The sequence below is a fragment of the Hordeum vulgare genome, chromosome 6H (assembly GCF_904849725.1).
Source record: "Hordeum vulgare subsp. vulgare chromosome 6H, MorexV3_pseudomolecules_assembly, whole genome shotgun sequence".
Classification (NCBI taxonomy): domain Eukaryota; kingdom Viridiplantae; phylum Streptophyta; class Magnoliopsida; order Poales; family Poaceae; genus Hordeum; species Hordeum vulgare.
The window spans coordinates 260,846,454-260,918,542 of record NC_058523.1 but is presented as its reverse complement, the minus strand read 5'-3'; positions in this window follow the sequence as shown (position 1 = coordinate 260,918,542).

The window sequence follows — 72,089 nt, the reverse complement described above, 5'->3', positions numbered from 1 at the left end:
ATTATGGGGTTTTCATCATTGGTTTGAGTTTATCCCTCTACATCATGTCATCTTTCTTAAGGCGTTACTCTGTTCGTCATGAACTCAATACACTAAATGCATGCTGGATAGCGGTCGATGTGTGGAGTAATAGTAGTAGATGCAGAAAGTGTCGGTCTACTTGTCTCGGACGTGATGCCTATATGTATGATCATTGCCTTTGATATCGTCATGACTTTGTGCGGTTCTATCAATTGCTCGACAGTAATTTGTTCACCCACCGTATTATTTGCGATTTTGGGAGAAGCCTCTAGTGAACAGTATGGCCCCCGGGTCTACTTCACATCATATTTTTAGCCTTACACTTTTACTTCATTGCACTTTCCGCCTTCAGATCTCACTTTGCAATCAATCTTAAAGGGATTGACAACCCCTTTATAGTGTTGGGTGCAAGCTCTTTTGTGTTTGCGCAGGTACTCTGGACTTGACGCCATTCTCCTACTGGATTGATACCTTGGTTCTCAAACTGAGGGAAATACTTACTGATCCTGTGCTGCATCACCCTTTCCTCTTCAAAGGAAAAACTAGCGCAAGCCAAGTCTCCGTCAACGTGCCAATTTCTAGCGCTGTTGTCTGTTGCCGTAGCAGGTATCTTTGCAAATGGCTGATAAATCCACTACTTTACCTATTGGAATTTGCGAGGATGCCCCCGTTGTGGTTGCAAATGTTACTATCTTAGTAGACTTTGTCATTCTTGATATGCCCTAGGAGGACAATACGTCGATCATCATTGGTATATCATTTATAAATACTGTAGGAGCTGTTATTGATTGCAACAAAAGCAAGGTCACTTTTTATGTTAATGGCAAGCAACATACTATGCATTTTATGAAGAAGAAACCTTTGGTTAACAATATTAATGTCATTGAGCCTATTGCCACGATCATCTTTGGAGATTTTATCGTCCCTCTACCTACTACCAAGAAAAAGAAATACTATAATCTTATTATTGGGGATATGCAAATCCCCACTGAGGTAACCTAGTGATATACACAAATTCTTCGGTTTCATGATTATCGAAAATGATTGTTATTAAGATTTGATCAACCTTATTAATGGATCCTTTTCGAAAGACATGTGGTTGATGAATTGAGTATTTGCAACTCTGTGAATCCCAAGTGTAACACCCTATGTTTTAACTCTCGTGACTAAATTAACTTATCTCAAAAATTAGGGCCAATTAAATTTTTTATGACTGGTTGTGATGCTTGATATGACTACTCCTTGCTTGGTTGTTTGTGTGTGTTTGAATCCCAATGTTCCTGCTACTCTGTAGACTCACCTCCTTGACCCGAACCCTTGCCTTATGATCATGCCATGTGTATAGGACCGGAAACTATTTTTACCAAATACTATTTTGACCAAAAAGCTTTTATTTAATTTAAGCTTTCAAAAACCCCTGAGTTGGGATTTCTACTAAAAGTCCTCTAATTAGGGAAGTTATTTTGCAATAAATATTTTATTTAATTCCCATTCCCAAAGTGGTTTCCCAAAACCACAATATTATTATTTTAAAGTTATTTTACTGTTTTATTTAAATACCTTTCTCTCAGGGCATAAATGGTCCCTTACGAAGGAAACTTGTTTTTATTGCTTTCAAAATATTTTAGAAAATTTAAGGAAACTAACTAGATATATATATTCCATATATAAGAGTTTCAACACATGGTCATGTTCAAAGTATTGGGCAAAACCCCTAAGACCCTTTGTGCCTTTTTCTAGCTTTTAAAATATTTCTATAAGAAATATTTTCAGTAAGTCCTAGTAAAAATCTAGCATGCCACACATGATATATGTGATCATCTTACCAAGTTTAATATCAATCCAAGTTGATTTTGATTCACTTATTATTCCAAAACCATATCTGTCCAGATCCGAGCAACTCTACACTGCCAAGTGGAAGTGCGTTATATCGACTAGAGGGGGGTGAATAGGAGATTTTTAAAATTTCATCACTGAGGAAATTCCTCACTGATGACTAACTTACAGCAGAAACAGTAAAGGACCAGGAGTGCAAAGTTTCACTACAACAGTTTTTCAGTATGAAGAATGTGAAAAATAGATTGCACAGTAAGCAGGCACGCAGAAATCAGATGAGGATTAACTTGCGTGAAGAATTTGGGGTTGAGGAATTTTAGAGAAAGTCTTCAGCAAATTCTTCAAATAGTGAAAGTGAAAATCATCAACACATAATATGAGGAATAGAAAGAGTTGAGGAATTAGAACCAGTTTCACAGCGAAGACAGTAGTTGATGACCCAGTTCCAACTGCTGTGACAGTTGTACATCTGGTTTGGAGCGGCTTGATATTGAAACCAAAATACACACAGTCCCGGGACACACAGTCCCTACCGTGTTCTCCTTGGGCTAAGAACACACAGTCCTCGCCCAACACTCATGGTAAGTCTTCAGGGCAGACTTCCAAACCCTCACAAACTTGGTCACCCGGCGATCCACAATTGATTATTGGATTGCTCTAGACCATGACGCCTAACCGTATGGAGGATGCAGAATCCTCAAAGGTAAAAGGCTTCAGTCCCACACAGGAACAACTTCTTCAGTGATGCTCAATCGCTGGGTTTTCGGTTTGTGGTTTGGTGTTTGGGGTATTTCCTCACTGATGAATTACTCTCGAAGACTCTGAGGAATTTGGGTTGCTCTTATGACAAGTGTCAGTTTCTAACGGAGCAGCCAACCAGCTAATGGTTGTGGGGGCGGCTATTTATAGCCTGGCAGCATCCCGACATGATTTGACACTAATGCCCTTAAATAATATGACCGTTGGTGTGGATAAGACCAATGATGTGGCGTGGCTATCGAAACGGTCGGAACCCTCAACTATGAGAGACCTCATGTCACTCATATTCCTCACTTGAGGCTTTTGGTAGGATTAGGCTTGGGTTGAGCATCATGAGGAAATTCATTCCAATGTGTTACCTCGACCCCCTTTAACAGTACGGTGTTCCTATTACTCAAGTGTGAAGAAAACAAAACAGAAAGAGTAAATCTTCATGCTTCAAAGTCTTTAGAATGATTTTCTTCACGACAAAACGAATTCCTCAATTTCAATATCTTCATGAGGAATATCAATTTCATCGCAGATTCTTCACGATTCAATTCTTCAGCTTCAGAGCAATTTCTTCAACCGAAGATATACATTTTTAGGGGTCGATATTCATCAAATATTTCAAACTCCTCAGTCACTTATAGATCCTGTGTACACTCATGAACACATTAGATACTTAACCTATAAATCTTCAAACCACCAAAATCACTAAGGGGCACTAGATGCACTTACACCAAGTGTTCCCAATTGTGCTCAAATTTGGTGGACATGTCCTGATACTCCAATAATGCATCCACACCAAGTGGTGCGTCTAGGTGAATAGAAGAACTTGTCCCAAACCCCTCAAAACCTTCTCTGTAGATTTCTAACTTTGGGAATCTTTACATTATAAAGTTTCTCCAATTGATCCCAAACTTTTTGGGCATGCACTAATGCTCAAATAATGTCACCACAGCAAGTTGTAGATTTGTGGGAATTTATTTGCATGGTTTTATATGCAGAAAGCCATTTCTGCCCATTTCACGGGTATTTGAAGTCTACATTGGAAACATTCTCCACCAAATCCCAAATTTGGTACCCAAGCTTATTTTTACTTATTATGTGATCCTGTTAAGTTTCATAGCAAATGGAGTCCATTTGCTAGCCCTACCATCCATCAAACTCCTTCTATCCAATGACCAAAACCGTTGCTTTGGCCCCTTCCACTAATTTCCTTGAGCTTAAATTTTTACCACAACTCTCTGTAGTCCCCTTTTACCTCCAGTAACCTTGCCATGGCCTCTGGTCAATTATTGGAGGGTCACCCCACCTCTCTACTTCTCATTTTTACCTTAGTAGCACTATTTTACCCCTCTTGCTATACTTCTGCTCAAGGGAATGACCCCACCTCTTTCTAGAACACCCCTAGTGTGCTAATGCATCATTCCAAACCAAAATATGGCATGCTCATGTGGGAAACATGAGTAGCCCTTCTGAAACTAATTTTTGGCAGAAATTTGACCTTGAGCTACAACTACAAGATATACACCTCGTATTGATTTGAAACTTTGTAGCATTGTAAACCTTCCATACCTAATCCTCGTGGACATAGTTTCATTCCCACCCCACCCCCCAAGTAAGCACCCTCATTTCCAACCCTAATTTTGTTGCAACAAACTTAAATGCAACCAAAACCCGGTCCAACCCAATCCACTTGGGTCCAAACCTCACCAGTGCTCCCTAGCACGCATGCCTTGCATGCTTGACACCTTGGTCCCTGGCATGCAAAAATGGCGCTCTGCACCTTGTCTCCTTCCTACAGCCCGTCTGAGGCAGCAATAGCATGTCTGATTGCGTCGCAGATCATCCCCTTGACCGTCCACGCGCCTCCCCGATGCCAGGAAGCGGACAAGATGGCTCTGGCACGCGTGGCCACCGTGCCCAGAGTGCATCCGAGAGCATCTGAGATCCTTCTCCTCGCCCCCTCTCCATGTGGCTCCCCCCCGAGCGGCCTGAACCCTCCAGATCAACCCCTCCTGCCTAGCAGCCTCCTGGACCTCCCCTTCTTCCCTCCCGAGCTCTCGTCCTTTCCCCCATGGCCACAAGGTGCCGCCTCGGCCTTACTCTAGTGTGGGATCCCCCCTGAGCCCCTTCTTGCTTGAGGGGCTCAGCTGAGCCACACCAGGACCCCCATCATCCTCCCTATAGCCCTTTCCTCCCATTCCGGCGACCGCCGCGCCCTGCCAGCGCAGCCACTGAAGGTCGCCTCCATGCCATACCTAGGCTTGCCTTGGTCGTCCCCGGGGCCAAGGGAACACCCACGTGGGTGCGGTGGGTCACGTGCACCGCCGGTGGCCGGAGCACCATCGTGGGGTGGCTGGAGTCGCGGGGTTTGGCACCGATGCGTGCCCACTCGGGCTCCCCTGCCTCTCCCTGCTCCAACGAGATGTAGGAGGAGGACCTGACGGCTGGGGCCTGCCGGTCAGTGGCCAGGACCCGGGCCCCCGGTTTAAGTGGTCGCGCCTCGCCAGATGCCGCCTCCCCCGCGCGGAAGACGTGTTCGGCGGAATACGCCTTCGGCGTCACCGGCTCCCGCGGGGCTAAGGTTGTTGGGCCGGCCCGAGGCCTATTTAGCACCTCGGGTGCAATTTAACTCTCTAGTAAGCCCTTTCCTTTCCTTTTACTTTTATAAGAAAATTCCAAAATCCATAAACAATTCATTTGACCTCCTAAATTCCACATCTATTCAAATATATGCATTCCACATTTTTTGAGAGCCATTTCGTGTAGAGATAAAATTCAAATATGAATTTAATTTATTTAAGTACACCTTGTAAAAATCCTAGAGAGCTCAAATGAACTCCAAATGGAGTGATTCCAATTTGCAGAGACTTATAATATCATGCACTATTTTTGCAGCCTTAATCAACATTTTTCTCTGTCATCTTTCTATTGCCTAAAATAAAACTCAAAAATACTTTCCTCTTGCTTGTCGGGAACTTTCCCGTGTAGATAGTTTTTCTCGTTCTTGTTTCCCCTTAGTTTATTTTACTTGCTTATGAAAAACAAGAACTCCAAAATTATTTCAGTGTGTTTCTCTGAATTACTTTTCCTTTTTGCTGAGTCATGAAAGGAGAAGACCACCATGAAAATGATGAGTGGCTCTCATATGCTTTGTTGTTTATCTGAAGAAGAGCCAATATTACCATATGGCGACCGGTTTTCGGAAAATAATTTCCAGAAAACAGGTCTTTGTGTTCACGAGCCCCAGGACTACTATTTTCTGGAGGACACTCACTTGGTATAGAAAATTCAAGAAAAAAAATACAAAATCTAGGTTACAAGACCATGAAGGTCTACTGGTTCGGACAAAAGTCTGACGCTGGTGGCAAAAGCGACTCGAGGAATCTCCAGTGTCCACGGGACTCCATTCCCACAAGAACAACTGACCTGAATAAATTCCTATCTCAGAAGGCTTCTATCCTTGACTCCTAGGTTCCGGGGTTGACGACATCGTGCTCGTCTCCGAACGCAATCCGGCAAAGACAATAGCTAGGGACAGGCCACTGAGTACTTTGAATATACTCGCAAACATCAAGAAAATAGATAAGATAAAGCAAGTTTGATGCATGCATAATCCACTTAATGACTCTATCATGCCATAATAATTAATTCACGGATGCGACACATCGGAACGACAAGTAACAAAAGCCATAGTTGGGTGTCTTAGCGACACCACATAAAGGGCTTATGTGAATATAACGATAAGTAAGTAATAGCATGCGTTCCACAGTCGGGCGTCTGAGCGACACCACGGAAAGGGCATGTATGAAAGAAATAACAGTTTCCAAAGTCCGGCGTCTAAGCAACACCAACTAAAGGGCTTATATTAATAATAAAGATGCCACAGTCGGGCGTCTAAGCGACACCACATAAAGGGCTTATATGATACAATAGTAAATATTGAATATCCAGGAGGTAGAACCATCCCAAGGATATCCACAAATCATAATCATAGGGCTTAGTCCATAGTAAAAATAATAGTATGATCATCCACCATATTTCATCATTAGTCTCACGATTTCTTAACTTCCGCCAAAGACCGACACTCAGACCGACACTTGACTAGTCAACTAGTCATCCTTGACCGTGGTCATGGCTACTCGAGTAGTCTTGACTTTGCAAAGAGTGTACTCTTTACCCACAGCCCACGGGTTTCAATAGTCACTCGGACTAATATCGTGTACGGTAGCTCAGAAGTAGACACTCATAACCAGTACACACTCATTTCCCCCCGCGAAGACTGGCCTGACCCGGGCTACGCTACTAGGGAAAAACCATAAGACGGGGAGGCTCCAACCTCAACTAGAATGGGATAAAATTTACACCGCGCGCTACAAGGGAAGAGCCCTTCCCTCTCGATCCCAGACCAGAAACACCCTTGCCCCCTGACCGGATGACTGGATTTAGTCCACGTCCATGTATACCTTCATCCCGACCCCTCTACTTGGTGTGTACGTGGTAATAGGTTTACGACCTACTATACCTTATTCCCTTTCGTCAAGACCTCTGGCAGCACGAAAGGTAAGGTGACGTACTGAAAAGACTCGATCTACGGTTGACTTAGGAGGTAAGGTGACATACTGAAAAGACTCGATGCACAATTTTTCTGAATGATAAGCCTCAGTGTTACCACCATCACACCTCGGTATGCTCTCACTAACCACTCTCGTCCCGCGAGATTTCAGCCCATGGTCTCATAATATCCATGACAAACCTCCCTCTGAGGTTGTCCGAACCATCATGGCATACGAGGCATGGGGTAGTACCCACTTACCATCTGCATCACATAAAATCAATAACTTCCTTATCTCATTCACCCATGCCATGATATGATTTTATGTGGGGTTCTTTATCAACATAACCAAAATCACGCATTCAAAGCATCACAGCAAACATCACACACTTAATGCAAACCAGAGTTCAAGATGCTTGACTTTGGAGTTGAGGAGGGTTGTGTGCACCCCAAAATCTTGAAGTAAGCCTCCTCTCTTCGAGTTCCTATTTTGAAAATATTTGAATTAACACACAAACTTAAAACAGCACACAAATTTTTTTTGAATATTTTTGAAATAAGGAAACTTTAGAGAGGTAGGAAAAAGAATCAATCCATTTGGAGTTGTATTTTAAAAACTGTAACAAGTCAAAGATCTGGTCAAATCTGATTTTAAATAAAATAGAAAAAAGGAAAATGCTTTACGCAGAATACGTAAACTGAGGTTTAAAGCGCACTTACATGCATACGCTTTCTCTGTAGGGAAAGCACATTCTTGCGGCTGTGCCACCGGGGGGTTCTCTGACTCACCTACAGTTGGGGGCCACCTGTTGGGTTTGTGCCTCTCCTCTCGCGTGTCTGGGCAGATGTAGCGGCAAGTCCGGTGAGGCACACACTAGCATGCTCAGGAGGGGTGGCCCCATCTTGTGGAGGCCACACGATCGCCGGGGGCCTTAGGGGGTGTGCACCTTCTCGCCGCGGTGGTAGAGAGTTCCGGTGAACTTGGCTTCGGCCTACGGCATCTATGGCGCGGATTTCATAGGGAAAATGGGTTCGACGTGGCTTAGGGAGGCTAGCAGTGGCTGGAGAAGAGCAGCTGGACTCGAGGTTGTCCGAATTTAACCAGAGATGTCCGGCGGCGTTGCTTCTAGAGGGGGGGCAAGGTGAGGGGCTCCGGGAGAATTGAGGGGCGGGGAAGAAGGCCGAGGGCTCCAGAAAACTGCTGAGCTGATCAAGGGGCTCAGGGTCCCTTTTATAGCAGGCGTGAGGCGGTTCCCACGGCGGATGGGGATAGGGACGCTGGCGACACCCTCTGGCGATGCTCACGGGAGCAGCAAGGCGTAGTAGGGGCGGCCGCACGACTGGCGGCAAGGGGCAATGCATGGGAGGGGGCCTAGGGGCAACTGGCGCGCGGAGGAGGCTTGGGCGCCACTGGCCACTGCGGCAGCAAAGAGGGGCCGTCTAGGTGCCACGGCTATCGTGCTGCTGCGGCGGTACATGACCCAGGAAAAAAGCAACCAACGGTCGGGGATTTGACGCAGCTCTACCGGCTGTCCCGAGGGAAAGGGGCGCACGGATGGTGGGACGTGTCGGCTCGGGTGCTGGCATGCCATACGCCCACTCCGGGCACGTTCTGGGCACGCACCCAGGGTGCTTCAGAGAATGCCGGAGCATCCAAAGGGGCTCCAATGCTACTGCAACTACACATGCTGAGGCTAGGGGAAAGTGGAAGGTTAGTGGACAAGCTGGTTGGGCCAGGGGAGAAAGTGCTCAATGTAATCTTTGGACCAAACCAAATTTAGCCAAAACTAGACATGCACACAACCTGATTGTTAGATTTTTAGTGGCATCCAAAGGACTTAGCAGCCAACTAAAATCTCCAGAACACACTCTCTTTAGGTGTTAGCCAAAGTGGTAGGGTTAGTTTGAGAAAAGGAAAATATTGTTAGTACAACTTTTGGAGAAACACTATTCTAGACAGAATCTTGGGGGCATTAAAACATGGGCTAAAGATATTCCAAAGGATCTCATGTTTGGAACTTGAGGGTTTGGTAGGGTGAAATACTAGCAGTAAAAATCTCATGGGCATTGGATCAATTAAAATAGGGGCTAAAGTATAAATTACCAAACTGGACCAGAACAAAAAAGTGGTTGTTTTGCTAAAAAAATTCAAAACACAAAGTTCGGTTTTTTCATAAAAGTGAATATCATGCATGCCTTGATATCTCCAAATGTTTATAGGATTTTTGAAAGTTTATATCTAGGGGTTGTAGTTCAAAACAGCAAATTGTGCCAGAATAGAAAAGAAGATAATAAGCTCAAATTTCTCAAAACACTTGGATATGTTTTTGCATAAAATTGGTTCAAGGACATCTCCTCGCACCTACAAATTTTTGTAGAATTTTTAGAAGAATTTATCAATAGGTTGTAGTACAAAAAGATGCCTTAAAAGAAACTACAAGTCATTTTTGAATAAAAGAAACCTTGGAAAAATTATTTACAAAAAGGTTATCCATTGAATTTGTCAGAAGCAAAGAAATTTTTTGAAGCAATTACTCAAGTCCCAATATGATTTCCAAAAACTTCTACTTGGAGATGAACTTTATAATTAGGAAAAGAAGTGGTTCTGAAATCGAATGGGAAAACCAGAAATGAAGACTTTAAACAACAATTGTCAAATTTTAAAAGATTATCACCATTTTATCAAATAAAGAATTTAAAAGGATCTCATAAAGGACTCAAGTAGTAAATGGTCTTTAAAGTGCCACTTGAAAAGAAATGTTTTGGAAAGAGGCTTTGAAAAGAGACATGAAGCAAATTATTTCTAAAAAAATATATGCTAGGCAATATTTTATGTCATAAAAATATTATTAAATTTGTGGAGTGTAACATATCATCTCTTCTCTTTTGTTTAAAACTACACTACAGGTTCCAGGTTAGTCAATGACACCCGTGCACTTTTATTATCACCTCATTCATTCGTGCAAGTGAAAGGCAATAATTACGATATTTCACGAAGTGATAGTGGCAAAGGAAACGGGTATGAACTCCTCTTGTTTTCCATTTTTGTAAATAGGTTAGCTTATTCGATCTTGATTTAGTATATCATGAGTGAACATTTTTGTGGTGATAATTAGGGATCATAGCTTTTCATGGCATGCTTAAATAGCTAGGAGTTGATAATGATTTACTTTGTGTGTGAACATGCATTAGAATGGTTATGACGTGATATGGTAGCATGGTATTTTCCTGTGAGTAATTTGAGTGGTTTTTAGGAGTTGATAATGATTTACTTTGTGTGTGAACATGCATTAGAATCGTTATGATGTGATATGGTAGCATGGTATTTTCCTGTGAGTAATTTGAGTGGTTTTACTTGGCCCATGTGCAAATATGTAGTTGATTCAAAACTGATGCAAACTTCATTATACTTAAATTTAGAGTGTTTATATCCTACTCGTGCTTTGTCCAAAGTTCACTATTTTGAATGCATGTTCATTACCATTGTTGCTCTCAAGTTGGTCGCTTCCCAATATTTTGCTAGCCTCCACGTGTACTAAGCAGGAATATTGCTTGTGCATCGAGTATCCTTAAAAACCAAGTTATTCCACATGAGTCCACCGAACCTACCTATATTTAGTATTACCCTGCAGTTCCAAGTAAATTTGCATGTGCCACCTCTAAACATTCCAACAAACATCTGTTTTGTGCAATCGTACCGCTCATGGAGCGACGGAGCAACCGAGTATATTCCATGCTAAGTATGTTACTCTCATGATGTGCATTTATTCCTCGTCATTGCACCAGAGAGGTTGGTAACAAGGATGCCCAGTCCCTCTTAACAAAAATTAAAATACAACAAAACTCCTTGGGAAAGTTGATATGTTGGAGGGCACCCGTGAATTCGGCTAGCCATGGTTGTGTATGGATGGTGGATAGGAGTAAAACTTTACAATTCTGTTTGGGAACCACCGATAATGAGTTTAGCAGGGAAGATACTAAAAGCTTTGTCCTAACATTGACAGTAAAGTACACCACTCAAAAGTATATTGTCATTCCTGCTTTAAAACTTGAGCTCTCGCACCGCTGCAAATCAATGCTTCCCTCTACGAAGGGCCTATCTATTCACTTTTATGTTGAGTTGTCACCCTCTTACCTACATCACCAGACTGGAGAGCACTATTGTCATTTTTATGCATTCAGTCTAGAAAATTTTGGATATGGGTATGACTAGGATCTTCTCTCTTCAGAATTATAATATTTATTCACTTCTTGAAACTAATAGGTGCTATGCATTTATGTTTTGCGGTCTCGGAAAGGTTAGCATGATACCATGTCACCATCTCATATCGTGATTGTTTTCACAAATTGTTGGCATGTGAGATGTCTTATTAGTGCTTGCTAGTTGGTTAATTATTATCTTGGATGTGGTTAATTATGATTTATGCTGAAAACATGAAAATTAGCTAAGCATATGTATAACGACAAAAACAAAAGATTTCGTGAAAGTTCTCTTTATCACTTTCAGTTTTTGAACTGAATTGCTTGACGACAAGCAATGAGTTAATCTTGGGGAAGTTGATACGTCTCCAACGTATCTACTTTTCCAAACATATTTTCTCTGGATTGGACCTCTAATTTTCATGATTTGAATGAAACTAACCTAGACTAACATTGTTTTCGACAGAACTACCTTGTTGTTATTTTGTGCAGAAATGAAAGTTCTCGGAATCAGACGAATGTTTTTGTGAATTATTTCTGGTATTTATAAGGAATTATGGAGCGAAGACCTACCGGAGGAGGTGTGTCAGGGGGGCACAAGCCAACAGGGCGCCCCCAGGTCGCTCCCTGATGGCTTGTAGGGGTCCACGTGGCTCCTCCAACCCTAATTCCAGTCCTATAAAATCACATCTTCGGATAAAAAATAGGAGAGAAGTTCTCATTGTATTTAACGAGGAGGAGCCGCAACCACCTCGCATTCTTCATTCGGAGGGTTGATTTGGAGTTAGTTTGGGGATCCGGAGAGGGGGATTCGTCGATGTCATCATCACCAACCATTCTCCATCAACACTATCGTGATGCTCATCATTGGGAATGTGTAATTCCTTTGTAGGCTTGCTAGACGATGGTTGGATTGGATGAGATGGATCATGTAATCAAGCTAAATTTGATAGGGCTTGATTCCTAGTATCCACTATGTTCTAAGATTGATGTTACTATGACTTTGCTATGCTTAATGCTTGTCACTAGGGCCCGAGTGCCATGATTTCAGATCTGAACCAATTATGTTGTCATGAATACGAGAGTGATTTGGATCCTATCTTGCAAGTTGTAGTTACCTATTACGTGTCCTGATTCGCATACCCGAGGTAACCATAATGTGGATCGACTAAGGTCTGCACTGGAGAGTATCGATAAGGAACTTTGGCTAGAAGACAACCTCCAGACGAAGCATGAGTCAATGATGAGCCGCCTCGTCCAGATGCCCACTCGGGTTCAAGCATGCAAGAAGTCTGCTGTGCGCAGTGGAGCTGACGTGGCTCTTTCACTCGTCTGAGTCCATTGCAAGGAGGCTAAGGAGGACAAAGTAAAGGCGCTCCAGGTGGCTAATACCAAAAAGCTTTAGTTCAAGAGCTTCATGGAGACCTTCATCGACGCAGCCACTTGCATTGCTGACGGGACTTACCTAGACACCTTCGTCGAGCCTTCGAGGCTTGACACGTCTCCAATGTATCAACTTTTCCAAACTCTTTTGCTCTTGTTTTGGACTCTAATTTGCATGGTTTCAATGGAACTAACCCGTGCTGGCGCTCTTTTCAACAGAATTGCCTTGGTGTTAGTTTTTGTGAAGAAATGAAATTTCTTAGATTGACCTGAAAGTTTACGGAGAACCTTTTTTGAATTAATAAAAAATATTGGCGAAAGAATCAACCAAAGAGGGGCCACCACCTGGCCACAAGCCCGCAGGACGCCCCCCTAAGGCGCGCCCCCTGAGTTGTGGGATCCCTGTGGCTCCACCGACCTCGTTTCCACTTTATGATACGGAGCCGCCACCACCTCCCGTTCTTCCTCGGGAAGACAGATGTGGAGTCTGGTTTGTGCTCCGAAGAGGGGAAATGGATGTTGTCATCATCACCAGCCATCGTTCATCACCAATTTCATGATGCTCTCCGCCGTTCGTGAGTAATTCCATCATAGGCTTGCTGGACAGTGATGGGTTGGATAAGATCTATCATGCAATCGAGTTAGTTTTGTTAGGGTTTGATTCCTAGTATCCATTATGTTCGGAGATTGATGTTGCTATGACTTTGCTATGCTGAATGCTTTTCACTAGAGCCTGAGTGCCATGATTTCAGATGTGAACCTATTATGTTTTCATGAATATATATGTGTTCTAGATCCTATCTTGCAAGTTGTAGACACCTATTACGAGTTATGATCCGCATCCCCCAGCGTGAAAATAACTGAGATTCTTCCAGTGATTACCGTAGTTTGAGGAGTTCATGTATTCACTAAGTGCTAATGCTTTGGTCCAATTCTCTATTAAAAGCAGGCCTTAATATCCCATAGTTTCCATTATGACCCCACTGACACGGGAGGGTAGGAGAAAAGATGTCATGCAAGTTCTTTTCCATAAGCCTGTATGACTATATATGGAATACATGCCTACATTACATTGATGAATTGGAGCTAGTTTTGTATCACCCTATGTTATGACTGTTGCATTGTGAATGCCATCCGACAGAATTATCCATCACCGATCCATTGCCTACAAGCTTTCCACATATTGATCTTTTCTAAGTTACTTTTCCGTTGCTATTGTTACAATCACTACAAAACTGCTAGTGTCACGTTTGCCAACGTTACCGTTACTTCCACATTACTTCGTTACTAAATACTTTGCTGCAGATATTAAGTTTTTCAGGTGTGGTTGAATTGACAACTCAGCTGCTAATACTCGAGAATATTCTTTGGCTCCCCTTGAGTCGAATCAATAAATTTCGGTTGAATACTCTACCCCCAAAAATTGTTGCGATTCCTTGTACTTGTGGGTTATCAAGACCTTTTTCTGGCACCGTTGCCGGGGAGCATAGCTTTATTATCTGAGTCACTTGGAATTTATATCTGCTGATCACAATGAAGAATCTGAAAGACGCTAAAACCAAGATCTACCCCTCAACTATGATGGCAGGTAAGGAACTCCCATCTAGCTCTGCACTTGATTCACCGTCTGTTATGAGTAAATTTGCGACACCACCACCTGCTACTGAATCTGATATGTCGCAAGTAATTGATGATGCTACTTATGCTATGCATGATGCTTATGATGATACTTTGCTTGATACTATTGTGCCACTTGGTGAATTTCTTGATGAACAAATTGCTAGAGTGAATGCTGAAAGTGATGATATTTCTGAATCTGATAAAATTACTCAAACCGAACATCATGATGCATCTATTAGGCCTAGCTCTCCTACATATGAATTGCCTAATACACCTGAGGGTTATGTTATGGAAGGAGAAGTAGCTAGGGAATTTCTTGCTTGTAAGGAAAGAGAGGATCCTCAGAAATTGCTATGCAAGTGGAAGGAAAAATCTTTGAATGCTAGAATGCAATATGATCCCAAGTTTGCTACTTCACCTATCTGGGTTATTGATAAGGATTATAAATTCTCTCTCTTGGTGGAATATGATCCTTTCCATGGTTATGAATCTGAAACTGTTGTGGCACACCATACTAAATTGAATGATATAGTGACCCTGTTTACTCATGAGGAAAAAATTGTTACTACTATATTCTTATGTTGTTCCCGTTCTCATTAGAGGGTGATGCTAAGATATGGTTTAATTCTCTTGCTCCTGGTTTTGTGCGTAGTCCCCAGGATATGATTTACGACTTCCCTGAAAAATATTTTCCTGCCCATAAGAAACAAGCTGCCTTGTAGGAAATATTTAACTTTGTGCAAATTGAAGAAGAGAGTCTCCCACAAGCCTGGGGAGGCTTCTCCAGTTACTTAATGCTTTGCCTGATCACCCTCTCAAGAAAAATGAAATGCTTGATATCTTTTACAATGGACTAACCGATGCTTCTAGGGACCACCTAGATAGTTGTGTCTGTTGTGTTTTCAGGGAACGAACTGTTGAACAAGCTGAACTACTACTCAATAATATATTGAGCAATGATAATGATTGGACTATTCCCGAACCACCTCCAAAACCAACTCAGAAGAAAAGAGGTATTCTATTCCTCAGTCCTGAAGATATGCAAGAGGCAAAGAAATCTATGAAAGAAAAAAGGTATTAAAGCTTAAGATGTTAAGAATCTACCACCTATTGAAGAAATACATGGTCTTCATAACCCGACATAGGTCGTAGAGGTAAATTCTCTTCATAGATGTGATGAAGGTGATATTCCTTGTAATAAGTCTACTAGCCAGTGCTTGGATGAATTTGATAACTTTGTTGTTAAACAAGAAAATTTCAGTGCTTATGTTAGTAGACAATTGAAACATAATGCTTACATGCTTCATTGCTTGGGTGATTATATGAGTAGAACTGTCAATGATCTTATGCTTATTAGTAAACATGCTTCCATGGTAACTACTCAAGTAGAACAAGTACTTAAGGCAAAAAATGATTTGCTCAATGAGATGATTAGTAAGAACAATGGTCATTTTGTTAGAGTTGTGACTAGAGGTGGTAGAATGACTAAGGAACCTTTGTATCCCGAGGGCCATCCTAAGAGAATTGAGAAAGATTCTCAGAGAGTTAATATTGATGCACCTGGATCTGCTAACAAAAATAAAAAGAATGATGCTAAGACTTTGCATGCTACTAGTGAACCTGTTATAGAGTCACATGAAAACCCAAATGATATCTTTAGTTTTGATGCCGAGAAACAATGTGGTAATGAACATGAACCTAGTGATAATATTAATGATGATGTTCATGTCGGTGCCCCACCTAGTAATGACAGTGAGGTGGAGATTGAACCTGCTATCGAGCTTGATAACCCACAACCAAGGAATAAGATATACGATAAAAGAGATTTTGTTGCTAGGAAGCATGGTAGAGAAAGAGAGCCATGGGTTTAGAAACCCATGCCATTTCTTCCTAAACCATCCAAGAAAAAGGATGATGAGGATTTTGAGCGCTTTGCTGAAATGCTGAGACCTGTCTTTTTACGTATGCGCTTAACTGATATTCTGAAAATGTCTCCTTATGCTAAGTACGTGAAAGATATTGTTACAAATAAAAGAAAGATACCAAAAGATGAGATTTCCACCATGCTTTCTAATTATATTTTTAAGGGTGGGATACAAAAGAAACTAGGAGATCCCAGAGTACCCACTATACCATGCTCTATTAAAGGAAATTACGTTAGAATCCTTTATGTGACCTCGGAGCTGGTGTTAGTGTTATGCCGTTCTCTTTATATCATAGACTTGATTTGAATAAGTTGACACCTACTGAAATCTCTCTCCAAATGGATGATAAATCAACTGCTTTACCCATCGGTATTTGTGAGGATGTGTGGGTTGTGGTTGCAAATGTTACTATCCTAATGGACTTTGTTATTCTTGATATTCCCGAGGACGACAGTTTGTCGATCATCCTTGGTAGACCCTTCCTTAATACTGCAGGGTCTCTTATTGGCTACAACAAAGGCAATGTCACTTTTCATGTTAATGGTAATGAACATACGGTACACTTTCCGGGAAAAAAACTTCCAGTTCATAGTATCAACTCCACTGAAAATTTTCCAACATTTACTATTGGAGACTTTGATTTCCCTCTCCCTACTGCCAAGAAGAAATATGATATACTTGATTTTGGGGACGTGCATATCCCCATTGAGGTAACCTAGTGTTATTCCAAAATACTCTTGTCCCATGTAATTAGAAAAAAGTTTGTAAATAAGACTTGGTCAACCTTATTAATGGATTCTTTTTAGGAGCATGAGATGGATGGATTTAGAAAGCACAACCTTCTATACCCAACTTTTATTTTTTGTTCCTTAGTTTCGATTTAGTAAAAATGATATTATTTCTCTATTTTCCGTTTTATCCGTGCAACACAAAAAATTACCTGAAAACAAAGTTTCTCAAAAAGCCCTCATAATTTAGTATGATTTTTTCTGGAATATTTAAGAATTTTTGGTACTAAGAATACATCAGGGGACTACACCAGTGGGCCACAAGCCTGCAGGGTGCGCCCAAGGCCCTAGCTTGTGGGTCCCACATGGGGCCCCTTGACTTATTCCAACACCCATCCACTTCGTCTTCCTCCAAAACAAATCCCACCATTGCTCAAATCTGTGTTTCACCTCTTTTTGCTGCCATTTTTCGATCTCCTTGCTCAAAGCTCCATTCGCAAAACTATTTTAGGGGATTGTGCATCGGTATGTGACTCCCAAAATGGTCCGGTTAGTTTTTGTTCTAGTGCTTTATATATGGCAAAATCTTGCTGCTTAGGTGACCTCGTTCTTGAGCTTGCATGTCAAATTTGTAGAGTCCCAAGTAGTTTTGATGCATGATTTCCACATATATAAAGCATATTGCCTACAAGCTTTCCACATATTGATCTTTGCTAAGTTACTTTTCCGTTGCTATTGTTACAATCACTACAAAACTGCTATTGTTAGGTTTTCCACCGTTACCGTTACTTCCACATTACTTCATTACTAAATACTTTGCTGCAGATATTAAGTTTTTCAGTTGTAGTTGAATTGACAACTCAGCTGCTAATACTCAGGAATATTCTTTGGCTCCCCTTGAGTCAAATCAATAAATTTGGGTTGAATACTCTCCCCTCGAAAAGTGTTGTGATCCCCTCTAATTGTGGGTTATCAAGTCCCGGCTTGACTTAAACAAAAACTTTGATTGCAGTTTAAATTTTGCTTGCCTCGGTATGCCGAGATATGGTGTAACCGTTAAAAACTTCGTTTGGGCTTTAAGTCTGAGTGCTTTTGCTAGCGTAGACAGCTTTAATCTGTGTTGGATATCTTAGTTTATCTACATTTGGCTTTCCAATCTTTTGCTTTGACTAAGCTTGCTTGATTTCTGAATGTGCTTAATGTTTTCTATTCACAAGAATTTTGAGTTTAGGCGAAATCTTGTTTGTAGCTAAGCCTCCGAGTGAGAAGATTGCTCTCCACTCGGGGTGTTTTTTGAACTTCGGCGAAATCTGGTTTGCAGCTAAGTCCCCGAGTGGGAGGATTGCCCTCCACTCGGAGTCTTTTTTACACTTAGGTGAAGATTCGTTCGCAGCTAAGCCCCCGAGTGAGAGGATTGCTCGGCACTCGGAAAGTTTTAGAAAATTAGGCAAAATCTGGTTCGCAGCTAAGCCCCCGAGTGAGTGGATAGCTCTGCACTCGGAATGTTTTTTATACTTAGGCGAAGACTGGTTCGTAGCTAAGCCCCAGAGTGAGAGGATAGCTCTGCACTCGGAGTGTTTTACAAACTTAGACGAAATCTGGTTCGCAGCTAAGGCCCCCAGTGAGAGGATTACTCTCCAGTCGGAGTGTTTTTGAAACTTAGGTGAAATCTTGTTGGCAGCTAAGTCTCCGAGTGAGAGGATTGCTCTGCCCTTGGAGTGTTTTTGAAACTTAGGCGAAATCTTGTTCGCAGCTAAGCCCCCGAGTGAGAGGATTGCCCTCCACTTTGAGTGTTTTAGAAACTTAGGCAAAATCTGGTCCGCAGCTAAGCCCACGAGTGAGAGGATTGCTGTGCACTCGGAATGGTTTTTTACACTTAGGCGAAATCTTGTTCTCAATGAAGCCTCCGAGTGAGAGGGTTGTTATGCATTCGTAGTGTTTTGCGAATTTGAGACTGCACAGTCGGAATGGGCAAAAACCATGGAATCATAACTTTGATAAGAACGTTGTCTAGAAAACCCTTATTACATCAACTCACACAATCGTGAAGGGTAAAAACGCCGAAGTAAGTCTGCGTTCCATGCGTGTGGCTCGTCAATTCTCTTCTTGAGGTTAAAGAGGTGGTAGGCTCCATTGTTGAGTACCTTGGTAATGATGAAAGGTCCTTTCCTTGCGGGGGCGAGCTTATGGGGCCATTGCTGATCCACTCGAAGCACCAGATCACCTTCGTGAAACGACCTACTCTTAACATGTCTTGCATGGAAACGACGCAGATCCTGCTGGTATACTGTTGACCTAATCCAGGCCACTTTGCGCTCTTCTTCTAGAAGGTCTACACCATCCCGTCGCACTTGTTCAGCTTCAGCCTCAGAATAAAGCTCTACTCAGGGAGAATTGTGAAGAAGATCAATCAGCAAAACGGCTTCGGCTCCATAAACCAAGAAGAACGGAGTGTCTCGACTCGACCGATTGGGTGTCGTCCTCAAAAACCAGAGAACTGATGGTAGTTCAGTAACCCAAGCTCCGGTTGCATGTTCCAGATCTCGCATGAGTCGAGGCTTCAACCCTTGAAGGATAACGCCATTTGCTCGCTCAGCTTGACCGTTAGTTTGGGGGTGCACGACGGACGCATAATCAACCCGAGTGCCTTGGGCGGAGCAAAAGTATCTGAATTCCTCCGAGTTGAAGTTAGAACCATTGTATGTTATGATACTGTGTGGAACTCATAGCGAAATTTTATTTTCTTTATGAACTTGATAGCAGTGCGTGAATCCAGTTTTTTATGGGTTTGGCTTTAATCCACTTGGTGAACTTGTTGATTGCCACAAGCAAATGAGTGAATCCACTCTGTCCTGTTCAGAGAAGACCGACTATATCCAAACCCCACACAGAAAACGGCTAGACGAGTTGGATAGTCTTCAGGGCAAACGCGGGTTTATGTGAAAACTTTGAGTAAAACTAGCATCCTTCACAGTGATCCATAATTTCCTTGGCCATTTCATTGGCGCGTGGCCAGAAACAACCAGCTCGATATGCTTTGGCAACAATTCTACAAGAGGACGCATGATGACCACAGGCCCTCGACTGAATTTCATCAAGAATCAAACAACCCTCTTGAGGAGAGATGCATCGTTGTGCTATGCTAGTCACACTTTCTCTGTAAAGTTGTCTGTCCATTATAGTAAACGCGTTGGATCTGCGGACAATCTTTCGAGCTTCATCCTCGTCGTGTGGAAGTTCCTGCCTCAATATATATGCAATGTATGGCACCATCCAATCGGGCGTAATCACTAGAATCTTCATGACTAGATCAATAACTACTAGAATATTAACCTTAGTCGGGTTTGAAGTGCTTATCGGTTGCGGCGGCTCTTCATTGAAGGGATCATCTTGCACCGAAGGAGTATGTAAATGTTCCAGAAACACGTTGCTAGGTAGATATTTCTGAGTCGATCCAATCTTGGCTAGGTTGTCAGCTGCTTGATTCTTCACTCGGGGAATATGATGGAGTTCCAAACCTTCAAACTTCTTCTCAAGCTTCCTCACTGGTTGCAATATCAGGTCATGGCGAGGTTCCTCACATCCCATTCCTTCATCACTTGATTGACCGCCAAATCCAAACGACCGTATACCATCAGACGTCGAACACCGAGTGAGGTGGCCATACGTAACCCATAGAGGAGTGCCTCGTATTCAGCTTCATAATTGGAGGAATCAAAGTGAATCTGGAGAACATAGCTGAGCTTGTCACCTTTTGGAGATACCAAAACCACGCCGGCACCACACCCGTTCAACATTTTGGAACCATCAAAGAACATGGTCCAGTGTGCCAAGTGAATTTTAGTCGGTTGTTGCTGTTCTACCCACTTGGCCATGAAATCAGAAAGCGCTTGGAACTTGATTACCTTCTTTACTTCAATTTGATATCGAAGTATAGGAGTTCAATGGCCCATTTGGCCACTCGACCAGCCGCGTCTCGGTTGTTGAGGATCTCAGACAACGGAGCATCGCTGATGACTAAGATTGAATGATCTTCAAAGTAGTGTGCCACCTTCTTTGTGTTGGAAATATGGCCTAGAGGCAATAATAAAGTGGTTATTATTATATTTCCTAGTTCATGATAATTGTCTATTATTCATGCTATAATTGTATCAATCGGAACCGTAATACATGTGTGAATATATAGATCACAATGTGTCCCTAGCTAGTGAGCCTCTAGTTGGCTAGCTCGTTGATATTTAGATGGTCATGGTTTCCTGATCATGGACATTGGATGTCATTTATAACGGGATCACATCATTAGGAGAATGATGTGATGGACAAGACCCAATCCTAAATATAGCACTAGATCGTATTGTTCGTCTACTAAAGCTTTTCTTATGTCAAGTATCATTTCTTTAGACCATGAGATTGTGCAACTCCTGGATACCATAGGAGTGCTTTGGGTGTATCAAACATCACAATGTAACTGGGTGATTATAAAGGTGCACTACAGGTATCTCCGAAAGTGTCTGTTGGGTTGGTATGAATCTTGACTGGGATTTGTCACTCCGTGTACCGGAGAGGTATCTCTGGGCCCACTCGTTAATGCATTGACAAAATGAGCTCAGTGTGACTAAGGAGTTAGCCAAGGGATGATGTGTTATGGAACGAGTAAAGAGACTTGCCGGCAACAAGATTGAACAAGGTATAGGGATACCGACGATCAAATCTCGGGCAAGTGTCATACCAGTAGACAAAGGGAATTGCATACGGGATTGATTGAATCCCCGAAACCGTTGTTCATCCGATGTGATCATCGCGGAACATGCTGGAACCAACATGGATATCCAGACCACGCTATTGGTTATTGACCGGAGAGGTGTCTCGGTCATGTCTGCATGGTTCCCGAACCCGTAGGGTCTACACACTTAAGGTTCGACGACGCAAGGGTTGTAATGAGAATAGTTTGTGGTTTCCGAAGGTTGTTCGGAGTCCCATATGAGCGCCGGAAGTGGAGATAGGGTTCGATGACGCTAGGGTTGTAATGGTCCATAGGTAAAGATTCATATATAGGAAGTGGAGATTTGATCGCCGGAAGTGTTTCGGGGATCATCGGTAATGTACCTGGATCACCGGAAGGGTTCTGGGGGTCCACCGAGAGCGGCCACCAGCCCCAAGAGGCTACATGGGCCAAGAGTGGATGGGAACCTGCCCCTAGGTGGGCTGGTGCGCCACCACCAAGGGCCCAAGGCGTAATAGAGGGCTAAGGGCGGCAAACCCTAGGCGTGGGGGCTACCTTGGGCACCAAGCCCACCCTAGGGCGCCGCCGCCTCCTCTTCCTTGGTTGCCGCACCTCCTAGGGTTTCCCTAGGGGTGGCGGGACCTCCTCCTCCTCCCTCCTATAGATAGTGGAGGGTTTTGGGGCTGCAAACACACAATTCCACCTCTCCCTCGGTGCAGCCTTACCTCTCTTCCTCCCCGTCCTCTGGGGTGCTTGGCGAAGCCCTGTCGGAGAACTACATAGCTCCACCGTCATGACGTCATCGTGTTTTCGGAGCTCTCCCTCAACCTCTCCTCTCACCTTGCTGGATCAAGGCGTAGGAGACGTCACCAGGCTGCACGTGTGTTGATCGCGGAGGCGCCATTGTTCGGCGCTTAGATCAGAATCTTCCGTGATGTAAATAGCTATGAGTACGACTCCATCAACCGCGCTCTAGTAATGCTTCCACTTAGCAATCTTCAAAGGTACGAAGATTCTCTATCCCATTGCTCATTGCTGGTGTCTCCTAGATAGGTCCTTGGACGACGTAGGAAAATTTTGAATTACTACTACGTTCCCCAACAGTGGCATCCGAGCAAGGTTCTATGCGTAGATTCTATGCACGAGTAGAACACAAAAGTTGTGGGCGAATTTTTTTTGTCAATTGCTTGCCATTACTAGTCTTATCTTGGTTCGGCGGTATCGTGGGATGAAGCGGCCCAGACCGACTTTACACGTACTTTTACGTGAGACTGGTACCACCAACCGACATGCACTTGTTGCATAAGGTGGGTAGCGGGTGTCTGTCTCTCCCACTTTAGTCGGATCAGATTCGATGAAGACGGTCCCTATGAAGGGTAAATAGCATTGGCATATCAATGTTGTGGATGTCACGTAGATAAGAAGCGTTCTTGCTAGAAACCCTAATCAGCCACGTAAAACTTGCAGCAACAATTAGAGGACGTCTAACTTGTTTTTGCAGGGTTTGCTATGTGATGTGATATGGACAAAAGGATGTGATGTCAGATATGTAATGTGTGAGATTGATCATGTTCTGGTAATAGGATTCACGACTTGCATGTCGATGAGTATGACAACCGGCAGGAGCCATAGGAGTTGTCTTAATTTATTGTATGAGATGCAACACCATGTGATTACTTTACTTTATTGCTAACCGTTAGCTATAGTAGTACAAGTAATAGTTGGTGAGACAACTTCACGGAGACACGATGATGATGGAGATCATGGTGTCATGGTGGTGACAATGATAATGATGGTGCCCCGAAGATGGAGATCAAAGGAGCAAGATGATATTGGCCATATCATGTCACTATATGATTGCATGTGATGCTTATCATGTTTTTCATCTTATTGCTTAGAACGATGATAGCAAAGATAATATGACCATCATTAAAATTTCGAGGTAAGTATTCCCCTAACTGTGCACCGTTGCGAAGGATCGTTGTCTCGAAGCACCACATGATGATTGGGTGTGATAGATTCTAACGTTCGAATACAACGGGTGTAAGCCAGATTTACACATGCAAAACACTTAGGTTGACTCGACGAGCCTAGCATGTACAGACATGGCCTCGGAATACGAGAGACTAAAACATCGAACATGAGTCGTATGGATGATACAGTCAACATGGAGATGCTGACCATTGATGACTAGTCCGTCTCACGTGATGATGGGTCACGGGCTAGTCGATGTGGATCATGTGTCACTTAGATGACTGGAGGGATGTCGACCTAAGTGGGAGTTCATTATATAATTTTATTAGATGAAATTAATTATCATGAACTTAGTCTGAAATTGTCTTTACAAATATCATAGATCCAATGGCCAACGCAAATGTCCCATTCAACTTCAACGCGTTCCTAGAGAAAACCAAGCTGAAAGACGATGGGAGCAACTATGCGGACTGGGCTCGTAATTTAAAGCTCATCCTCATGGCTTCCAAGAAGGCATATATCCTTGATGCACCACTAGGTGGCCCTCCCGTTCCAGCGGAAACCCAGGACATTCAGAACGCCTGGCAGTCGCGGAGTGAGGACTACTGTCTGGTTCAGTGCGGCATGCTTTATAGTTTAGAACCGGGGCTCCAAAGGCGTTTTGAGCAACATGGAGCATATGAGATGTTCGAGGAGATGAAACAAGTTTTTCAAGCTCATGCCTGGATCGAGAGATATGAGGTCTCCGACAAGTTATTTAGCTATAAGATGGAGGAAAATAGTTCTATCAGTGAGCACATACTCGGAATGTATGGGTTGCACAACTGCTTGACTCAGCTGGGAGTTGAACTTCCGGATGACGCGGTCATCGACAAAATCCTCCAGTCGCTTCCACCTAGCTATAAGGGCTTTGTGATGAACTACAAAATGCAAGGGATGGAGAAGACCATTCCCGACTTGTATTCAATGTTGAAATCTGCGAAGGTAGAAATCAAGAAAGAACATCAAGTGTTGATAGTGAATAATACCACGAGTTGCAAGAAAGGCAAGGGTAAAAATAACTTCAAGAAGGACGGCAAAGCAGTTGCCACGCCCGGTAAACCAGTTATCGGGAAGAAGCCAAAGAAAGGACCCAAGCCTGAGACTGAGTGCTATTATTTCAAGGGAACAGGTCACTTGAAGCGGAACCGCCCCAAGTATTTAATGGATAAGAAGGCTAACAACGTCAAAGGTATATATGATATACATGTTATTGATGTGTACCTTACCAGTGCTCGTAGTAGCTCCTGAGTATTTGATACTGGTGCTGTTGCTCACATTTGTAACTCAAAATAGGAACTAAGGAATAAGCGGAGGCTCGCTAAGGACGAGGTGACGATGCGCGTCGTGAATGGTTCCAAGGTCGATGTGATCGCCCTCGGCACGCTACCTCTACATATACCTTCGGGATTAGTTTTAAACCTTAATAATTGTTATTTAGTGCCATCTTTGAGCATGAACACTGTATCGGGATCTTGCTTAATTCAAGATGGCTATTCATTTAAATCCGAGAATAATGGCTGTTTTATTTATATGAGTGGTACGTTTTATGGTCATGCCCCGCCGGTCAATGGTTTATTCTTAATGAATCTCGAACGTGATGTTACACATATTCGTAGTGTGAGTACCAAAAGATGTAAGGTTGATAATGATAGTCCCACATACTTCTGGCATTGCTGCATTGGTCATATCGGTGTCAAACGCATGAAGAAACTCCATACAGATGGACTTTTGGAGTCTCTTGATTTTGAATCATTTGACACATGCGAACCGTGCCTTATTGGCAAGATGACCAAGACTTCGTTCTCCGGAACAATGAAGCGAGCAACCAACTTATTGGAAATAATGTTGGAAATATGCCCTAGAGGCAATGATAAAATAGTTATTATTATATTTCTTGTTTCAAGATAATCGTTTATTATCCATGCTATAATTGTATTGAATGAAAGCATAGATACTTGTGTGGATTTATAGACAAAACAATGTCCCTAGTAAGCCTCTAGTTGACTAGCCAGTTGATCAAGGATGGTTAAGGTTTTCCGACCATATGCAAGTGTTGTCACTTGAGGACTGGATCACATCATTAGGATAATGATATGATGGACTAGAACCAAACTATGAACGTAGGATGTGATTGTGTCATTTTGTTGCTATTATTTTCTACGTGTCAAGTATTCATTCCTATGACCATGAGATCATGTAACTCACTGACATCGAAGGAATACCTTGTGTGTATCAAACATCACAACGTTACTCGGTGATTATAAAGGTGCTCTAGAGGTATCTCCGAAGGTGTCCGTTGAGTTAGCATGGTTCAATACTAGGATTTGTCACTCCGTGTGACGCAGAGGTATCTCAGGGCCCACTCGGTGATACAACATCACATATAAGCCTTGCAAGCAATGTGGCTAATGTGTTAGTCATGGGATCTTGTATTACGGAATGAGTAAAGAGACTTGCTGGTAACGAGATTGAAATAGTTGTAGGGATACCGATGATCAAATCTCGAGCAAGTAACATACCGAAGGACAAAGGGAATGGTATACGGGATTATATGAATCCTTGGCACAGAGGTTCAACTGATAAGATCTTCGTAGAATATGTAGGATCCAATATGGACATCCAGGTCCCGTTGTTGGATATTGACCGGGGAGTGTCTCAGGTCATGTCTGCATAATTCTCGAACCCGCAGGATCTGCACACTTAAGGTTCGGTGACGTTTCAGTATAGCTGATTTATAGGTGTTGGTGACCGAAGGTTGTTCGTAGTCCTGTATGAGATCACGGACGTCACGAGGGTTCCCGGAATGGTCCGAAAACAAAGATTGGTATATAGGATTGTTTCATTTGGTCTCCGAAAAGATTTCGGGTATTACCGACAGTGTACCGGCAGTGACGAATGGGTTCCGAGTTTTTACCGTGAGGGGCCCACCCACCTGGGAGTGAGCCTAATAGCCCAAGGATGGCGCACCAGCCCTCAGTGGGTTGGTGAGGCCATCCCAAATGGGCTATGTCGGCTAAGGAAAAAAAAGAAAAGGAAAAGAAAAGAAAAAAAATGAGAGGGAGGTGGGAAGGAAGGAGGGGACTCCTCCTTCCCAAACCGAATTGGAGTTGGAGTCTCCTCCTCCTCTGTCGGTCTACGCCCTTGGGGATCTCTTGTGCCTCAAGGCTAGCCCCTCCCCTCCTCCTATATATACTAGAGGTTTTAGGGTTTTTGAGACACAACTTAGCCACGTGCAACCCTAAACCTCTACGTCGTAGTTCTTCCTCTAGATCAGTTTTCTGCGGAGCTCGGGCGGAGCCCTGCAGGAATAGATCATCACCATCACCGGAGCGCTATCACTCTTTCATGTATATCTTTCTGGATCAAGAAGGCGGAGATCATCATCAAGCAATACATGTGCTGAACGTGGAGGTGGCGTCTGTTCGGCGCTAGATCGGAACGGATCATGGGACGACGGTGATTTGAATCACGAAGCTGTCCCACTACATCAACCGCATTTCTTAACGCTTCCCGCTTAGCGATCTACAAGGGTATGTAGATCCGATCTCCCTCTCGTAGACGCACATCACCATGATAGGTCTTCTTGTTCGTAGGAAATGTTTGGTTTCCCATGCAACGTTCCACAACAGTGGCATCATGAGTCAGGTTCATGCGTAGATGTAATCTCGAGTAGAACACAAAAGTTGTTGTGGGCATTTATGTTCAATTTGCTGATCTCCTTATTATTTTCTCGATTCGACGGTATTGTCGGATTGAAGCGGCCTGGACCAACATTACTCATACGCTTAGGAGAGACCGGTTTCATCAACTAACATGCAACTCGTTGCATAAAGATGACTGGCGGGTGCCTGTTTCTTCAACTTTAGTTGAATTGGATTCGACGGAGGCGGTCCTTGGAGAGAGGTTAAATAGAAATTCGCACATATCCGTTGTGGTTTTGTGTAAGTAAGATGCGATCATACTAGATACCCATAGCAGCCACGTAAAACATGCAACAACAAATTAGAGGACGTCTAACTTGTTTTTGCAGGGTATGCATGTGATGTGATATGGCCAAAGACGTGATGTGATATATTGGATGTATGAGATGATCATGTTGTAATAGTTAAATATGGACTTGCACATTGATGCTACGGCAACCGGCAGGAGACATAGGGTTGTGTTTAAACTAACGTTTGTGTTTGCAGATGAGTTTACTATATTGCAAGGTTGTAGCTTTAGAAGTAATAGCATAGATAGCACGACAACCTCGATGGCAGCACGATGATGGAGATCAAGGTGTGGCACCGGTGACGATGAAGATCATGCCGGTGCTTTGGTGATGGAGATCAAGAAGCACAAGATCATGGCCATATCATCTCACATATCAATTGCATGTCATGTTAATCCTTTGATGCACCTTATCTTGCTTAGAACGATGGTAGCATTACAAGGCGATCCCTCAGTAAATTACAAGATAAATTGTGTTCTCCCCGACTGTGCACCGTTGCGACAGTTCGTCATTTCGAGACACCACGTGATGATCGGGTGTGATAGACTCGGCGTTCACATACAACGGGTGCAAAACGGTTGCACAAGCGAAACACTCGGGTAAAACTTGATGAGCCTAGCATGTGCAAACATGGCCTTAGAACACAAGAGATCAAAAGGTCTAGCATGAATCGTATATTTGATATGATTAGCATAGAGATGTTTACAACTGAAACTACACTCAACTCACGTGATGATCGGACTTGAGTTAGTGAATTTGGATCATGCCACACTCAAGTAACTAGAGGGATGTCTATTTGAATGGGAGTTTATTAGTAATTTGATTAGTTAAGCTCTAATTATGTTGAAAAAAGTCTAAGTCCACTTTGCAATATTTTATGTTGTAGATCAATGGCTCACGCAGTAGCAACCCTGAATTTCAATACGTTCCTAGAGAAAGCTAAGTTGAAAGATGATGGTAGCAACTTTGTAGACTGGGCTCGTAATCTTAGGATCATCCTACAAGCTGGGAGAAATAATTATGTCCTTGATGCTGCACTAGGAGATGAACCACCAAGTATGTCTGATCAAGATGTTTTGAACGCTTGACAAGCACGTAAGGAGGACTACTCAGTAGTTCAATGTGCAGTCTTGTATGGCTTAGAACCGGGAGTTCAACGACGCTTTGAACGTCATGGAGCATATGAGGTGTTCCAGGAGTCGAAGTTTATCTTTCAGAAGAACGTCCGGATCGAGAGTTATGAGACCTCCAATGAATTCTATGCTTGCAAAATGGAGGAGAATTCATCTGTCAGTGAACTTGTGCTCAAAATGTCTGGGTACTCAAACCGTCTAGCTGAGGTGGGAGTTGAACTTCCGCAAGAGGCTTTCACTGACAGAATTCTTCAATCACTTCCACCTAGCTACAAGAGCTTTGTGTTGAACTATAACATGCAAGGGATGAACAAGTCACCCGACGAGTTATTCGCGATGCTGAAAGTCGCAGAGTCAGAACTCCGGAAAGAGCATCAAGTGTTGATGGTCAATAAGAGCACTAGTTTCAAGAGAAACGACAAAGGCAAAAAGGGTAACTCCAAGAAGCGCAGTAAAACTGTTGCTACTCCGATGAACAAACCCAAGGCTGGACCTAAGCCGGAAACTGAGTGCTATTATTGGAATGGGGTGGGTCACTGGAAGTGCAACTGCCCCAAGTATTTGGCTAATAAGAAGGCGGCCAACACCAAACCAGGTATATGTGATATACATGTTACTGATGTGTACTTAACCAACTCTCGCAGTAGTGCCTGGGTATTTGATACCAGTTCTGTTGCCCATATTTGCAACTCGAAGCGGGAACTGCAGAATAAACGAAGGCTGGCGAAGGATGAAGTGACACTGCGCGTGGGAAATGGTTCCAAGGTTGATGCAATCGCCGTCGGCACAGTCTCACTTCAGTTACCGTTAGTATTAGTTATGAACTTAAATAATTGTTATTTAGTGCCTGCGTTAAGCATGAACATTATATATGGATCTTGTTTATTGCGAGATGGTTACTCATTTAAGTCAGAGAATAATGGTTGTTCTATTTTTATGCGTAATATCTTTTATGGTCATGAACCCAATGTGAGGGGTTTGTTCATATTGAATCTTGATTGTGGTGACACACATATCATAACATTGAGACCGAAAGATGTAGAGTTAACAATGATAGCGCCACCTTTTTGTGGCACTGCCGCTTAGGTCATATTGGTGTAAAGCGCATGAAGAAACTCCATGCTGATGGGCTTTTGGAGTCACTTGATTTCGAACCACTTGACACGTGCAAACCATGCCTCATGGGAAAGATGACTAATACTCCGTTCTCCGGAGCAATGGAGCACGCAAGTGACTTATTGGAGATCATACCTACTGATGTATGCGGTCCAATGCGTGTGGAGGCGCGCGGCGGATATCATTATTTTCTCACCTTCATCGATGATTTGAGTAGGTATGGATATATCTACTTGATGAAGCACAAGTCTGAAACGTTTGAAAAAATCAAGCAATTTTAGAGTGAAGTTGAAAATCATCATAACAAGAAGATCAAGTTCCTACGATATGATCTAGGGTGTGAATATATGAACTTCGAGTTTGGTGCTCACTTAAGACAATGTGGAATCATTTCACAGTTGACACCGCCTTGGAACACCACAGCGTAATGGTGTGTACGAATGTCGTAATCGTACTTTGTTAGATATGGTGCGATCTATGATGTCTCTTACCGATTTGCCATTATCGTTTTGGGGTTATGCTTTAGAGACAGCTGCATTCACTTTAAATAGGGCACCATGAAAATCCATTGAGATGACACCATATGAGCTATGGCATGGCAAGAAGCCGAAGTTGTCGTTTCTTAAAGTTTGGGGATGCGATGCTTATGTCAAAAATCTTCAGCCTGAAAAGCTGGAACCCAGAGCGGAAAAGTGCATCTTCATAGGTTACCCAAAAGAGACAGTTGGGTACACCTTCTATCTCAGATCCGAGGGCAAAGTGTTTGTTGCTAAGAACGGAGCTTTTCTTGAGAAGGAGTTCCTATCGAAAGAATTGAGTGGGAGGAAGATAGAACTTGATGAGGTTGTGGAACCTTTGCTCCCTCTAGATGGTGGCGCTGGTCAGAGAGGAATCTGTGTCGAGGCAACACCGGTTGTGAAGGAAGCTAATCATGATGATCATGAAGCTTCGGATCATGTTACTATCGGACCTCGTAGGTCGACAAGATCACGTACTGCTCCTGAGTGGTACGGTTATCCTGTCTTATCTATCATGTTGTTAGACAACAATGAGCCTCCAAATTATGAAGAAGCAATGGTGGGCCCAGATTCCAACAAATGGATAGACGCCATGAAGGCCGAGATAGGATCTATGTATGAAAACAAAGTGTGGACTTTGCAAGTATTACATGAAGGTCGCAAGGCTATTCTAAACAAATGGATCTTTAAGAAGAAGACGGACGTAGACGGTAATGTGACCGTTTATAAAGCTAGACTTGTGGCTAAGGGTTTTTCACAAATTCAAGGAGTTGACTACGATGATACATTCTCACCGGTAGCGATGCTTAAGTCCGTCCGAATCATGATAGCAACAGCTGCATTTTTCGATTATGAAATCTGGCAGATGGATGTCACAACGGCGTTCCTTAATGGTTTTCTAAAGGAAGAATTGTATATGATGCAACCCGAAGGTTTTGTCGATCCGAAGAATGCTAACAAAGTATGCAAGCTCCAGCGATCCATTTATGGACTAGTGCAAGCATCTCGGAGTTGGAATAAGCGCTTTGATGAGGTGATCAAGGCATTTGGGTTTATACAAGTTGTTGGAGAATCTTGTATTTACAAGAAAGTGAGTGGGAGCTGAGTAGCGTTTCTAATATTATATGTGGATGACATATTGCCGATTGGAAACAACGTGGAGTTTTTAGAGAGCGTAAAGGATTACTTGAACAAATGTTTTTCAATGAAATACCTAGGAGAAGCTGCTTACATATTAGGCATTAAGATCTTTAGAGATAGATCGAGACGCCTAATAGGACTTTCACAAAGCACATACCTTGATAAAGTTTTGAAGAAGTACAAAATTGAGCAATCCAAGAAAGGGGTCTTGCCAGTGTTACAAGGTATAAAGTTGAGTAAGACTCATTGTCTAGTAACCGCAGAATATAGAGAAAAGATGAGTACCGTCCCCTATGCTTCAGCCATAGGGTCTATCATGTATGCAATGTTGTGCGCAAGACCAGATGTCAGCGTGGGCATAAGTATGACAGGCAGGTTTAAAAGTGATCCAGGAGTGGAACACTGGGCTGCGGTCAAGAATATTCTGAAGTACCTAAAAAGGACTAAGGAAATGTTTCTCGTTTATGGAGGTGATGAAGAGGTCGTCGTAAAGGGTTACGTCGATGCAAGCTTTGACACTGATCCGAATGACTCTAAGTCTCAAACCGGATACGTATTTATTCTCAATGGGGGTGCGGTAAGCTGGTGCAGTTCCAAGCAAAGCGTCGTAGCAGATTCTACATGTGAACCGGAGTATATGGCTGCCTCGGAGGCAGCTAAGGAGGGTGTCTGGATGAAGCAGTTCATGACGAATCTTGGAGTTGTGCCGAGCGCACTAAATCCAATAACGCTGTTCTATGACAACACTGGTGCCATTGCTCTAGCAAAGGAACCAAGGTTGCACAAGAAGACCAGACACATCAAACGACTCTTCAACGTCATCCGCGACTATGTCGAAGGACAGGACGTAAATATTTGCAAAGTGCACACACATCTGAATGTTGCAGATCCTCTAACTAAACCTCTTTCACGAGCGAAGCATGATCAACACCAGAATTGTATGGGTGTTAGATTCATTCCAAAGTAAATCGCATAGCAATGTGAGACTAGATTATTGACTCTAGCGCAAGTGGGCGACTATTGGAAATATGCCCTAGAGGCAATGATAAAATAGTTATTATTATATTTCCTGTTACAAGATAACCGTTTATTATCCATTCTATAGCTGTATTGAACGAAAGCATAGATACATGTGTGGATATATAGACAAAACAATGTCCCTAGTAAGACTCTAGTTGACTAGCCAGATGATCAAGGCTGGTTAAGGTTTTCTGACCATATGCAAGTGTTGTCACTTGATGACTGGATCACATCATTAGGAGAATGATGTGATGGACAAGACCCAAATTATGAACGTAGCATGTGATCGTGTCATTTTGTTGCTATTGTTTTCTGCGTGTCAAGTATTCATTCCTATGACCATGAGATCATGTAACTCACTAACACCGGACGAATACCTTGTGTGTATCAAACGTCACAACGTTACTGGGTGACTATAAAGGTGCTCTACAGGCATCTCCGAAGGTGTCCGTTGAGTTAATATGGATCAATACTGGGATTTGTCACTCCGTGTGACGGAGAGGCATCTCAAGGCCCACTCGGTAATACAACATCACATATAAGCCTTGCAAGCAATGTGGCTAATGTGTTAGTCATGGAATCTTGTATTACTAAACGAGTAACGAGACTTGCCGGTAACGAGATTGAAATAGGTATAGGGATACCAACTATCAAATCTCGGACAAGTAACATACCGTAGGAAAAAGGGAATGGTATACGGGATTATATGAATCCTTGGCACAGAGGTTCAACCGATAAGATCTTCGTAGAATATGTAGGATCCAATATGGACATCCAGGTCCCGCAGTTGGATATTGACCGGGGAGTGTCTCAGGTCATGTATGCATAGTTCTCGAACCCACATGGTCTGCACACATAAGGTTCAGTGACGTTTCAGTATAGTTGAGTTATAGGTGTTGGTGAGCGAAGGTTGTTCGGAGTCCCGGATGAGATCACGGACATCACGACGGTTTATGGAATGGTCCGGAAACAAAGATTGATATATAGGATTGTTTCATTTGGTCTCCGGAAATATTTCGGGCATTACCGGCAGTGTGCTGGGAGAAAAAAAAAAGGAGAGGGAGGTGGGAAGGAAGGAGGGGACTCCTCCTTCCCAAACAGAATTGGAGTTGGAGTCTCCTCCTCCTCGCTTGGCCAGTGCCCTTGGGGCTCTCTTCAGCCTCAAGGCTAGCCCCTCCCCTCCTCCTATATATACTAGAGGTTTTAGTGTTTTTGAGACACAACTTTGCCACGTGCAACCCTAAACCTCTACTTCGTAGTTCTTCCTCTAGATCGGTTTTCTGTGGAGCTCGGGCGGAGCCCTGCAGGAATAGATCAACACCATCACGGGTGCACCGTCACACTGCCGGTGAACTCATCTACTTCCCCGTCTCTCTTGCTAGATCAAGAAGGCGGAGATCGTCATCGAGCTGTACGTGGGCTGAACGCAGAGGTGCCGTCCGTTCGGCGCTAGATCGGAATGGATCATGGGACGACGGTGTTTTGAATCACGAAGCTGTTCCACTACATCAACCGCATTTCTTAATGCTTCCCTCTTAGCGATCTACAAGGGTATGTGGATCCGATCTCCCTCTTGTAGATGAACATCACCATGATAGGTCCTCATGTGTGTAGGAAAATTTGTGTTTCCCATGCAACGTTCCCCAACAAATAATACATACTGATGTATGCGGTCCAATGAGCGTTGAGGCTCGCAGTGGTTATCGTTATGTTCTCACCCTCACTGGTGACTTCAGTAGATATAGGTATGTCTACTTAATGAAACAAAAGTTTGAAACCTTTGAAAGGTGCAAGGAATATCAGAGTGAGGTAGAGAATCAACATGACAAGAAAATAAAGTTCCTACGATTTGATCGGGCAGGAGAATTTTGAGTCACCAGTTAGGCACACACTTAAGGAAATGTGGAATTGTTTCACAACTCATGCCGCTTGGCACACCGCAGCATAACGGTGTGTCTGAACGTCGTAATCTCACTTTATTGGATAAGGTGCGACCTATGATGTCTCTTACTGATTTACCACTATCATTTTGGGGATATGCATTGGAAACTACCGCATTCACTTTAAATAGGGCACCATCTAAATCTGTTGAGACGACACCGTATGAATTATGGTTTGGCAAGAAACCTAAGTCGTCGTTTCTGAATGTTTGGGGCTTTGATGCTTATGTGAAGAAACTTCAACCTGAGAAGCTCGAACCCAAAGCGGAAAAATGTGTCTTCATAGGATACCCTAAGGAAACTATTGGGTATACCTTCTATTAGATCTGAAGGCCAGATCTTTGTTGCCAAGAACGGATTCTTTCTAGAGAAAGAGTTTCTCTCGAACGAAGTAAGTGGGAGGAAAGTACAACTTGATGAGTTAATCGTACCTCCTCTCCAACCGGAGAGTAGCGCAGTACAAGAAAATGTTTCTGAGGCGCCTGCACCGGCTAGAGAAGAAGTTAATGATGATGATCATGAAACTTCACATCAAGTTGCTACTGAACCTCGAAAGTCCACAAGGACACGCTCTGCACCAGAGTGGTACAGTAACCCTGTCATGGAAATCATGTTGTTGGACAACAGTGAACCTTCAAACCATGAAGAAGCGATGGAGGGCCCGGATTCCAACAAATGGCTTGAAACCATGAAATCCGAGATAGGATCCATGTATGAGAACAAAGGATGGACATTGGTGGACTTGCCCGATGATCGGCGAGCCATAGAAAATAAATGGATCTTTAAGAAGAAGACTGACGCGGATGGTAACACTACTTGGAAAAACCTTATAGGTAGGACCTCAGTAGTAGCGCCGAAAAAAACGCTGCTGCTAATTAGCAGTAGCATTGATCCAGTTAAGTGCTACTATTGACACCATAGCACTAGCACTGCTTATTAAAAACGCGCTACTACTATGTGGGACTAGACGATGCCACCGATGGTAGCTGTAGTAGCAGTGTTGCCCAAAACCTAGCGCTACTGCTAAGTGTTTAGCGGTAGCGCTTTGTTTTGCAGCACCGCTGCTGCTAGTGGGTCCCACTTAGTAGTAGCGCTCGCTGGTATGCAGCGCTACTACTAATAGCATAGCCTGGTATCCAGCGCTACTGCTAGTTGCGTCCGCCTCCTTTTTACCCCCCTCCCGCTCCTCTCCCCCACTTTGACCTCTCTCCCCCTCCTCTCCTCTCTCCACACTGTCCACACCATTGTTGCTGTTCTCCCCTATTCCTCCTACCTCTCTTCTCACCTCATTAATGTCTACATCCACAATAACTCTCCTTCATAAATGGCTTCTCTCACATCTCTCTTTGTCCTACCTCTCTTTCTCTCCCCATTATATTAATTCCCCCCTCCACCATAAGTCCCTCTTCATTAGTTAGATAGCTAGATTCACCTCTCCTCCCCAACAATTAGATCTAGCTAGCTATTTAGCCATCCACGCGTGCTCTTTCGATCGGTCTCTCTCATCATCTCTCTCGGTCGTTCTCTCTCGGGACATATATAGGTGAGTAAAAAGTTGTTCATTTAAAGAATGGTAATATGTGTGTGAATGAGAATATGTGTGTTTGGGATATATATGGAGATATTTGTGCGAGTGTGACATGCCCTCTGATGGAGTTGCTTATGTTTTGCAGAAATGTCGATTATTTCCGTTTCGGTGAATTACGAGCAAACTCAATATGTCCTATTTTTAGGCAAGGTCATGCCAAAATTTTATATGACTTTGAAGCATGCATGCATTATTTATTTTATAACCATTTTGCTTGTTATACCGTGCAGTCGGTCATGAAGGTGAGTGGATGGAAGGTGGAGCGGTACATGCAATCCGCGGTGATGGACATGCATGCAAATAATCAGTCTAGGATTAGATGTCCGTGTGCAAGATGCAAGGAAGGAGTCCTTTTGGACCCTTTTGATCGTGGCACTTTGAAGGTGCACCTGCTGATGAATGGTTTCATGGATGGCTATACTTGGTGGATAAGTGAAAAAGATGATGATGATGAGGACGTCCAAATGGAAGGGAATAACATGGGGCTACACGAAGAGATGACCGATCGACATGAAGACCATGGTGCCGGACATGGCGGTGGGGAAGAGTCCGGAAATGACAGCGGCCAAGAAGATTCCGGACACGGCGAAGAAGAGTCCGGACATGGCGGACAAGAGGCGGTGGTCATGCCGCAGTCTTTGACGCTACTAAGTGTAGTCGTGCAAGACCCTCATGTTCAAGACCTCCTTCGCAAGAGTACGACTAGCGAGAGACCTGCTTCTAGAGAGGAGGCCAAGCTGGCTCAACTTGAAGTGGACTCGAGGACTCCATTCTATGATGGTTGCGATACCGAGGTAACCCACTTGAGTTTCACACTCGAACTTCTAAAGACGAAGGCCAAAAACAAATGGACAGACAAAAGCCTCGATGAGCATTTGAAGTATCTACATAATAAAGTTCTCCCCGCGGGGAACCTATGTCCTAGTAGTGTCGAGGAGGCCAAGAAAATCGTTTGCCCTTTTGATTTGCCACACATTAGGTACCACGCATGCATCAACGATTGCATCATTTATCGGGGGGAGCACGCGGAAAAAACCAACTGTCCAGTGTGAAATTCTTCTCGATACAAGAAGGCAGGAAAGAAAGCTCCTCAGAAAGTTGTATGGTACTTCCGACCACTCCCCGTCTGCAGCGGTATTTCGTAGATCCTAAGGAAGCAGAGCTCATAAGCTAGCACACGGAGAGGAAGAAGCCTGACGATGGAGATGATCTGAGGCTTAGACACCTCGTAGATGGTAGCCAGTGGAGAGCATTCAACACCGTATATGGATTTGCTAAAGAAGATCCAAGGAACATTGTGCTTGGTGCGAGTACCAATGGCATGAATCCGTTTGGAAATTAGAACACCAACCACAGCACATGGCCCATGTTTGTATGGATGTACAACCTCCCCCATGGAATTGCAAGAAGACAAAGTACATACACATGTGCAAGCTGATTCAAGGGCCGAAACAACCGATAAATAGTATTTACCTGTATATGGGGCTTCTGCAAGAGCAGCTAGACACGTTATGGAAATCACCGGCATCGACATGGGACGCCAGCAAAGGAGAGTATTTCCATATCAGAGTCGCGCTGATGACGATGGTGCACGACTATCTAGGTTATGGGTACACCTCAGGCAAGGTGTGCCACGGATACTGCGGATGCACGAGGTGCATGGATGATACAACATCTCAGCAGCTTACGTCAATGAAAGATGGCTGGTTTGGAAAAATTGTGTACATGGGGCATCGTAGATGGCTCGGGAAGGATGACCCGTGGGGAAAGCATGGAGATCTATTCAATGGGTTGACTGAGCTACGAGGACCTCCACATAAGAGGAGCGGCGCCGAAATCAACGACCTATTGAGAAACCAGAAACAATGCCCTACACCGGGAAATATCAAACAGGCGCTAGAGCCGCTGTTGAAGGTATGGAAAATGAGGTCTGTTTTCTAGGACTTGGAGTAGTGGCCCAATCACGACATGCCTCGTTGCCTTGATCAAATGCATATCATGAATAATGTCCTCGAGAGCTTGCTTGGCACGCTGATGAACATGCCAGAGAAGACCAAGTATGGGCCGAAGGCAAGGAAAGACTTGGAAGATTTGAAGATCAGGAAAGACATCCACCATAAAAAGTTGATGGAGGAGACGGAGACCGAGAAAGAGGAGGGGGAAAGTGGCAGAACAGTCAACAAGAAGGAGGAGAATTATTTCCCCCCTTCTTGATTCACCTTAAGTCCAAAGGAGATCAATCAATTCATCAAGTGCCTTATGGGAATCAAAGTCAGTTCCGGTTACTGTGGGAAGATAAGCAGATTTCTAGACCCCAAGAAGAAAAAGTTCAGCGGGAAGAAGTCTCATGACTGTCACGTGATGATGACGTAGATCCTCCCAGTTGCCATTAGAGGGATAATGGAAAAGCACGTCCGTGACACGCTTATTGGTCTCTGCAACTTCTTCAACGTTATCTCTCGAAAGTCCATAAGTGTGAAGCAGCTCCGAAGGCTACAGGAAGAGATTGTTGTCATACTATGTGAGCTTGAGATGTACTTCCCGCCCGCATTCTTTCACGTCATGGTGCATCTGTGTGTCCACATCGCGGATGACATCATCAACCTCGGGCCGACATTCCTACACAGCATGATGTCATTCGAGAGGATCAATGTGGTCATCAAAGGATTCGTTCGTAACAAGTCCCGTCCCGAAGGGAGCATCATCCAGGGGTATCTGACGCATGAGTGCGTCTTCTTTTGCGAGAATTATTTAAGCGTCGGAGACCCTGTTGTTGGTTTGCCCGTCAAGAAGCACGATGGGAAGCTCGAAGGCGATGGTCACAACAACGGCCGGAGGGAATTGCATGTGGACTACTCGGATCGACGGAATGACTTTGACAGGGCTAACTTAGTAGTGCTACAACACCTAGATGTGGTAGATGATTATGTGGCACGACACAAAGAATGCATCGCAAAGAAGTACCGTGACAAGGGGATGCTCAAGATGGACGACGAAGTTACTGTAGAGCACAACACTACTTTCTTCCATTGGTTCAAAGAGCAAGTTCTTGAAAATTCCCCGGAAGAGGGTAGTTCGGACGGGTTGCTCATACATGCCTTAGCACATGGGCATGCGCCCAAGCTCGCGACCTATCAGTCCTACAATATCAATGGGTACACGTTCTACACGCAGGCCAAAGACATGGACAATGATTACCAGAGCTCTGGGGTGACAATTCAATGCATGACCGACGCCAACAGCACAACTGAAAGATTCTACTGAAGGGTCAAAGAGATCTAGGAGCTTGACTATGCCGGAATGCATGATGATACCCCAGCCCTTGTCCGCCTCCTAGTGTCCTTTGCCTAGGGTTCATTCGTAGATTAGATCGGGATTGTGATTTAGAAATGGAATTCATAATCAACATGTGGCAAGATGAGCAGGGAGGAGTGTGTGTTAGCTATTGTCCAAATAGTAGTACTACTACTTAATGACATTTATACTACAATTGGTAGAAATCATAGTTTCATACACTAATTTTGAACTGGTGGGCAGAAAGTTTGATGTTTTGAACTAGTGGGCAGAATTTTGTTTTTTGTTTGATACACTAATTTTGAACTAGTTTAGATAGTGCTTGATGGAAGTTTTTTCGTTTCATCAAAAAATCAAATCTGGTCCAAACTCCACTCAAACAAAATTTGAAATATTTGAACTAGTCGGCAGAAAGTTTTTGGGTAGCTAGTTTCTGGGTACAAAGGACTAGATGGGGTAATTTATTTGAGTTCAAAATCCTAAGGCACCTATGAGCTCCTTTGAAAATAGAAATATGAAATGGTTAGCTGTTTTGGGTAGCTAGTGAAAAAAAATGTGGCAAGAAAATATTTTTCCCTAGTGAAACAATTTGCTTTGTCTTCGAGCTTGACACGGGATCTCTGTTTACAATAGTGGTATTGTTACGTACAGTTTTTGTCTTTCTCAGATTCAGCGTAGGTCATTGCATCCCTTTGCTAGTACTTATTATACCCTCATGGTCTCCATAGTACTAATTATTTTCTGTTTATATTTGTATAATTAATCATGTGATGGTGTCACGAGAATTCCATTTATTATCCTCATGGTATCCCTTCTTGTCATTGATGTTTTGCCAGAATGTCCGAGTGGCCTATGTTTTGCCGGAATGTTGATTCATTTCCGTTCTGGAAAATTTCACGTGCTCCATATGTCCACTTTTTAGCAAAGGTCATGCCGAAATTTTCGGCATGACTTATGCTAGAAACTAGGACATATGGAGTACCCGGGATTTGCCGGGAGGGGAATGAATCAACATTCCAACCAGATATAGGCCCCTTTTTTCTCTTCATTATATCTTTATTTACAATTGTTGCATAGGAAACATGTCTACCAACGCCGAAGTCGTGGGTGGTTCTGCTCACTCCGCAGACCCCATGGAGGCAGCAAATCACTATTTCGATTACGTGGACGAACACCAGATGAGGTTGCCTGGTGGCGGTAGAGGTCCCAACCCCGACCCCGATGCCGACACCGGCACCAGCACTGGCACCGGCACCGACACCGCCCCCGAGACCAGCAACGATGAGGTCGTAGCCGGTAAAGCACCAAAGAAGAAGAGGACACAAAAACCAAACAAGCTTGGCATCGGAAAAATTGTGGTCACGGAGATTCACCCCTTGAAGTTAGAGCCGACGGCACCAGAGGAAGCGTGCAAGTGCTGGGGCAATCTACTTGGATGCATCCATAGGGAAACTGCCAACATCAACGACGAGAGGATGAAGCAGATACCACATTTGGAGCACATGTTCCTAAAGAAGTTGCACAATAGGTTCATGGTCCCCGGCCGGGATGAAAAGGAATATAAAGAGCCGTGGGATGCCCCCACCATGACAAAGATAAACGAGAAGGCGATTGTGACATTTACCAATGACTTGTCCTCCTCGAAAGTTCGGGTGAAAAGAGCGATTGTGAAGAATGAACCGTGGTCCAAGATTCATGCTGATAATCTGAAAATAACGGAAGAGGACTTTGCAAAATTCCTAGAGAATTGCGATAAAGAAGAAGTCAAGGCAAAGTCAGAGAAAATGAAGGCGCTCCAGTCTAGGAACACGCCTCCCCACTGCCTCGGAAGCCGTGGTTACGAGGGGAAGAGGCACATATGGGCCAAGGAGGATGTCGAACGTGAAAGTCTCGGGATCCCGTGCCCCGTGGCGGAGTTCACCGACCCGCTAGAGCATGACTGGATCAGGGCCCGGTACAAGTTGGACAAAGTCAAAAAGATCTTTTACACGGACCGAACACGAGGGAGTTCATGAGACTTCTGGTAATTGTTATTTTAGCACATTATCATATTAGCTTCCAATCAATTTGACTGCAAGTTTTGTCACATTAGTAAACCATCCATGTTCCTTTTGCAGAAAGAGCAGCACCAAAAGGCAACCAAAAGCGACGAGTCGTCACAGTCGTCGGCGAGGCCCAAGTGGGACACCCATTCAATCGGGCCCTTAACATATTAAAAAGGTCCCGTTGGACAAGCCGCCGTCCTATGGACGTGTGCACGGCGATGGAGATAGCGCCTCATGGAAGACGTGCTACCCCGAGGAGCTAGAGGAAACAAGGAAGAGACGGTTGGTCGTCACTCAGGAGACCATCGACCAGAAGGTCACGATTGCGATCAATAAGACCAAAGCTGAGACCAAAGAAGAGTTGGTCGGGGTAGTCAGTGGGTTGGTCACTGACACGGTGGCCAACTTGATTCCGACAATTTTTAATTGGTCGAAGAGCAATCCAAATGGACGGCCGGGGACTTTCCAATTACCAGCTTTGTCGGGAGCAACTCGGCAAACACCACAACACCAACACCTGCCCAAGCAATCGCAAAAGGTCCCATTCCTGTTCACAGCAGCCCGACCTCCGTCTCTGGCATGCTCGGCGGGCCTTCCTCGTTGGCTGAGCTTGACGCCCTCACGGTAATTACGCGTCATACCCTTTTCACCAGCATGTCTATAGTCTTCCGTTTCAGTTGCCTTTTAGATGTTTGATGTCGCAGACATGTCTCCTTCGTAGGCCGACGACACCCCGTGCACCCTACTATACGACATCAAGGGACAGAAGCTGGCTATGGGAAAGGCAACCATCGTGAAGCTGAAGGACCGCATGTTCCACAACCGACAGATGCTCGATGGCGTCTTCAAGGTTAACGTGCCCAGTGTCTTAGCGGGCTTCGAGAATTTGCCTCCTCCGATACCAGTCACTGACGACGAGACCCCTAAGACGATTGGTGCATGCAAGAACTGGTTCTTGACTTGGCCGAAGTCTCTTCTTCGTCTCGAGGAGCCTAGTATCATGCCAACGCCAACTTCTCAAGAAGGTATGAACACCACCCCACCTACCAAATCACATGCACCTGTCATGGCGGATGATGGTGGCGTACGATGCGAGGGAGAGCCTCCATTAGTGCTAGATCATGTCGCTCCCGCTGTCGTAGAAGCAAATGTTGATGATGGCATGGAGGTTGATGATGAGGACCCGAACTAGTATTTCAATACCGCCTATGATGGATTGATGGCTCAAGACACCAAAGACTCACGCTATGACTGTGGAGATGATGACTTGATGATGCTTCATTTGCCGGAGCCAGAACGTCCTAAGGCGGAATGCAAAAAGTCTCTCTTCAAGCCATCATCGTAGGAGACGCCTCCAGATGCCACCTCTACCCAGAAACCCCCCGAGGCCCATCCACTGTTTAGCCTGGGACACTGGGGGTGGTGGTTAGAGAAGGTATGGTGGGCGCACTACCGCCACCGGCCAAGAAGCAAAGGAAGAGACCGGCCAAGAAAGGCCCTAAAGGCGCCATAGGTGCGTCAAGCGGCCAGCCGCCTCTGAAACCCCTCGTGGTAGACATAATACCTGTTGAAGGTAAGCAGAGTTTCCACATCGCCGGAGAGCCGAGCCTACGTGTGAAAGCGCTAGATCACATACTAAACAATGATCTAAAGAGACTCTGTGAAGATGTGCTGGCTAGAGAGAAAATCCTTCTGGTCGCGAAACATCACGGATACCCGCTTTAAGCGGCTCATGTGCCGGGTGGGAAGTTGTACGTCGATACGTGACACACGAATCTGTTCCTCCTGTGATTTGACTACATCTACAACCTGTTCCACTTGACCAAGCTGGATTTCTAGTTCATCCGCATGTATGCGTTGTATCTCAACTCCATCATCAATATGGAGAGCATCAAATATATCTGCGTCGCGGACCCATACTATATGCATGGGAGCTTCTTGGCAGTTTGCAAAGAGCATCGTGAGTATGCAAGAAAGTACCTTGGTGAATTCATGATCGCTAATAAGGACAAGGAAGCGATTCTCCAGCCTTATCATCCCTCGTAAGTCATCCGTGCATATCCTTTCGTACATGTTAATCATTCCTTTGCAAGCATGGAGGCTAATTTGAGGTGTACTTAATTTGCACAGCGGGGGTGGCGCCGTCCTCATCGTTCTGTATTCGGAATACTCCCATGCTATGTACTTGGACTCATCGAAGAACCTCAAGAAAAAGGATTACACGCACGTGAAGAGTGTTCTCGACTCTGCCTGTTAAACTTCAGCCTGACTGGTGGATATATCAAGGTGAAAAAGTACAGGAATAAAACACCGGCTTTCGGCCATAAGACCGACTTCTGCTACATCTAGCAACCGCACAACAGTACGGCTGATGGATTCTACCTCATGCATCACCTGATGGAGTTCAGAAGGGATAATCAACGCCTTCGCATGTCAGCTACTACCGAAGATGCCGAGATTGTCAGCTGGGCCACAAGCATAGGAAAGACACAAGATCATCGAATCCGAGCTGAGATTTATCACGTAAAGTGTGAACTAGCCCAAGTAATCATGAAGCAAGTCCTCGAACCAATGGGGATGTTCTACCGTGGGCCAACCATGCGGGTTGATGTCCGAGCACTGCTAGTCGCTCAGCGTTTGGACCTGAAGCCTTTCACGAAGCTCGGGTGCATCCTCCCTGACTATGAAGATTGGATCGCCAACCTGAACGACTGATTGTCAATGACAATGTGATGTAACTAAATCGTGGTCCTGAACTAGCGTGCCTTAGCACTACTGTCTTTTTATGGCAAAACCTTGAAATTATGCATGGCGAAACTGTGTGATGTAACTAAACCGTGGTCCTGAACTAGCGTAGATCGCTCTAGTTAATTATTTTGGTATGAGGAACTTCGTCATTTATGTTTACTATTGGCTGCTTCTATTTTGCTAATCATGCCTCTTTGTTTTCTTAAGTACATTATGTTGCATATTGTCATTCAAATCAAAAACTCACGATGCAGGTATCTAGGTCAGAGATGGCGAAGGACTACTACGTCGTGTACGTTGGGAGGGTTCCAGGAGTCTATGACCACTGGTCGGCCGCTCAGGCTGAGGTGCACAGGTACCCAGGTGCTAGCCACAGAGGGTTCGACACTAGAGCCGAAGCGGAAAGTAGTTACTTGAGGTGGACACTCCAGCATGAGCAGGGGCGGGACCGCCGGTACTACATAGTCGCGCTGTTCCTCATGCTCATCGCTCTTCTCTTCTACATCATGGTTTAGGTAGAGATGATGAAACTTGTGGGTGTGCCATGACCATGCAGTTGCACTTATTCGAGACATGACATGATCGCACTTATGTACCGCTATTTTCGAGATTTTGTGATGATATTTTGTGTTGAATGATGATGATGATGATGATGGTATGACGGGACTATTGTATGTCTATGATATGTGAGAATGGTGTATGTTTAATATGATGTGATGAAACTATTGTATAGAATGTGTATAAATACATCACAAATACGTAGAGGGTGCAAATATGTGAAAGCAGTAAAAGTTAGCAGTAGCGCTGGTAAATACTTACCAGTAGTGCGTCTTAGCAGCAGCGCTTTCTATGAGCAAGCGCTATTACTAAAGTTAGCAGTAGCGCTTGACAAGGAAGCGCTACTCCTAACAATACTTACCAGTAGCGCTGCCCATACCAGCGCTACAACTAGTGTTTAGCTGTAGCGCGATAGCAGTAGCGCTTGGCCCAGCGCTACTGCTATCCATAATTCTAGTGCTACTACTACGGTTTTCCCTAGTAGTGTAATGTGATCATCTATAAGGCTCGACTTATCGCTAAAGGTTATCGACAAGTTCGAGGGATTGACTATGATGAGACCTTCTCACCCGTAGCGATGCTGAAGTCGGTCCAAATCATGGTAGCAGTTGCTGCATTTTATGATTATGAGATCTGGCAAATGGACGCCAAAACGACATTCCTAAACATCTTTCTTAAGGAAGAATTGTATATGATACAGCCGGAAGGTTTTGTCGATCCTAATAATGCTGACAAGGTATGCAACCTCCAACGCTCCATCTATGGGCTGGTGCAAGCATCTCGGAGTTGGAACATTCACTTTGATGAGGTGATCAAAGCGTTTGGGTTTGTATAGACTTATGGAGAAGCCTGTATTTAGAAGAAAGTGAGTGGGAGCTCTGTAGCATTTCTCACATTATATGTGGATTACCTATTGTTGATGGGAAATGATACTGAACTTTTGGAAAGCATAAAGGCCTATTTGAATAAGAGTTTTTGAATGAAGGACCTTGGAGAAGTTGCTTACATATTAGGCATCAAGATCTATAAAGATAGATCGAGATGCCTCATTGATCTTTCACAAAGCACATACCTTGACAAGATATTGAAGAAGTTCAATATGGATAAGACTAAGAAGCGGTTCTTGAATGTATTACAAGGTGTGAGGTTGAGGACGACTCAACACCCGACCACGGTAGAAGATAGAGAAAAGATGAGTAACGTCCCCTATGCTTGAGCCATAGGCTCTATTATGTATGCCATGTTGTGTACCAGGCCTGATGTAAACCTTACCATAAGTTTGGTAGGGAGGTACCAAAGTGATCCACGAGTGGATCACCGAATAGCGGTCAAGAATATCCTAAAGTACCTGAAAAGGACTAAACATATGTTTCCCGTTTATGGAGGTGCCGAAGAGCTCGTCGTAAAGAGTTACGTTGATGCTAGCTTCGACACAGATCCAGATGACTCCAAGTCACAAACCGGATACGCGTGTATTTTCAATGGTGGGGCAGTCAGCTGGTGCAGTTGCAAGGAAAGCATCGTGGTGGCATCTACATGTGAATCGGAGTACATAAATGCTTCGGAAGCAACACAGGAAGGAATCTGGATGAAGGAGTTCCTCACAGATCTAAGAGTGATTCCCAGTGTGTCGGGCCCGATGACTCTCCTTTGTGACAACACTAGTGCTATTGCCATTGCCAAGGAGCCCATGTTTCACAAGAAGACCAAGCACATCAAGTGCCTCTTCATCTCCATTCGTGGATACATCCAGGATGGAGATATAGATATTTATAAAGTACATACGGATCTGAATGTCGCAGATCCCTTGACTAAACCTCTTCCACGAGGGAAACATGATCAACACCAGAACTCTATGGGTGTTCGATTCATCATAATGTAACTAGATTATTGACTCTAGTGCAAGTGGGAGAGTGTTGGAAATATGCCCTAGAGGCAATAATAAAGTGGTTATTATTTTATTACCTAGTTCATGATAGTTGTCTATTATTCATGTTATAATTGTATTAACCGGAAACCATAATACATGTGTGAATATATGGATCACAATGTGTCCCTAGTGAGCCTCTAGTTAGCTAGCTTGTTAATCAATAGATGGTCATGGTTTCCTGATCATGGACATTGGATGTCATTGATAACGGGGTCACATTATTAGGAGAATGATGTGATGGACAAGACCCAATCCTAAGCATAGCACCAGATCATATTGTTCGGCTGCTAAAGCTTTTCTAATGTCAAGTATCATTTCTTTAGACCATGAGATTGTGCAACTCCCGGATACCATATGAGTGCTTTGGGCGTATCAAACGGCACTACGTAACTGGGTGATTATAAAGGTTCACTACAGGTATCTCCGAAAGTGTCTGTTGGGCTGGTACAAATTGAGACTGGGATTTGTCAGTCTGTGTGACGGAGAGGTATCTCTGGGCCCACTCGGTAATGCATCATCATACTGAGCTCATTGTGACTAAGGAGTTAGCCATGGGATAATGTATTACGGAACGAGTAAAGAGACTTGCCGGCAATGAGATTGAACAAGGTATAGGGATACTGACGATCGAATCTTGGGCAAGTGTCATACCGGTAGACAAAGGGAATTGCATACGGGATTGATTGAATCCCCGACACTATGGTTCATCCGATGAGATCATCGCGGAACATGCGGGAACCCACATGGATATCTTGACCCCGCTATTGGTTACTAACCGGAGAGGTGTCTCGGTCATGTCTTCATGGTTCTCAAACCCGTAGGGTCTACACACTTTCGATTCGATGACATTAGGGTTGTAATGAGAATAGTATGTGGTTACTAAAGGTTGTTTGGAGTCCCGGATGATATCCCGGACGTCACTAAGAATTCCAGAATGGTCCGAAGTTAAAGATTCATATATAGGAAGTGGAGATTTGATCGGTGGAAGTGTTTCGGGGATCACCGATAATGTACGGGGACCACCGGAGGGTTCCGGTGGTCCACCGGGAGGGGCCAGCAGCCCGAAGAGGCTACATGAGCCAATAGTGGATGGGAACCAGCCCCTAGGTGGGCTGGTGCACCACCATGAAGGGCGCAAGGCGCAATAGAGGGCTAAGGGGGCAAACCCTAGGTGTGGGGGCGGCCTTGGGCGCCTAGCACACCCTAGGGCGCCGCCCCCTCCTCCTCCTTGGCCGTCGCACCTCCTAGGGTTTCCCTAGGAATGGCCGACCCTCCTCCTCCTCTCTCCTATATATACTGGAGGTTTTTGCGGTTGCAAACACACAATTACACCTCTCCCTCGGTGTAGCCCTACCTCTCTTCCTCGTCGTCCTCCGCGATGCTTGGCAAAGCCCTCTCGGAGAACTACATAGCTCCACCATCACCACGCCGTCGTGTTGACGGAGCTCTCCCTCAACCTCTCCTCTCTCCTTGCTGGAGCAAGGTTTAGGAGACGTCACCGGGATGCATGTATGTTGAACGCGGAGACGCCATTGTTCGGTGCTTAGGTCGGAATCTTCCATGATCTGAACCGCTACGAGTACGACTCCATCAACCGCGTTCTAGTAACGCTTCCTCTTGGCAATTTTCAAAGGTATGAAGATGCTCTACCCCATTGCTCGTGGCTGGTTTCTCCTAGATAGATCCATGGATGACGTAGGAAAATTTAGAATTACTACTACGTTCCCCAACACTTTGCTGATAAATATATGCCATAGAGGAGCTTATGATAATGAGGGTATGTTTGCTTCGAAGGAGTCAACACTTCAGAAATATAGTACACTGGACGTTGGACTTTGTAAACCTTGCCTTCTTCTCTCTCGACAGTTAGAACTGTGTTGACGACTTGATTTCTAGCTTCGATGTATAAGAGCAGGGCTTCTTTGCTGTGCGGAGCAGCAAACGTCGGTGGGTGGAAAGCAGGGCTTTAGATCGACAAACGCTGCTTCTAGCTTGGGAGTCCACTCGAATACATCATACTTCTTCATGAGTCACTATAAAAGCAATGCCTTCTCACCGAGGCGAGAAATAAAACTACTCAACGCCGCCAGGCAACCTGTGAGTCTCTGGACGTCATGCACATGCTCGGTCCTTTTCATTCGGACGATGGCAACAATCTTCTCGGAGTTAAAGTCTATCCTCCGTTCGGAACGGAGGAAACCGTGTAATTTGCTACCAGGAACTCCAAAAGTGCACTTAGCCGGATTCAACTTGATGTCATATTTTCTCAGATTGGCGAATGTTTCTGACAAGTCAGTCAGTAGGTCGGAACCTTTGTGACACTTGACTATGATATCATCCATATAAGCTTTGACGTTCCAACTAATTTGATCAAGCAGGCATTTCTGAATCATACGCATGAAAGTAGTGCTAGCATTTTTCAAACCAAAAGGCATGGTGATATAGCAGAAACACCCAAAAGGGGTGATGAAGGTCATTTTTATTTCATCTTTACCAAATAGACGGATCTGATGGTATCGAGAGTATGCTTCAAGAAAAGATAAACGCTCACACCCTGCAGTCGAGTTGACAATCTGATCGATGCGAGGGAGCGAAAAGTGATCTTCGGGCAGACCTTATTGATATGTTTGAAATTGGTACACATGTGGAGAGACTTTTCCTTCTTGGGGACCATGACGACGTTCGCGAGCCACTCGGAGTGGTAAACTTTGCGTGTTAACTTTGCCTCCAAGAGTCAAGCCACCTCTTCGCCGATTGCTTTCCATTTTTTAGCTGCCAACCGACACAAATGCTCTTTGACGAGCCTCGCCTTTGGATCTACTCTCAGAGGGTGCTTAGTCAGTTCCCTAGGCACACTCGGCATGTCAGAAGGCTTCCATGCGAAGATGTCCCAATTCTCACATAGGAACTGGATAAGCGCGACTTCCTATTTGCTGTCGAGTGTCGTTGAAATGTTGGTCGGGGCAGCATCAGGATATGTCGGGTGAATACTTACTTTCTTCACTTCACCTCCCGACTGGAAAGCAGACTCAGAAGCGGGCTTCTTGGAGCACATCAGATCGTCGGGATCGGTGTTCTTCCCGTATTCCTCCAGTTCAACCACAGGCATCTGCTGGTCGGCAATCTTAGAGCCTTTTGAGAACAAAATCACTGTGTTGGCCCTTTTGGTAATCTTTGTAACAAAGTGAACTCGACATGGAAGTATTCCACGATTTGACCATTTTGGACACACCACAGACCGTGGTGTTTCCGCTCCACATGGAAACGCCGAGGTAGCTTGCGTTGTCGCTCCATATAGAAACGCCTAGGTACCTCGCGTTGCAGGCAATATGGCAACACCGGGGTATTTGGCGTTTCTAGCCAGGCTAGAAACGCCATGTGGGTTGGCGTTGTTGACCTTGATTTTGCAATCCTATCTCTTGTCTCTTCCTTGTGAGGTTGACTTTTCAAACCAGTGACAATCTCTACTCCAGCAACGCCAACCCCCATGGCATTGGTCCTTCTGCCTCAGCGCCTCATGGTCCTAAAGTGCTTGCTGACAATCTCTACTCCAGCAACGCAGACTCCCATCAAATTTCTAGCGTGGGTAGAAACGCCAAATACCCTAGTGTTTCCATATAGTCTGCAACACGAGCTACTTAGGTGTTTCTATATTGAGCTGCAACGCAAGCTACCTCGACGTTTCCATGTGGAGCAAAAACGACACGGTCTCTCGCATTTCCAAAAGGGTCAGATCATGAAATACTTTCATGTCGAGTTCACTTTGTGAAAATATTGTCAAAAAGGGCCAGAACGGTGATTTTATCACCTTTTTGTAAGCACTCTTCAACTCTCTGTCGATTCCCTATGACTATGATCACACCCTTGGGTCCAGGCATCTTTAGTTTGAGATATACGTAAAATGGGCGGGCCATGAAACGAGCATAAGCTGGACGACCAAGCATGGCGTGGTATGCACTCTGGAAGTCCACAACCTCGAATGTTAATCTTTCCTGGCGAAAGTTCTTGTGTGTGCCAGACACCACATCCAACATTAGCTGGCCGGCTGACTTGGCCTTCTTTCCAGGAATGACTCCATGGAACCGCATATTGCTCTCGCTGAGTCGGGATAATGGAATGCCCATCTCCTTGAGAGCTTGTGCATACATAATGTTCAACCCACTTCCTCCGTCCATGAAAACCTTGCGGAGACGAACGCCTTCTACGATTGGATCCACCAAAAGAGCTTGTCGACCAGGGGTAGCGACGTGCGCAGGTTGATCCGACTGATCAAATGTTATGGGGGTCTGAGACAACTTGGGGTATGTGGGGGTTGTGGGAACAGCCATGTTGACTTCTCTGCTGATAACCTTCAATTGACTTTTGCTCTCTACATCAGTAAAAATCATCAAAGTGGCATTGACTTCTGGGAAATCATCTTTATCTTCTTCATCCTCCTTTTCACGAGTTTTCTCACTCGACCGGTCTTCTTTCAACTGTTGGATCAGCAATCTGCATTGTCGAGTGGTATGCTTGGGCAATATCAAATTGCCGTCTCCATCTTTATTCGTGTACATTGCACACGGTAAATCCAGGACATCTGTTCCAGACCGATTCTTCGACTTTTTGGGAGGAAATTTCCCTTCGAGCTTCCCTTTGTTCTTTCCTTGTTCCACCAGGGCGGCTGCTTCTGCCAGAGCAGAACCATCAGCTTTGCGGTTCTGCTTCCGATTGGAATTTCTGCCACTAGAATCCTTGTTGACTGCCTTTCCCTTACCGTTGCGGAGACGGTCCTCCTATGCGCCATTGGCGTACCGAGTGGCAATCTCCATCATCTTGCTCATGGACATGTCTCCTGTTCGACCAAATTTCGGATGAAGTTCCATGTACCTGACGCCAGCCTTGCACGATGTCGGTGCACTAAAGTTTGGGCCTTTAGTGCCCCTTACTTGTGCACGGGCAGTTGTAGCACACCCGCGGCAAGGCTTGCCGGGAGACTGCGGAAGACAACCATGAAGACAACCAAGTCTGCAGCCAGGAGACAGGAGACATTAAAGGCTGAGCCCACGGCACGATCCTTGCCGGGGGGAAGCTAGCGACATCTGGGGGTGAACAACACTGATGGAACGCGTCCCTGTTCCATGTCAGGGACGCCTGACAAAGCATTTAATGCATCTGTCTTAAGTCGCCAGTAACAGTGTACTAGCCGTACGCCCCGTGGGTGCACTGTATCACTGTGCACCCCGTGGGTGCCCTACTATGCCACTGTTGGTGACCCATTTGACCTACAAAAGGAGGCCCAAGGCGTAGCTTAGAAGAGATCCAGTCCCTGAGTTTTAGACGCTCAGTATATAGCCGCTTTGCATGCATAGTGATCTTGTAGCTTGAACCCTAGAACACTTCCAATACTCCCAAAGAAGGAGTAGGGTATTAGACTTCTCAGCATCCCAAACCTGTGTAAATTTCCCCTAGCGCTCGATTGTTAGCTCTGATCTTGGTGCAACCCTCTCCCCCAGCCGAACCGTAAGGGATCCTCTCGGTCCCATAGGTGTCTTGTGCTTTAACCTAACCTAGCAGTCAACCCTCAGCATCCCAACATCTTTGGCGCGCCAGTTAGGGGGATCGAGGGTGCACTAACCTGACCTAGCAGTCAACGCGGTAGTTCCATCGTCATCTTCATCGCCATGGTCCCCAAGAGAAGGGGTGCAACGGTGGGTGATCCACCCGCATCTGATATGCCTGTGACTACGCTCGCAAGTGACGGTGTAGGCGTGGCCGGAGGAAGCAGAGGTCATGAGCCTCCACCACACTGCGGTGAGCAAACACAAGCAAGCAGCGCTGTTCGCACGCATAACAACAGCCCGTGCACCGGTGGGTCTAGGGATGAAGCTGCGCGGCCTACATGCGGCGTGGCGAACTCCAGGGATGGGTGAGGCGCCTTCTCAGGTACCCACACTGGCACAAACAGCACAGCCTTCCCACGCCGCACGCGACGAGCGGCAACAGAGGGAAACCTCCTGAGTATCACTCTCGGGATGTGCAGGGCCTCCATGCACGTTGAGAAGTTCGCGGAAGCGGCACGCGGTCCGAGACCGTGATAGTGCTCGTTCTAACACGGTTAGAAGTATGAGCATCTCACGTCCCTCACACCTCACGCCGATGCCTACACCAGCAAAAGCACTTGCACGAGCACAGATGATCCTAGACTATCCTCGTGTAGCAGAGAAGCACGAGGAATGGAGGGCTATGATTCAGATCCTCATCGCTCTCGCTAATGGCGATGGGCCACCGCAAGCGGGGCCTTCAAGCGGGCCACCTGTCGTGCCAGCGCACAGCCTAGCGAGAAGTCTGGGGGCGGTGCAACCACAGTGTGCTCCCCTCCACGATGGCAGGAGGGGTCGCCACCCCGACGGATCAACGTCTCTGATGATTCGACGACGGCATCTGACTCTCGGACCCGTAGTGATCAGCGCCAAGTTCTCAAGGAATGCCGTCATCAATCTGATAAGCGCACAAGGCCCACCGTTGACGCACCTGTGCCAGAGTATCCTGGTGGCCCGCCTTATGAGGTAGGTTATCCAGTGTTTAGTCGTGAGCTGCGACGAGTCCAGTGGCCCAGTTCCTGCTTGTTCAAGCCAGAGATTTCGGAGAAATATGATGGCAAGATTCACCCGTCAAAGTTCGTGAACATCTACACTATCTCGGTGCAGGATGCCGGGGCTCACAACGAGAAGATACTCGCCAACTACTCCCGTTGGTGCTTAAGCCCAACGTCAGGTCGTGGTTGATGCACCTGTCGAAGGATTCCATTTCTTCCAGGGCAAACCTGTGCCACGACTTCGTTGGCGCCTTTACAGGTGTCCACTGAGCTCCTGGCCAGGAAAGTGACCTCCATCTCATCCCCAGAAGGAGGGTGAGAGCTTGCACAAATACATCCAGAGGTTCTGCCGCATACAACACAATATCCCAGATGTTCATCCTGCCGCAGTTATCAGCGCGTTCCATCACAACGTGCGTAACCGCAAGATGCGCGAAGAGCTGGCGATGATCAAGATCCGAGATGTCGCCGAGCTCTATACTCTGGCAGACAAATGTGCCCAGGCTAAAGAAGGGCGAAGGCTTCTCGGCGAGGAGGCTGGCGTAGAGGCCAACTCTGAAGAAGAACACATTGCCACCCCGGCAAAGAAAAGCTGACGCAAGAAGAGCAAGAGCAAGGCCGTGTTTGCTGTCGAGGGGTCCGGTTGTCGGATTTCGGGCTCCGCAAAACCCTAAAAATTCGAACACATGGGCGCATGTGGAGGCAACTTGACAGCCTTGGTTCGCCTATCTCGCTACTCCCTAGGGATGGAAGGGAACTCACTCGATGACGAGGAAGGCATAGAACATGACAGTTTACCCAGGTTCAGGCCGCTGAGAAGCGTAATACCCTATTTGTGCATTGGTGGATTGCCTCTTATGGAGGCTGGTGGATGAACTAGTCTAGTGTTTGAGGGCCTCTGGAGGCTCAGTGGCCTCTGTGTGGTGCCAGTGAGCAAATGAATGAATCGGACCCCCCCTCTACGAAGTAACCTATCCTCTATATATAGCGGCTGCCCGGGTCCTCTACCCTTATCGCAAGGGCAGGAAGGGATCCCACAATGGCCAATTTTAAAGGGGAACAGAGGAACGTGCTCCCCCTCTCCAAAGGTGGTCCTCGTGTGTAAAGTGGTTGTCAGCGCAGTAGCGACGGGTCGAGGGATAACGTCCGTCGTGCTGGCGGGCGGTGGTGTCCTTGTTGCACGAAAATGGAAACCTTTGGGAGATGCCTTGGGAACCCACGTACGTCCTTCTTTCCTTTGCCCGAAAGGGGAAACTGCACCGTCCTACAATCCGCTGCTCGCCTGTCCTTACCCCGCGTCACCCTTGACCCCTGAGACTGGGTCTTGCCTCAGAGTCTCTGCCGCTCCAGAGGGGTCCTCAGGAGGCCCCGTGCGGGTCTTGAAGCTGCTCCTCCTCGCGAGGCTTGGCCCCTCACGAGGGCCTTTCCTTGAGTGGTGTCAGGCCCGTTGGTTTTGGTCGACGAAGTGGGCCAGCCCTGGGCCGCGGGCAAGCAGGTCTCGGTACCGCCATTCCTAGAATACCGAAAGTAGCTCCTGGCCCAAGGCACGCCTGGGTCGGCTTCTTGGTGAAGCCTTAAGGGCGGTCTGAAGCATCGTGGGACCTAGAAGTCTGCGGACCAGGCTTCATGTGCGCCGCGCAGCCGGGTGGCAACACTTCCACTTACCGAGTCACTAGGAGGCGCGCCGAGTCAAATCAATGCGACGCTCGGGCACTGCGCCACACATCATTGCTCCTGGGGGATGTGACCTCTGCGCACGCCACGCGAGCCCGCTTCCTCTTGAGTTGCGTGGGCCCAGGATGACACAGCGATGGAGTTCGTGATGCAGGTGGATAGGCCGGAAGTCACGTGGTTCCACCTCCCCAACTTCTTTGGGACGGTGCTACCGACCGGCGGGCTGCGAGTCCTCTGGTTGCAGGCCGACGGCTGCTGCGGTGGGGCGTCCTGGGTGGAGATCGAGATCACCCCCCGCGGCTACGTGTATCTGAACCATGGGTGGCAGATGTTCGCCCGCACCCGAGGCTTGAAGGGGGGGGGGGGCTACCTTCACTTCAAGTTTGAGGGGGAGGCGACGCCCTTCGTCAAGATCTTCGGGAACGAGGGAGAGCGTCTAGGTTGCTGCTGGGAGGACGTCGGCCGCGGAGATCTTGAAGATGAGCCCGCCTCCGGCGGTGGATGTCTCGCCTCCGGCAGCAGTGACACCCCCTCAGGAGGGAGCCCGAGAGACAAGAGCGATAGCAGCTACGATGAACCGCCTCGCAACCGCGCCCAGACCATGGCGGGAGGCCCCCACGCAGGGTGTCGCTCGTCTTCTCCTGTGGCGCCTGTGAAGGAGGAAGAGGGCACAAACTAAGTGCTGGTGCACCGGTGTCGGACGCCTGCGGTGGCAGCCCCCTTGGGACCTCTATCGCTAGCTGCTTCCTCCTTACTCGTGACCCTACGTCCATGAAAACGAGGAAGGGCCCTTCGGGCATGTAATGGATTTGGGCGATCGCCCTTTTTGTTAGTACTGTTGTGTTTGACTGGTTTAGATACATAGCTGAGTGTGCTTCCAGGGAGCCTCTTTGGTTGTGAGGCATGGTTATGGAGTTCGAGGGGCTTGTTGCTCGGTTGGCTTCTCCTCGTTGTGGGTGAAGTGCGTCGATGCTCTATGTCATCAGGACCGAGTCCCGCACATTTCCCTGCCGTCGTGGGGCACGGCCCGTTACCAAGGCCATTCCTCACGGGGCGAGGCCCTGACACCCCTGATATCGACCGAATGTGCGTGGACGGCACGAGGGTGGACAAGTGTCTTTGTGACCGGTAAGGCTCCTGAGGCGCGATGCTGAGGATCCCCCTTAGACATTCAAGCGGTTCTACGTCGAAAGGTCCCAGTCCCGCACATTTCCCCACCGTCGTGAGGCATGACCCATTACCAAGTTCGTTCCTCACGGGGCAAGGCCCTCACGCCCCTGACACCGACTGAATGTGCTTCGATGGCACCAGGGTGGCCAAGTGGCTTTGTGACCAGTAAGGCTCCCGAGGCGCGATGCTCAGGAGCTCTCTTAGACGCTCAAGAGGCCCTCGGGGATTCTGCTTTCTGCTTTTGAAGGGTCGGGTTTCTGGAGATCCCTAGTCTGCATTTAGTAAGCTTTGCGTCGGCAGGTGCAGGTCCCGCACATTTCCCTGCCGTCGTGAGAAGCGACCCGTTACCAAGGTCCTTCTTCACGGGGCAAAGCCCTAACACCCCCGATGTCGATTGAATGTGCCTAGACGACACCAAGGTGGCCAAGTGGCCTTGTGACTGATGTGGCCCCTGAGGCGCGATGCTCACGAGCCCCCTTAGACGCTCAAGCTGTCCCAAGAGAAACATATGTTGTAAGAAAAGACCAAGTTTTGTTTCCTCTCCATGATGGCGCGCCAAGCCGTGAATGGGACTCTTGAGCAGGTATCAGATGGCATGAATATGCCGACTCGTCTGTGTGTGCCACGCAAGGGTCTGGGAGCCAAGGCCTTGGCAAGGTGTCAACACCAAGCCCCCAGCCCCCTCTTGCGGGGTACAAGCAGGGGGGGGGGCAGGCGAATGCTCGACTCAAAGGAAGAGAGTGTGCTACAAAGAACGACCAAGAAAACGAGTTTTCGAAAAGACTTCATTTGGGAAAGCCCCAAGTTTGGTTTCGAAAATGTCAGCAAATCCAAGCAACATAAAAGCAAATAAAATCCGCGTCTGGCGCCTAATCTATCCACCGCCTCCGTCTCCCCCAACGCGGAGCATAGGGCTTCGACTAGGCGTGGGATGGACCCCTTCCGCTTCCTTGGTGGGCCTTGGGCGTATACAACCTCGGCTCGTTATTACGTGAGAGTGTCATGGTGGGGGTGTATCTCGGAGGTTGTGGGGACGCTTTGGCCTAGCGAGTGTCCCTACCCCCGAGGCATAGGCGCCTAATTCCTTTGGGTCACTGGTGGATCTTGTTGATTGTCTTGCCAGCTGGGGGCATAGTCATTGGTGGACTGTGTTGATTGCGTTGCCAGCTGCGGGCATAGTCATTTGTGGACTGTGTTGATTGCCTCCGTCTTTACCCAGCGCGGAGCATAGGTCATCCACTCGGCGTGGGATGGGCCCCTTCTGCATCCTTGGGTGCCCCTGGGCGTATACAACCTAGGCTAGTTGTTATGTGAGAGTGTCACGGGATGAAGTAGGTTTGGGAAGAATTGAAGGACGGTGCAGAGGCGGTGTAGACGCGTTGCAGAGGCGGTGCAGAGGCATTACGTGTAGAACTTCCGGAGATGTTGGATGTTCCAGACGTTCTGGATGGAAACTCTGTCTTGAGTCTCCAGGAGCATGGCACTAGGCCTGGAGACATGGACGACCTTGAACGGGACCTCCCACATAGGTCAAGCTTATGCAAGCCCTCCCTGGATTGAACCCGCCTCAGGACGAGGTCGCCTACTTCAAGTGTCCTGGACCGGATCTTGCCGCAATGATAGTGTCGTAAGGCCTGCTGGTACCTCGTGTCTCGGAGTGAGGCCCTGGTGACCCACAAGTATAGGGGATCAATCGTAGTCCTTTCGATAAGTAAGAGTGTCGAACCCAACGAGGAGCAGAAGGATCTGACAAGTGGTTTTCAGCAAGGAAAAATCTGCAAGCACTGAAATTGTCGGTAACAAGTGATTGTGTGGTGAGATGATTCATAGCAAGCAACAAGTAACAAAAGTAGCAACGGTGCAGCAAAGTGGCCCAATCCCTTTTGTAGCAAGGGACAAGCCTGAACAAAGTCTTATAGGAGGAAAAACGCTCCCGAGGACACACGGGAATTTCTGTCATGCTAGTTTCATCATGTTCATATGATTCACGTTCGTTAGTTTGACAGTTTGATATGTGGGTGGACCTGCGCTTGGGTACTGCCCTTACTTGGACAAGCATTCCACTTATGATTAACCCCTCTCGCAAGCATCCGCAACTACAAAAGAAGAATTAAGACAAAGTCTAACCATAACATTAAACTAGTGGATCCAAATCAGCCCCTTAGTAACGCATAAACTAGGGTTTAAGCTTCTGTCACTCTAGCAACCCATCATCTACTTACTACTTCCCAATGCCTACCTCTAGGCCCAAATAATGGTGAAGTGTTATGTAGTCGACGTTCACATAACACCACTAGATGAAAAACAACATACAACATATCAAAATACCGAACGAATACCAAATTCACATGACTATTATTAGCATGACTTATCCCATGTCCTCAAGAACAAAAGTAACTACTCACAAAGCATAATCATAATCACGATCAAAGGTGTAATGAGTAGCATCAAGGATCTGAACATAAACTCTTCCACCAAGTAATCCAACTAGCATGAACTACAAAGAGTAATCAACACTACTAGCAACCTTACAAGTACCAATCGGAGTCGCGAGACGAAGATTGGTTACAAGAGATGAACTAGGGTTTGGAGATGAGATGGTGCTGATGAAGATGTTGATGGTGACGATTCCCCTCCGATGAGAGGAGTGTTGGTCATGACAATGGCGACGATTTACCCCTCCGGGAGGGAAGTTTCCCTGACAGGATCGTCCTGCCGGAGCTCTAGATTGGTTCTGGTCAAGTTTCGCCTCATGGCGGCGGTGAAACCACGAAAAAGCTCCCTTCTGATTTTTCCTGGACGAAACCCTCGATATAGCAAAAGAGGGGGGGCAGTGGGCCAGTGGGCTGCCCACAAGCCCCCATGGCGCGGCCTGGGGGGGTGGCCGCACCGTGCAGGCTTGTGGGCAGCCCTGGTGCCCCTCCGGCACTTCTTCGGCCCAGTATTTTTTATAAATTGGGAAAAAAATCTCCGTTGATTTTCACGTTGTTTGGAGTTGCGCAGAATAGGTATCTCAACTTTGCTCCACTTTCAGGCCAGAATTCCAGTTGCCGGTATTCTCCCTCTTCATGTAAACCTTGCAAAATAAGAGAGAAAATGCATAAGAATAGTACCGTGACGTGAAATAACAGCCAAAGAAGCGATAAATATCAACATGAAAACATGATGCAAAATGGACGTATCAACTCCCCCAAGCTTAGACCTCGCTTGTCCTCAAGCGAAAGCTGAGCTCAATAAATATGAGCACATGTTTAGGGAGAGAGGCGTCGACAAAACAAGATACGAACATGCATGCATCATGATCAAGCTCAGAACAGCAATACCAACATATAATCTCTCATGCTAAAGTGATAACTCCTTCAGAAAGTAAAGCATGGATCAAGAACCTTACCGAGAAGTAACAACCGATAGCCTTTAGTCATGGAAGCAATTGCAATTTATCACAACATCAGAAAGAGTCAATAAGAACTTGTAAAGCAAATCCACATACTCAATCATTCTTTCGTTCTCTACAATTGCTACAACTCATGTGGTACTCATGAGATCAAAGTTTCAACTGGACATAGAGAAAGATAGGGGCTTATAGTTTTGCCTCCCAACTGCTTACCTCAAGGGTAATGTCAACAATAATAATTCATGAATACTTACCTACAAGTTTACATATGAATATAGATCTTTCCCAAGCTTGTGACGGTAGCCAAGACAAAGTCAAAATAGGGAATTGGTGAAGATCACCATGACTCTTTCAAGGGCAAAAAGTAAAGGTACAAGATAGGCCCTTCACAGAGGGAAGCAGAGGTTGTCATGCACTTTTGAGGTTTGGATGTGTGTCCTCTTAGTGCGGAGGAACGTCACTTTATATTGCCCCCTGTGATAAAGAACTTTATTATGCAGTCTATCGCTTTTATGTCTTCCTCATCACATGTTTGTATAAAGCTTATTTTCCACACACTAATAGATCATACATATTAGAGAGCAATTTTTATTGCTTGCACCGATGACAACTTACTTGAGGGATCATATTCAATCCATAGGTAGGTATGGTGGACACTCAAGGCAAAACTGGTTTGAAGGTTTAAGGATGCACAAGTAGTATCTCTACTTGGTTCGGGAGTTTTGGCTAATATGAGGTGGAAGCAATCGTCACATGCTAAGGGATCTCTAATCATATAACATTGTTTAGAGCCAAGCAAACACAATCCATTACGTTGTCTTCCTTGTCCAACATCTACTTCTAGGCATGCAATAGTTTGGTGAGTGTTCACAATCATAGATGGTGTCCGAGATGATATATTTATATGTGAACCTCTCCTTCTTTATCACTTCCTATTAATTGCAACAATGAACAAGGTCTACGTTTTCCTATCCTCAACAAGTTTCAATCCTCATTATTTTTATATGTGAAGCCATCACTTCCCATAAGATCACTACATGATGTTTCATGCTTTTGTTCTATTCTCACTCTTTTGATCATGGCAAGAGGCAAAACCCTTCAACTAAGAAACTCTTTATTATAAGGCTCACGAGCAAGAATACATCAGGGGTGACACAAGGCAAAACTCAAGACTAAAACATTAAGACTTTACTCTACTAGAAAAAAAAGAAAACTGAAAAGGAAAACTAAAACAAAGGTAAAGGCAAAAGATGTGATGGTGATACGATACCGGGGCAACTCCCGCAAGCTTGGAACAAGCCAAGGGGATTGCCCATACCAATGCTCAGTTGTCTTCCTTTGGTGGTGATGGAGGAGTTGTTGCAGAGGTCTTGAGCTTGTCTAATTTCCACTTGAGCATAAAATTCTGCTCTCTCAAATCATCATTTTCCTCTTCAAGCTTCAACATCCTTTGGCATAATTCCTGTTTACTCTCCTGCAAGAAACAAGAAGGGATAAACAAGTTCTTAGGCTTCTTTCTTGAGAAAGTGAGGCTCGACTTCTTGAACTCCACATGAGTGCGTCCAGGTTGAGGTAGAGGAGCCTCCTCTTCATCGGAACTCGTTTGTTCCTTCCCCTTGGGATCATAGTCTTCTTCCTCATCAGTGGTCCAGCCATATGGTTCCAAGTCCCCATAGACCTTGGGATTAGCAAGGTAACCTGCCACATAGCTCTCCCCCACTCAATCCTGAGAAGACATCTGGACCTAGATGTGCGGCAGAAAACAGGCTCGAAACGAAAAATAGAGGAAATCTGCGTGATGCAGGGGTCAGACCAAACGGGAGTATATATAATGATTTTTTTCAGACCATAAGGAGTCCCGTGCACAAAAACAGAGTCCGGGAGGTGCACGAGGTGTCCACAAGCCCTCATGGCACGACCAGGGGGTGGGCCCACGCTGTGCAGGCTTGTCGCCTCCTCGCGCACTTTCCGGACTACTTCCAATTTTTGGATTTTTTCAAATATTCCAAAACGGAGAAAATTTCCTACTGGAAAAGTTTTGGACTCTGTTTTCTTACCGAATCACATACCTCTTTGTTTTCGGACTCTGAAATAGGCTGATAAATGTCCCTTAGGTATTCTTCCGGAGTTATGGTATTGATGATATTGCTTTCAACATTTATGGGAGTACCTGAGATATAATGCTTGATTCTCTGCCCACTAACAACTCTCGGACAATTACCTTCCGTGTTGTTGATCTTGATAGCACCAGAATGATATACTTCCTCAACAACATAGGGACCTTCCCATTTAGAGAGAAGCTTTCCTGCAAAGAATCTTAAACGAGAGTTATATAGCAAGACATAATCACCTACACTGAACTCGCGCTTTTGTTACCTCTTATCGTGCCACCTCTTAACCTTCTCTTTGAATAGCTTGGCATTCTCATATGCGTGAGTTCTCCACTCATCAAGCAAGCTAATATCAAATAACCTCTTCTCACCGGCAAGTTTGAAATCAAAGTTGAGCTCTTTGATTGCCCAATAAGCTTTATGCTCTAGCTCAAGAGGTAAGTGACATGCTTTACCGTACACCATTTTTTTACGGAGACATGCCCATGGGATTCTTATAGGCAGTTCTATAAGCCCACAGTGCATCATCGAGCTTCGTAGACCAATTCTTTCTAGACCTGTTGACAATCTTTTGCATAATCAGTTTAATCTCTCTATTACTTAGCTCTACTTGACCACTCGACTGAGGGTGGTAGGAAGACGCAATTCTATCGTTGACATCGTACTTAGCAAGCGTTTTACGGAGAGCACCATGAATGAAGTGTGAACCACCGTCGGTCATTAGATATCAAGGGACTCCAAATTTAGGGAAGATAATTTCTTTCAGCATCTTGATAGAGGTGTTGTGATCAGCACTACTAGTGGGGATAGCTTCTACCCACTTAGTGACGTAATCAACATCAACTAAGATATGCGTATACCCGTTGGATTTTGGAAAAGGTCCCATATAATCAAAGCCCCAAACATCAAATGGTTCAATGACAAGTGAATAGTTCATAGGCATTTCCTGACGTTTGTTAATATTACCTATTCTTTGACATGCGTCACAAGACAAGAAAAACTTACGGGCATCCTTGAAGAGAGTGGGCCAATAGAAACCTGATTGCAATACCTTGTGTGCAGTTCTATCTCCCGCATGGTGTCCTCCGTAGGCCTCGGAGTAACACTTCTGTAGGATCTGTCCATGTTCATGTTCAGGTACACAACGTCTAATAACACCATCTACTCCTTCCTTATAAAGGTGAGGATCATCCCAAAAGTAGTGTCTCAAGTCAAAGAAGAATTTCTTCTTTTGCCGGTATGTGAAACTAGGTGGTATGTATTTGGCAACAATATAGTTTGCATAATCAGCTTACCAAGGTGCACTACGTGAAGCATTGATGACATTCAATTGCTCATCGGGAAAGCTATCATCAATAGGTTGTGGGTCATTAAGAATGTTCTCCAACCTAGACAAGTTATCTGCTACTGGGTTATCAGCACCCTTTCTGTCAACAACGTGCAAATCAAATTCTTATAGCAAGAGAACCCATCTGATAAGTCTAGGTTTAGCGTCCTTCTTCTCCATGAGGTACTTAATAGCAGCGTGATCAGTGTGAATAATGACTTTGGAATCAACTATGTAAGACCTGAACTTTTCACATGCAAACACGACTGCTAAAAATTCCTTCTGCGTAGTAGCATAGTTTCTCTGGGCACTGTCTAGAGTTTTACTAGCGTAGTGAATAACATTCAATTTCTTATCAACTCTTTTCCCTAGAACAGCACCAACAGCATAATCACTAGTGTCACACATGATTTCAAAAGCCAAGTTCCAATTAGGTGGTTGAACAATAGGTGAAGTTATCAAAGCCCTCTTAAGTATTTTGAAGGCTTCCTCATAATCATCGTCAAAAACAAAAGGAATATCCTTTTGCAAGAGATTGGTAAGAGGCCTAGAAATCTTAGAGAAGTCTTTAATGAACCTTCTGTAGAAACCAGCATGACCAAGGAAACTTCTTATTCCTTTGATATCTGTGGGGTATGGCATTTTCTAGATTGCATCAACCTTAGCCTTATCGACTTCAATACCTCTTTCAGGAATTGTATGTCCTAAGACGATGCCTTCATTAACCATAAAGTGGCACTTCTCCCAATTCAAGACAAGATTGGTGTCTTTACATGTCTGTAAGACTCGATCATGGTTGCTGAGGCAATCATCAAAGGAAGACCCGTAAACGGAAAAGTCATCCATGAAAACCTCGACAATCTTTTCACAAAAATCAGAGAATATAGACATCATACATCTTTGAAAGGTGGCAGGTGCATTACATAAGCCAAAAGGCATACGTCTATAAGCAAAGGTACCGAAAGGGAAGGTGAAAGTGGTTTTCTCCTAATCAGATTGTGCAACTGGTATTTAGGAGAAACCAGAATAACCGTCTAGAAAGCAAAAGTGTGTGTGTTTGGATAGTCTTTCTAGAATTTGGTCGATAAAAGGCAGAGGGTAATTATCTTTCCTAGTGGCTTTATTCAATTTCGTAAAATCGATCACCATTCTATAGCCAGTAATAATCCTCTGTGGGATCAATTCATCCTTATCATTAGGGACAACGGTAATGCCTCCCTTCTTAGGAACGCAATGCACCGGCCTCACCCAATCGCTTCCAGGAGCAACCGGATAGATAATACCCGCTTCCAGGAGCTTTAGTATTTCTTTTCTTACTACTTCTTTCAACTTGGGATTCAATCTCCTTTGATGATCAGCAACTGGTTTGAATTCAGGATCAGTTTTGATCTTGTGCTGGCATAGAGTGGGACTAATGCCCTTAAGATCATCAAGAGTATAGCCTATAGCAGCACGGTGCTTCCTCAGAGTTTTTAGTAACTTCTTTTCTTCCTGTTCCGAGAGGCTAGAACTAATATGACATGATATATCTCCTTTTCATCAAGATAAGCATACTTAAGACTATGAGGCAACTGTTTAAGCTCTAACACAGGATCACCCTTTGGTGGGGGTGGATCCCTAAGCAGGTCAACATGCAGATTATTCTTAAGGATAGGATATTGTTCTAAGACAACTCTATCTATTTCATCCCTTTCATCCATATGCATATCATTTTCATGCTCAAGCAAGTATTTCTCTAAGGGATCAGTAGGGGGCATGGAAATAGAGGCTAAGGCAATAGTTTCATCCCTACTAGCCAACTCGTTTTCATGAGGTTGTCTACCAAACTTAGAGAAATTGAACTCATGTGATACACCTTCAAAGCCAAGAGTGATAGTTTGTTTCTCACAGTCAATATGAGCATTGACGGTATTGAGAAAAGGTCTGCCAAATATGATGGGACAAAAGCTATCTTGAGCGGTAGCAAGAACGAGGAAATTAGTAGGATAGTTCGTTTTACCACACAAGACTTCAACATCCCTAACAATTCCCACACGGCAGATAGTATCTCTATTGGCAAGCTGAATAGTGACATCTATAGGTTCTATCTCAATAGGTGCAATCTCATCTTTGCCTTCATCGTATAAATATTGAGGTATTGCACTAACACTAGCACCCAAGTCACATAAACCATGATAACAATGATCTTTTATCTTAACAAAAACCACAGGCATGCCAACAACAGGCCTATGTTTGTCTCTAACGTGAGGTTTAGCAATTCTAGCAGCATCTTCACAAAAGTGAATATTATGTCCCTCAACTTCTTCAGACAGAAGATCTTTGATAATAGCAATGCTAGGTTCAACTCTAATTTTCTCAGGGGGTGTAGGTGTTCTAATATAGCCTCTACGTATCACAGTTGAAGCTTTGGAATGATCCTATATCCTAACAGGGAAAGGTGGTTTCTCAATGTAAGCACTGGGAACCACGGGATCATTATAGGCAATGACTTTCTCTTCAACTGGAGTTGGTTTAACTACATTGACTTCTAAAGGAGGATGATATTTAAACCACTTCTCTTTAGGGAGATAAATATGAGCAGCAAAGGATTCTCACAATGAAGCTACTATCTCAGAGTCAAGTCCATGCTTAGCGCTAAAGTCACAAAAAGTATTTGTCTCAACAAAGGATTTAACGCAATCAAAAGTGAAATTCATACCTGACTCCTTACCTTCTTCAAGCTCCCACTCTTCAGAGTTGCGTTTAATTCTCTCCAATAAATTCCATTTGAAGACAATATCTCTCTTCATAAAAGAACCGGCACAGGAAGTGTCAAGCATGGTGCGATCATCATGAGAAAGCCGAGCATAGAAGTTCTGAATGATAATTTCTCTCGAGAGCTCATGATTGGGGCATGAATATAGCATTGATTTAAGCCTCCCCCAAGCTTGAGTGATGCTTTCTCTGTCAAGAGGCCAAAAATTATAAATATAAATTCGATCATGATGTACTAAATGCATAGGATAAAACTTCTGATGAAATTCCAATCTCAACCGATTGTAGTCCCATGATCTAGTATCATCACATAGCCTATACCATGTCAACGCCTTATACTTCAAAGATAAAGGAAAGACCTTCTTCTTGACCTCATCCTCGGGCACACCTGCAAGCTTAAATAAACCACAAACTTCATCTACATAGATTAGATGCAAGTCTGGGTGTGATGTTCTATCTCTTGTAAAAGGATTAACCAACAGTTTCTCAAGCATACCCGAATGAAATTCAAAGCAAATATTTTCAGTAGGTGCAGCAGGTTCAGGAGCAACTCTTTGTGCTTCCGTTTGAGGTGAAGATACCCGGAACAAGCCCCTGAAAGGATTAGTATCCATAGTGACAAGTGACAATAAATTTCAGCACACTATATGAATGTTTCCTTACCAAGTTCCACTTACCAAAGGCGCTTTACTCCCCGACAATGGCGCCAGAAAAAAGTCTTGGTGACCCACAAGTATAGGAGATCAATCGTAGTCCTTTCGATAAGTAAGAGTGTCGAACCCAACGCGGAGGAGAAGGATCTGACAAGTGGTTTTCAGCAAGGAAAAATCAACAAGCACTGAAATTGTCGGTAACAAGTGATTGTGTGGTGAGATGATTCGGAGCAAGCAACAAGTAACAAAATTAGCAATGGTGCAGAAAAGTGGCCCAATCCCTTTTGTTGAAAGGGACAAGCCTGAACAAAGTCTTATAGGAGGAAAAACGCTCCCGAGGACACACGAGAATTTCTGTCATGCTAGTTTCATCATGTTCATATGATTCGCGTTCGTTACTTTGATAGTTTGATATGTGGGTGGACCGGCTCTTGGGTACTGCCCTTACTTGGACAAGCATCCCACTTATGATTAACCCCTCTCGCAACCATCCGCAACTACGAAAGAAGAATTAAGACAAAGTCTAACCATAGCATTAAACTAGTGGATCCAAATCAGCCCCTTACGAAGTAACACATAAACTAGGGTTTAAGCTTCTGTCACTCTAGCAAGCCATCATCTACTTATTACTTCCCAATGCCTTCCTCTAGTCCCAAATAATGGTCAAGTGTTATGTAGTCCACGTTCACATAACACCACTAGAGGAAAAACAACATAGAACATATCAAAATACCGAATGAATAACAAATTCACATGACTATTATTAGGATGACGTATCCCATGTCCTCAGGAACAAAAGTAACTACTAAGAAAGCATATTCATAATCATGATCAGAGGTGTAATGATTAGCATCAAGGATCTGAACATAAACTCTTCCACCAGTAATCCAACTAGCACCAACTACAAAGAGTAACCAACACTACTAGCAACCTTACAAGTACCAATCGGAGTCGCGAGACGGAGATTGGTTACAAGAGATGAACTAGGGTTTGGAGATGAGATGATGATGATTAAGATGTTGATGGTGACGATTCCCCTCCGATGACAGGAGTGTTGGTGAGGATGATGGCGACGGTTTCCCCCTTCGGGAGGGAAGTTACCCCGGCAGGATCGTCCTGCCGGAGCTCTAGATTGGTTCTGCTCAAGTTCCGCCTCGTGACGGCGGCGAAACCACGAAAAAGGTCCCTTCTAATTTTTTTTCCTGGATGAAACCCTCCATATAGCAAAAGAGGGGGGCCAGTGGGCCAGTGGGCTGCCAACAAGCCCCCATGGCGCGGCCTGGGGGGTGGCCGCGCCGTGCACGCTTGTGGGCAGTGCCCGGTTCCCCTCCGGCACTTCTTCGGCCCAGTATTTTTTATAAATTGGTAAAAAAATCTCCGTTGATTTTCACGGCGTTTGGAGTTGCGCAGAATAGGTATCTCAACTTTGCTCCACTTTCAGGCCAGAATTCCAGTTGCCGGTATTCTCCCTCTTCATGTAAACCTTGCAAAATAACAGAGAAACGTTATAAGAATAGTACTATGAAGTGAAATAACAGAAAAGAAGCGATAAATATCAACATGAAAACATAATGCAAAAAGGACGTATCAGGCCCGGCGACGCGCCTCCTCTCCAAGCACGAGGTTCGTCCCCCGCGCAGCCTCCTGACGCTCCTCGTCGAACGCCATGACCCGCCGGGACCGGTGCTAGATCTCATGGGGCAGGACCGCCTCGGCTCCGTAGACGAGGAAGAATGGGGTTTCGTCAATGGGTTAGTAGTGGTGGTGCCGATGGACCATAGCACCGACGGGAGCTCGTCAACCGAACCCTGGCCGCAAGCTTCGAGCTACTTCTTGAAGCTCCTCACCTTGAGGCCCCGTAGGAACTGTGCGTTGGCACGCTCCACCTGGTCATTGCTCTGAGGGCGGGCCACCGATGCGTAGCATACATGCGTCCCTAGGTTGGCACAATAAACCTTGAAGAGCTGACTGGTGAACTACGAACCGTTGTCGGTGATGATGCGGTTGGGGACGTGATGACCCACAAGTATAGGGGATCAATCGTAGTCCTTTCGATAAGCAAGAGTGTCGAACCCAACGAGGAGCAGAAGGCTCTGATAAACGGATTTTAGCAAGGTAATAACTGCACGCACTGAAAGTAGTGGTAACAAGTGATTGTGTAGCGAGGTGAAATGTAGCAAGCAAAGAGTAACAAGTAACAAGTAGTAGCAACGGTGCAGCAAGTGGCCCAATCCCTTTTGTAGCAAGGGACAAGCATGAACAAAGTCTTATAGGCGGAAAAACGCTCCCGAGGACACACGGGAAATTCTATCATGCTACTTTCATCATGTTCATATGATTCGCGTTCGTTACTTTGATAGTTTGATATGTGGGTGGACCGGCGCTTGGGTACTGCCCTTACTTGGACAAGCATTCCACTTATGATTAACCTCTCGCGCAAGCATTCGCAACTACAAAAGAAGAATTAAGACAAAGTCTAACCATAGCATTAAACTAGTGGATCCAAATCAGCCCCTCACGAAGCAACGCATAGACTCGGGTTTAAGCTTCTGTCACTCCAGCAACCCATCATCTACTTACTACTTCCCAATGCCTTCCTCTAGGCTCTAATATGGTGAAGTGTTATGTAGTCGACGTTCAGATAATACCACTAGAGGAAAAACAACATACATCATATCAAAATACCGAACGAATATCAAATTCACATGACTATTATTAACATGACTTATCCCATGTCCTCAGGAACAAAAGTAACTACTCACAAGACATAATCATAATCACGACTAGAGGTGTAATGAATAGCATCAAGGATCTGAACATAAACTATTCCACCAAATAATCCAACTAGCATCAACTACAAAGAGTAATCAACACTACTAGCAACCTTACAAGTACCAATCGGAGTTGCGAGATGAAGATTGGTTACAAGAGATGAATTAGGGATTGGAGAGGAGATCGTGCTGATGAAGATGTTGATGCAGATGCCTCCCCTCCGACGAGAGGAGTGTTGGTGATGACGATGGCGACGAATACCCCCTCCGAGAGGGAAATTTCCTCGGCAGGATCGTCCTACCGGAGCTCTAGATTGGATCTGCTCAAGTTCCGCCTCATGGCGGCGGCGAAACCACGAAAAAGCTCCCGATTGATTTTTTTTCCAGACCAGGACACTTCATATAGCAAAAGAGGGGGCTAGTGGGCCTTCACGCAGCCCACAAGCCTGCCCTGCGCCACCAGGGGGGTGGTGGCGGTGGGCAAGCTTGTGGGGCCCTGATGGCCCCCCTCTGGTAGTTCTTTCGCCCAGTATTTTTAATATATTCCAGAAAAAATCCACGTAAATTTTTAGGGCATTTGGAGATGTGGAGAATAGTGGACTAGGATTTGCTCCTTTTCGAGTCCAGAATTCCAGGTGCCTGAATTCTCCCTCTTCAAATAATCGTTGCAAAATAAGAGAGAAAAGGCATAAATATGGTACCACAAGTAATATAACAACCCAAGAAGAAATAAATATCAACATGAAAGCATGATGCAAAATGGACGTATCAACTCCCCCAAGCTTAGACCTCGCTTGTCCTCAAGCAAAAACTAAGTTCCATAAACATGTCCACATGTTTGGGGATGAAGGTGTCGATAAAACATAATACGGAATTGAGGGCATCATGATCACACATAGAACAACAATACATCATAAAGATTATTATGGGAAAGTAACAATTCCTTCACAAAGCAAACCAGGAAGCAAAAACCTTACCGAGAAGTAACCAACAATAGTCCATAGTCATTGAAGCAATTGCAATTTATCACAACATCAGAAAGAGTCAAATAAGAGCTTGTAAGGCAAACCCACATACTCAATCATCTCTTTTGTTTTCGACAATTGTTATAACTCACGTGGTACTCATGGTGTCAAAGTTGCAGCTGGACACAGAGGAAGATAGGGGCTTATAGTTTTGCCTCCCTACGGTTTACCTCAAGGGTAAAGTCAACAATAATAAAGCATGAGTACTCAACTCCAAGTTGATATATGAATCTAGATCTTTACCAAACATGTGACGGTAGCCAAGACAAAGGCAAAAAGGGAATTGGTGAAGATCACCATGACTCTTACAAGGGTAAAAAGTAAAGGTACAAGATAGGCCCTTCGCAGAGGGAAGTAGAGGTTGTCATGCGCTTTTTAGGTTTGAATGCGTGTCCTCTTAGTGCGGAGGAACGTCACTTTATATTGCCTCCTGTGACAAAGAACTTTATTACGCAGTCTGTCGGTTTTATGTCTTCCTCATCACAGGTTCGTACAAAGCTTATTTTCCACACACTAATAGATCATACATATTAGGGAGCAAGTTTTATTGCTTGCACCGATGAAAACTTACTTGAAGGATCTTATTCAATCCATAGGTAGTGTAAGTCCATCTAGTGCCCCTTAGTGATTTTGGTGGTTTGAAGACTTATAGATTAAGTATCTAATGTGTTTATGAGTGTACACAGGATCTATAAGTCACTGAGGAGTTTGAGATATTTGATGAATATCGACCCCCAAAAATGTATATCTTCGGTTCAAGAAATTGGTCTCAAGCTGAAGAATTGAATCGCGAAGAATCTGCGATGAAATTGATATTCCTCATGAAGATACTGAAATTGAGGAATTTGATGTGTCCTGAAGAAAATCATTTTGAAGACTTTGAAGCATGAAGATTTACTCTTTCTATTTTATTTTCTTCACACATGAGTAATAGGAACACCGTACTCTTAAAGGGGGTCGATGTTACACTTTGGAATGAATTTCCTCATGATGCTCAACCCAAGCCTAATCCTACCAGAAACCTCAAGTGAGGAATACGAGTGACATGAGGACTCTCACAGTTGAGGGTTCCGGCCGTTTCGATAGCCATGCCAAGTCATTGGTCTTATCCGCACCAACGGTCATATTATTTAAGGGCATTAGTGTCAAATCATGTCGGGATGCTCCGAGGCTATAAATAGCCGCCCCCACAACCATTAGCTGGTTGGCTGCTCCGTTAGGAATTGACACTTGCCATAAGAGCAACCCAAATTCCTTAGAGTCTTCGAGAGTAATTCATCAGTGAGGAAATACCCCATACACCGAAACCACAACCCAGACCTAGTGATTGAACATCACTGAAGAAGTTGTTCCTGTGTGGGACTGAAGCCTTTTACCTTTGAGGACTGTGCATCCTCCAGACGGTTAGGCGTCATGGTCTAGAGCTTTCCAGCAGTCAATTGTGGATCGCCGGGTGACCATGTTTGTGAGGGTTTGGAAGTCTGCCCTGAAGACTTACCACGAGTGTTGGGCGAGGTCTGTGTGTTCTTAGCCCAAGGAGAATACGGTAGGGACTGTGTGTCCCAGGACTGTGTGTCCATTGGTTTCAATACCAAGCCGCTCCAAACTAGATGTACGACTATCACAGCAGTTGGAACTGGGTCATCAACTACTGTCTTCGTTGTGAAACGGGTTCTAATTCCTGAACTCCTTACTTTCCACAGATTACGTGTTGATGACTTTCACTTCTACTGTTTGAAGAATTTGCTGAAGACTTTCTCTGAAATTCCTCAACCCCAAATTCTTCACGCTAGTTAATCCTCATCTGTTTTATGCGTGCCTGCTCACTGTGCAATCTGTTTTCACACTCCTCACTCTG